General features: G+C 37.5%; 3 protein-coding genes and 3 pseudogenes across 4 annotated transcripts; 2 read left to right on the top strand and 4 right to left on the bottom strand.

Annotated features, from left to right (window-relative positions):
• Positions 1 to 10,989: 10,989 nt before the first annotated feature.
• Positions 10,990 to 12,693, bottom strand: LOC148554210 (uncharacterized; annotated as a pseudogene).
• A 16,407-nt stretch (positions 12,694 to 29,100) lies between these two features.
• Positions 29,101 to 30,595, bottom strand: LOC107605982 (uncharacterized). Its single transcript, XM_016307943.3, has one exon. It carries the CDS (start codon positions 30,355 to 30,357, stop codon positions 29,359 to 29,361), a length of 999 nt encoding a protein of 332 aa, XP_016163429.1. The 5' UTR covers positions 30,358 to 30,595; the 3' UTR covers positions 29,101 to 29,358.
• A 6,996-nt stretch (positions 30,596 to 37,591) lies between these two features.
• LOC107605981 (putative isoaspartyl peptidase/L-asparaginase 3) lies at positions 37,592 to 43,047 on the top strand (annotated as a pseudogene). The gene is made up of 9 exons (XR_015892413.1): positions 37,592 to 37,722; positions 38,123 to 38,184; positions 38,536 to 38,674; positions 38,882 to 39,053; positions 39,581 to 39,645; positions 39,766 to 40,158; positions 40,244 to 40,302; positions 40,537 to 40,641; positions 42,626 to 43,047. The product of XR_015892413.1 is annotated as a putative isoaspartyl peptidase/L-asparaginase 3 (transcript).
• A 10,779-nt stretch (positions 43,048 to 53,826) lies between these two features.
• LOC148554209 (uncharacterized) lies at positions 53,827 to 55,381 on the top strand. The gene is made up of 3 exons (XM_088493078.1): positions 53,827 to 53,857; positions 53,982 to 54,061; positions 54,158 to 55,381. The coding sequence occupies exons 1-3, from the start codon at positions 53,827 to 53,829 to the stop codon at positions 55,379 to 55,381; spliced, it is 1,335 nt and encodes a 444-aa protein (XP_088349204.1).
• A 2,686-nt stretch (positions 55,382 to 58,067) lies between these two features.
• LOC107607761 (uncharacterized) lies at positions 58,068 to 58,901 on the bottom strand. Its single transcript, XM_088494208.1, has one exon. The coding sequence runs from the start codon at positions 58,899 to 58,901 to the stop codon at positions 58,068 to 58,070; it is 834 nt and encodes a 277-aa protein (XP_088350334.1).
• Positions 58,902 to 68,011: 9,110 nt separating this feature from the next.
• Positions 68,012 to 69,645, bottom strand: LOC148554208 (uncharacterized; annotated as a pseudogene).
• Between the last annotated feature and the right edge of the window lie 2,444 nt (positions 69,646 to 72,089).

Below are 72,089 nucleotides of genomic sequence, written 5' to 3'. Positions count from 1 at the left end.
TGTTAGTTGTATGTAGGGCTGGCAATGGGTAGGGTAGGGTAGGGTTTGGATCCTACCCTAACCCTACCCGCGGGTTGAAAATTCTATTAAAACTCTACCCTATCCTACCCGCGATCTCTCAATCCTAACCCTACTCGCACCCTAAAGTTCTAAACCCTACCCTACCCTACCCACAGATATATCAAATTTTTTCAAAGCAAATATAAAATTCAATCATTTCAAATTTTATACATATTAATAACATAAAAAATAACAAACTAGTACTCTAAATTACTAAATTAACTAACTAGTTTAGTGGTTGTTCACTTATTGTAAGTTATTACATAAGAGATGTTGTAGGTTCAACTCTCACTTCTTTCACTATATACCTAATTTTTATAAAATATGTGTTATATATTTGAGATGCGGGTAGGGTAGGGTAGGGTACACCCTAAACCCGTACCCTACCCTACCCACAGGCATACCCGGACCGTACCCTACCCTACCCGAACGGGTTGGACCGGGTTGGGTACCCGCGGGTAGGGTATGAATTGCCAGCCCTAGTTGTATGTAATTATGGATATTATGTATATGAACGTATGAATGTTATGTGTATGAACTTAGTTAGTACAATATAATTATAAATGCACATAAAAGCAAAAAAAAAAAAAATTAAATCAGTTTATTACCATATACCTCATCAAATCTAGTGTGATTTTTCATATTCTCGAAAATTGGTTGACTGACAACAACTTCGTCGGGTAAATCTGTCTGTTGTTCAAATTCTTCATAGCACCTTCTAGTCTTCTACCATAGGTACCATATTAAGGTCGAATTCAAATGTCATACTATTTGCAATGATAAACGCGACTTCTTTATAAAATTCCTTGATTTATACACTATTGTGCTTGCAATGGTATTACATTCATGATTTTTGAATGATCATAATTGAATTAATGAAAGGTATATATTACAAAGAATCAAGTACAATTAAATGCTTTAACAGAAACAAAGAATTAATAATTTTTTCGTATCTCCATTGATTAATATTAAATGCCTTAAGAAAAACAAAGAATCAAGTACAATGAACTCAATTAATATATATTATCATTACTGTCCATTATTCTTATTATTATTATTATTATTATTATTAATATTTAATGTATTCTTAAATATAAAAATTAAATTATAAAAAGAAATATTAAGTATTGATTACAAGAATGCCTAATAGTAAGGGATATGATATTATAATTAATATCATTAATAAGTGGAGTTGATAAAAATATAATAAGTGAAATGATAAGAGAATGGGATAAAAAATAAAATTATTATTAAATGATATAAATAAAGTAAATTATAAAAAATTTTGGTTAATTATGACTAAAAAATTTTTATTATCAAATTTTTCTGTTAAAAATATTAATAATAATTAATTGATATTTATAAATTTTAACAATAACTAATTGATATTTATAAATTACAAAATCTGCTGACCAACACTCCTCATAATATATATATTGAAATCAACTTTTTTCTTATTTAACAATATGTCAACACGTATCTTTCCTTTTTACTTTTATTTTTCTTACAAGTTACAATACTAATTCAAATATTTAATTTTTATTTACCTATTACTTTATTAATTAATAAAATTAGTTGCTTAACAAAATTATTATTAAATGTAAAAGTAGTAATAGCGAGTATTGACGGAAATGGTAAGTGGGGAAGGGGGCTTTCGGGGAAAACAAAGAATTGGGCGTTGGATTGAAAAGGACGGCGAAGAGAAAGTCATGACTCATATATGATCATCAGCGTTAGACTACAAACAACGAATAACATAATTTAATGAAATGAATCGATTGAAATTTGTTCTGGACGGCGGATCGCCCATTGGAGCAGTTACTATCTGATTATCTGGGTCAGATCATTATTACGGTCCAAACTGACCCACTAACCATAAATTTTTAAGAAATACTTAAATTTGAATATATTTTTTATTTTAGCTAATAAAATAAAATAAGATAAAAACTTCAAACAATATAAAGAGAGGGTTCTCTTAGATACGTTACACATTTTTAATTCTCATTCATACTTTTTAGATTCATTCTGACGCATCAGAGTATTTTTGCAGGTATCATCTTCCGGCCATTTCAAGAAGATCCGATCCAAGTCATCACCCAAGACCGGCGAATTCCTAATCCATCTTACAACATGCACCAGCAAAATCTAGTACATTGGCGCTGTTTGTGGAAACTTGTCATGTTTTGGCGATATGATGGAAGAATTCAAGGAGCGATCCTCAAACCTTCACCATGAGTCAGACTCACTGAACCCGACGGATAAACCACGGGACGACGTCCCACCGACCCATGGGAGGATAACCAATACCGTGCACTGTCAGCCGACCCCTAACAGGCAGTGACCAAAAGATGACGATCACCAACTCAATAAGGCCATAGCAACCGACGGCCTAGGAAAAAAAGTGATCCAGATAATCCAACAATTCTATCAAAGAGTACAAATCCTTAAAGGCTGAGAAGCTTTCAAGGAACGATACCAATTAGAACAAGCAAGCCAAGCGACCTCCAAAAGTCGATCACAGCGAAAAACTATGAACGAAAGGTCACCCAAACGGCGATACGGAAAACGACGGAACCGCAATATTTTTCGAGAACCAGAGCGCCGACCTGACAATGACAATAGAAGGCATCGGCAGGACTCCAAACGGACAAGGAGCGAGCACATGATAATGGGAGTCATCCTATTCACCAAGATGATTCTAAAGGCCAAGCTACCGAAGGGTTTCGACAAGCCAACCGAAATAAAATACAATGGGGCGGAGGACCCACAGGAACGTCTCACGGCCTTTGAGGCCAGGATGAACTTAGAAGGGGCTGCCGATGCAGTTTGGTGTAGGGCCTTCCCAGTAACCCTAATCGGCCCCGCAATCAAGTGGTTCAACGCTCTCCCCAATGGCTCGATAGCCAATTTTCAAGACGTCTCCAGAAAGTTTATAGCATAGTTTACTACCAGGATCACAAAAGTGAAGCACCCGATCAGCCTGCTTAGAGTCATGCAAAAGCAAGACGAACCCACAAGAAAATACCTTGACAGGTTCAATGACGAGTGCCTGATGATCGACGGGCTCACGGACTCCGTAGCCAACCTCTGCCTGACAAACGGGCTCATGAATGAAGATTTTCGAAAGCACCTCACCACTAGACTAGTCTAGACTATGCATGAAATTCAGAACGTTGTAAGGTAATACATAAAGGACGAAGAGGTAAGTCAAGTCGTAGTAACCAATAAACGGCAACACGGCAATACGACTCCTCGAAATAATCCACTGCCCAAAGACAACCCGAAGGAACACTACAAATCCACCGCCCCAACCGACCACCCAAGGTGGAGAAGTTCACGAACTACACCTCCCTACCGGCCTCAATCATAAAGATCTACCACCAGATAGTGGAACGAGGCATCCTCCCAAAGGCCTGACAAGTGAAAGAGCAGACAAGCGGTAATAAAAGCCTGTACTGCGACTATCATAGAGGATATAGACACAAGACTTAAGACTGCTTTGACTTAAAAGACGCTCTTGAACAAGCCATCCGAGACGGCAAACTCCCAGAGTTCACCAAAATCATTCGAGAACCCATTAAAACCAAAAGGGAGAAATCACAGGAACAGGAAGGACGCAATCCCAAGATGATAAGGTAGGCCCCCTGGAAATCGATCCGACGATCATAGTGAACGTCATCACTGAGAAAGATGTAATAGAAAAATCCAAATCAGCGCTAATAAGGACTTTTGGGTACTGGCGGTAAAAGAGGAAAAAAGAACCCCTCCGCTTCTAACGACGATAACATTCTCCCCCGATGACTGCCAGAATGGCACCTCGGAGGAAGACGCCCCATTCGACATATCAGCCAAGGTTGGAATCGGTCTAGTTATGTGAATACTCATGGACACCAGAGTTGACTCCAAGATCCTTTTCCGAGGAGCTTTTGACAAGCTAGGACTCTGAAACAAAAAGTTACAAAGCCATCGTAACAGAGTAACCGGACTCGGGGACAATTTTCTCAAACCGGACGGTTCCATAGTACTACCAGTCATCATTGGATCCGGTAACCAAAAGAAGACTATACTCTCCGAGTTCATGGTCTTAAAGGATTACATGACATATAACATTATCCTAGGGAGGAAAACCATCAACGACCTCTCCACCTCCATATTTACCAAGTTCCTCATCATGAAGTTCCAAGCCGATAATGGAACCATCAGAACGATTCATGGCGACCGAGAAATCACAGTGGAATACGACAACGCCAGCCTAGCCCTGTGAAAACGATCTCGAGCCACAACAGGAATTTTTCTCACCGACTTAGATGCACGCCAAGACGATCAACCCATACCAAAACCAAAGGGAGACATGGAAAAGCTACAGATAGGGCAAACCAAAGACGAATTCATGTTCATCAACAAGAATCTGTCCTTCAACCTAAAAGGCAACCTCGTGGAACTCTTAAAACAAAACAAGGACTTATTCGCATTCACCCCGGCCGACATGCCGGGAATAAACCCAGATCTGATATCCCACCGGCTAGCCGTGGATCCCAAAGCCAAGCCAGTAGCGCAAAGAAGAAGAAAAACATCTACAGACTGAGCATCCAAGGTCAGGAAGCAAGTCAAAAGCCTGCTTGAAGTAGGCTTCATCCGAGAAATCCCCTACACAACCTAGCTGGCCAATGTTGTATTGGTAAAAAACATAAATGGCAAATGACAAATGTGCGTCGACTACACGAACTTGAAGAAAGCCTGTCCAAAGGACGCTTTTCTCCTACCAAATATCGATGGACCAGTAGACGCCGCCTCGAGATACGAGTATCTTAGTTTCATGGATGCCTAGTTCGAGTATAACCAGATACCCAAGCACTGACCATATGAGGAGAAAACCGCATTCGTAACCCCCAAAGGCACGAACTGCTACACAGACATTCCCTTCAGGTTAAAGAATGCCCAGACCACTTACCAAAGCCTCGTCACGAAGATCTTTTAAGACCTTTTAGGGACCAAGTTGGAGGTCTATATCAACGACATGCTAGCAAAGACACAAACAGGCGAGGAGCTCATTGATGACCTCAAGCTCATACTAGACACCCTGAGGAAGCACCGAATACGCCTCAATCCAACAAAGTGCAGCTTTAGAATGGAGGCCGAAAATTTCTTGGGCTTCATGATCATGCAACGGGGAGTAGAAGCGAATCCAAGAAAGTGCAAAGCCATCCTCAAGATGAGCAGCCCCGTAAGCCTTAAAGATGTCCAAAGTCTGACTGGGTGACTCGCCACCCTCTCACACTTCCTCAGAGCCTCGGCCCAAAAGGCCATCTCCTTCTCCAAGCTCATGAAAAAGGGTATAAGCTTCAAATGGGAACTCGAATGTGAAGAAGCCTTCCAACATTTCAAAAGAGTATTAGCAGAGCCTCCCATTCTCTCAAAACCTAGAACGGAACAGACATTATACCTATACTTATCCATAACGAAGGAAGCGCTAGTGGCGGCACTCATCCGAGAAGATGAACAAAAGACACAGAGTCCTATATAATTCATAAGTAAGGTTTTCCAAAATGTCGAAACGTGCTACTCCAGACTTGAGAAACTCACATACGCGCTACTCACGACATCCCGACGTCTTTGGCAGTACTTTCAAAGCCACCCCATCACGGTTCGAACAGGCCAGGCTATTAGGCAAGTGCCACAGAAGCTAGACCTAGCAGGACGGATGCTCGCTTGGTCAGTCGACCTATCCTAATACGAGATTATATCAAACCCAGGAACGCAATTAAGTCCCAGGGCATGATAGAATTCATAGCCCGGAATGAATATGGGGAGCGAACCCACGAAATTATGGACACTCCATATTGACGACTCATCAAACACCAGCTCAGGGGGAGCGCGAATAATACTAGAAAACAAGAACGGGATCGCTATCGAACAGTCCATTCGATATGAGTTCCCGATCTCCAACAACTAACCAAGCCGAATATGAAGCCTTCTTAGCTGGATTGACACTAACCAAGGAAGTCGGCGCAAAAATACTAGAAGTCAGCAGCGACTCCCAGGTAGTTAACTCTCAAATAAACGTGGACCCCCTGTTACAACAGTACTTATCTAAAGTCAAGGAACTAACTGCCGAGTTCGACGAAGTGACCAGCTGGTACATTCCCAAAGAATCGAAAGCGAGGGCCGACCTACTTTCTAAACTGGTAAGTATCAAGTCTGTCCCAGCGAATCGATCACTATCCAAGAAGTCATCAAGACATTGTCTGTCGTGGCCAGAACTACGAAAAATATCACCATATCGAATAAGCACTCCTGGACCTTTCCAATCCTTCGATACCTCACCAACGGTAGCCTACCCGAGGACTCGAAGTAGGCGCAGTGAGTAAAGTGAGAAGCTGTGAAGTATACCATAATAGCAAGGTAACTGACAAACGAAACTCTTGCGTGATCTAGAATTTTAACAAATAAACCCTCGTTGCAAGTATAGCTTCTAACCGGCAAGGAATCCCTTTCGTACAAACGTTTGGTTGTCACAAGTAACAAACCCAATAAAATTGATAACCGAGTATTCAAACCTCGGGTCATCTTCTCAAAGAATTACAGGGAGGTGTTCTTATTATTAGTTACGAAAAAGGTAGAATTTTGGGTTTTTTTAAAAGGTTTGAACAAGGGAAATAAATTGCAGGAATTAATAAATCAATAGCTAAGAAAACTCTTGGCAATGTATGAAAACTAGAAGTCCTATCCTAGTTATCCTTATCAATGGTGATGAGAATTATATTTTGCTCCCACTCAGTCAACTTCTAACTATGAAGGTAAGTCAAGTAGATAAATCAATTTAACACCTAAAGTTCTAGTCAACTCCTAAGGAAAGACTAGAGTTATAGGAATTTAAATCAATCAGCAAAGATAGCAATTATCAATCACAATGAGTTTGACAACTCAAGAGTTACCAATTAATCAACCAAAGCCAAAAGGAAAAAATTCAAATTATTTATATAAATAAAGGAAAGCAATCATAATTCTGAAATACCTCAAATTATATTAAATAGAAAATCAATCTGAACATAAAGAGTTCATAAACTAAATTGAGAAAATAAGTAAAAGGAACATTGAACCTGGAGCTCAGAAGAAATTGTAAGTTGAAATAATAAAAAATCCTAAATCCTTTAAGAGGAATCCTAATCCTAAAACCTAAGAGAGAGGAGAGAACCTCTCTCTCTAAAAACTACATCTAAATTATGAAAAGTGAATTGTTGAAGACCTCCCTCATGAATGGAAGCATTCCCTTACTTTATAGCCTCTAATCTATGTTTTCTGGGCCGAAAACTGGGTCAAAATAGCCCAGAAATCGCCCCAGCGTATTCTGGTACGTACAGGTCGCGGGAAAGTGACGCGGAAGCGTCGTCCACGCGTTTACGTGGATTGCGTTTCTTCCAAGTCACGCATCCGCGTGATCCACGCGTTCGCGTTATCTGGCTTTGGGGCTGCTATGGAAAATTATATATCATTGCGAAGCCCCGGATATTAGCTTTCCAACGCAACTGGAACCGCGTCATTTGGACCTTTGTAGCTCAATTTATGGTCGTTTTAGTGCGAGAGGGTCAGGCTGACAGCTTTGCAGTTCCTTCAACTTCTTGTATTCCTTCCACTTTTGCATGCTTCCTTTCCATCCTCTAAGCCATTCCTGCCCTGTAATCTCTGAAAACACTTAACACACATATCAAGGCATCGAATGGTAATAAGAGAAGGTTAAACATATCAAAATTAAGACCAAAGAAGCATGTTTTCAATCATAGCACAAAATCAGGAAGGAAAACGTAAACTCATGCAAATCATATGAATAAGTGTATGAAAGATTGATAAAATCCACTCAATTGAGCACAAGATAAACCATAAAATAGTGGTTTATCAACCTCCCCACACTTAAACATTAGCATGTCCTCATACTAAGCTCAAGAGAAGCTATAAAGGAGTGAAGAGGAATGATAAAATGTATGAAATGCAATCCTATCTATATGAATGCAACTAAATGTGAAATGCTTCTACCTACTTGGTTAAAAATAAATAATTTCTCCAAGACAAACATAAATCAAATTCCACTAATTCAAACGATACAGTAAAAATAAGTAAACTTGTAAGAAGATAGCTCACGAAAGCAGGGAACATAGAATCAAGTATTGAACCCTCACTGATAGTGTATATCACTCTAGTCTCTCAAGTGTATAGGGTAATTCACTCTACTCTTCTCTAATCATGCCTTCTAAACTTTGTTCTTCATTTAACCAATCAACAAATATTTAGTATACCAATGCAAACATCATGAGGTCTTTTCAGGGTTGTAATGGGGCTGAGGTAAAGGTAAGGATATATATATATATATATATATATATATATATATATATATATATATATATATATATATATATATATATATATATATATATATAAGGCTAAGTGAGCTAACAAAGTGAATCTTTGATTAGTCTAAGATCTCACCTAACATATACATACTTTATATAATTTAAAATGCTTTACCTAGCTACCCAAATTTTTTCCACTTTTGTATTACATGCTCATGTATCAAACTTATTTTTGAATTTTGTCCTATGTGCATTGATTCTTTTTATTTTGCATTTGGGGTAATATTATTATTTTTTTTGTATCCCCTTATTTAATTACTTAATATTTTTTTAATGCACATGGTAATTTAATTATTTTGATTTCACATGAGCATGCTTCCCAAATTTTCAGATAACTTATTCAATTTAATTCTCCCTTTTTTTTCTATCATCCCATGTTCCCATAAAATTTTCCATACTTAAATTATACACAATATCTATCTTAAGCTAACCAAGGATTCAACTTGGGGTTTTTATTTTGTTTTTCTGCTTAAGACTAGTAATGTGGTTATGGAATAGAGGGGGTTAAAAAGCTCAAAGTGGCTAACAAGGGTGACATAAAAGGGTAGGCTTATTTGGGATAAGTGAGTGAAAACAAGTAATGGCCTCAATCATATGCAAGCATGTAAATACACTAAATAATGGACATATAGAGTGGAACAAATTAAAGATTGCAATTATAGAGAAGAAAACACACAAGAATAAAATATTTATGATTAAATAATGTAACCATATAAATAAGCTCAAAATCTCACAGGTTGTGTGTTCTTTGGCTCAAAAACTATGTTCCAAATACAACTTCAAATAAATTTAACACATAGAAAATTTTAATTTTTTTATTTAAATTAGTAAAAAAATTTTTCAAAAATAGGGTCCTAGAAAGAAACTTATTATTTTTCAACCAAGTAGTATTTAAATGCAAACAATCAACTACATATGCAATCTATTATGCAATGCAATAATGAACTAATGAAGAAAATAAGACATTGGTGTTGAGAAGAGAATAACTAACCCATGGAGATCGGTAACGACCTCCCCACACTTAAAGGTTGCACCGTCCTCGGTGCATGCTAAGATGTACAAGTGGATGAGCTGCTCCAACTGATGCCTTTCTCTATAGATTGTGTATATTGACTTGCCTGTCTTTCCATATAGAAGTTCTTCCTTTTTTCTTCCTCGGTGGCCATCCTGAAAGAAGAAGAAAAAGGAGAAAAGTAACCCAGAAATAAAGATAAGAAAAATAAATAAAATATAGGTTGGTAATGCCAAATAATAAAGGTCTCAATTACATGGTTGCTACAACATGCAGTGAGAAAACAGTAGAAGCATACGGCATATCAATAGGGCAAGAATTGCAACAACGGGAAAGAGGGTGTGGGTAATGCAAAATAGTGTAAGTGTATATCAATGCAAAAGGAATATCAGTATTATAAAAATTAGCATTGACTTATGAATAATAATACCCAATTAGAATAAAACAAGTCATGAAGCACCAGAATAATTCAAAAAGATGTAACAGTTGAATGAGAAAATGTTAACACCAATGAAAAAAATAATAATTTTAGAAAAGAAAATAAAAATATACCCAAAATTAAAATGCAATGGATGAAAGTATGCAAATAAATTAAATAAAATAGAATGAAAGTGAAGAGGGATGAGAAGTTAAAAAGATGAAGTAAGACAGAAAGAAGAAAGAAGAAAACATAGAAGAAATTATGATTAGAAAAGAAAAGATAAGATAATTGGCGCTGATCTGGATAAGTTGTGGCGCAGGCGACGCGGACGCGTGGAGCACGTGTTCGCGCGGTTGGCGCGATTGCTAAATGACGCGGACGCGTACGTCACGCGGTCGCGTGAGTTGAGTGGTGCGATTGGCGCGAGAGCAGCCTCGCGTTCGTGCAACTCTCTGTTCGAAACAATTTTTTTTTCCAAATTTGAGGGTGACGCGGTCGCGTGGTTGACGCGATCGCGTGAATGGCTATACACTGAAAAATGACGCGGACGCATGGGGCACGCGTTCGCGTGAGTGGGCTTGTGCTTCCAGCATGGGTCCAGCCCCACTCCATCATAACTTACTGCCATATACCCATTTACGTCGATGTCACAGGGCCACGCATTCGAGTGGGTGACGCGGACGCGTGGGAGGCTTATTTTCCAAATGACGCGACCGCGTCGGCGATGCGGTCGCATGGGCATATTTGCGCCTAAGGCACACCTCCAGCCACGCTCTCGCGTGACTCTCTGTTCACTTTTCTTTTCTTTCTAATGCACTTGTGACGCGGACGCGTCAGCGACGCTTACGCGTCATGTGCAAATTTTATTGTATTTTATTTTATTTTATTTTTTTATTAAATACAAAATGCAGAATGCAGTATGCAGATGTTATGAATAATTCCAGGTTCAATGAAATAAAATAAAATTCAAAAACAAACAAAACTAAATAAAATTATAGTTGAAAAAAAGGAACGATCATACCATGGTGGGTTGTCTCCCACCTAGCACTTTTAGTTAAAGTCCTTAAGTTGGACATTTGGTGAGCTCCCTGTTATGGTGGCTTGTGCTTGTATTCATCCAAAAATCTCCACCAATGTTTGGAATTCCAATGGCCTCCAGGATCCCAAACTAGGCGCAGAAAGCCTTCAAGCAGGTTAAAGCAAGTGACAAGGCCCCAAGAGTGTTGATTTCTAGACTGAATTCCGGGGTCCCAAACCTTGCTTTTGCACCCGTCTTCTTGTTGATCATTATGATTCCATCCGGGTAGCAAGCAATCTGAATTCTCACTAAAGCGGCCAAACAACTTCCTAGACCCATTCAGTTGAGCTTTACACCAACCCTTGCATTTAAACTTTGAGCACACAACCATGTTGAACCTTGCTTGACAACTCCAACCACTAACCATCTTCCTCTTACTCTTAATGCCACAAAGAGCTCTAGGTTGACCATCCGTCTCCAGTAGCCCATATTCAAGTGGAATTAGAAAGCTAAGGGATATGAATTTAACCCACTTGAATATTGTGAAGGATGATGGCAACTTAGGGGGAGGTATTTCTAACGAACTTGCAAGCTCCACTCCCTTGTGCTCTTCTTTGACAACTTCCACCTCTTTGCAAGTTTCTTCAATATCAACCTCTTCCTCTTGGTAGCTTTCTTCCAATTCAATCTCTTCTTCATTGCCCACCAAGGGCATGGGAGGCTATGCTTCTTCTTCTTTAATCTCCATCTCTTGACCAACCTCTTCCAAGCCTTCAACTATGATATGCCTTGGAGGTTGTACACCCTCCTCAGCATCAATTTCAATCGCCTTGGAAGGAGGTTCTATAACCTGACTTTTCCATGAAGGTTCAGCATCTCCTAAGTCTGCAACCACTTTTTCCTTTTCAATAATTGCTGCTTTGTCCAGTTGTTTAAGTATAAAATCGTACTCCTCCTTGATGATTTCTTTTCTATGACAACTCCCTTCAACTACTCCTTCATCTGCAAAGGTCACTTCTACCTTCACCCTTAGTGCCTCCTCTAGCTCCTTATGAAGTATGGATTTGCAAAGATGATCCTTTCTCTCTTGTTCAGTATCAATAGCATCATTGGGATCATGTTGCTCTTGGATTGATGGATGTGGGTGCTCTTCCAGGGAGGGTGATGATGGGATAGAAAGATCATTATGGGATTGAAAAGGAAGTGCACTAGAGCTTGAGGGTTGATTGTTGAAGGTATTCGGTGGTCCAATTCGGGCGACGAGAGCTTGTATAGCAGAGTTTAGATCGGTAAGTGCTTTCTCCATCGAGGTTTGGGGTGGATAGGAGGGTTCATTATTTTGGAGAAAGGGTTCATAATAGGAAGGTGGTTCTTCTTGATAAGGATATGGAGATGGTGAATATTGAGGTGGTGGTTCTGGGTGTGGTTCATATGGTGGTTGGTGTGGTGGATATAGGTTAGGGTCATATGGTGGTGTTTGGTGGTAATGGACTTGTGAGTATGGTGGTTCAAAATTACGTGGAGGAGGAGGTTCATAGGTATTTTGTGGTGGGTGTTGATTATCACGAAGAGGTCCACCATAACCATTGTCTTGGTGCGCATCATAGAATGGTTGTTGATAGTGCCTTGGAGGTGGTTGTCGCCAAGAGGGTTGAACAAATCCTTGTGGCTCCTCCCATCTTTGATTGTCCCATCTATGACCCAAGCTTTCATTGTAATCTCCTCTTCCTGTAACATGATTGTAACCAAACTCATAGCCAAAGGGGTGAGAATTCATAGTAGCTAATAAAAATTAAAAATAAAAACAAATTTAAAATAAAAGGTTATTGAAATTTAAATTTTGAATTTAAAAATTAAATTTTGAATTTTAAAATTTGAAATTTGAATTTTGAAAAAGTCAACAATATAAGATAAAGATTTGAAAAAGATTTAAATTTTAAAAATGTTTGATTTTTAAAATTTTAAATTTAAAATTTTAAATTTGGATTTTGAATTTTTGAATTTAAATATTGAAATTTGAAATTTGATTTTTGAAATAAGATAAGATAAGATTTTGAAAAGGATATAAATTTTTTTTTTGTGATTTTCAAAAAAAAAATCAATTAAAATAAAGAGCAATAACCTCTTAATTTACGAAAAATCAAAAATAAAAACAAAAATAAAAACAAATAAACAAGCAAAAATTAAATATTTACAATAACCAATAATAAGGCACACGTTTGCAATTCCCCGGCAACGGCGCCATTTTGACGAACGAAACTCTCGCACGATCTAGAATTTTCACAAATAAACCCTCGTTGCAAGTATAGCTTCTAAACCGGCAAGGAATCCCTTTCGTACAAACGTTTGGTTGTCACAAGTAACAAACCCAATAAAATTGATAACCGAGTATTCAAACCTCGGGTCGTCTTCTCAAGAAATTGCAGGGAGGTGTTCTTATTATTAGTTACGGAAAAGGTAGAATTTTGGATTTTTTTAAAAGGTTTGAACAAGGGAAATAAATTGCAGGAATTAATAAATCAATAGCTAAGAAAACTCTTGGCAATGTATGAAAACTAGAAGTCCTATCCTAGTTATCCTTATCAATGGTGATGAGAATTATATTTTGCTCCCACTCAGTCAACCTCTAACTATGAAGGTAAGTCAAGTGGATAAATCAATTTAACACCTAAAGTCCTAGTCAACTCCTAAGGAAAGACTAGAGTTATAGGAATTTAAATCAATCAGCAAAGATAGCAATTATCAATCACGATGAGTTTGACAACTCAAGAGTTACCAATTAATCAACCAAAACCAAAAGAGAAAAATTCAAATTATTTATATAAATAAAGGAAAGCAATCATAATTCTGAAATACCTCAAATTATATTAAATAGAAAATCAATCTGAACATAAAGAGTTCATAAACTAAATTGAGAAAATAAGTAAAAGGAACATTGAACCTGGAGCTCAGAAGAAATTGTAAGTTGAAATAATAAAAAATCCTAAATCCTTTAAGAGGAATCCTAATCCTAAAACCTAAGAGAGAGGAGAGAACCTCTCTCTCTAAAAACTACATCTAAATTATGAAAAGTGAATTGTTGAAGACCTCCCTCATGAATGGATGCATTCCCTTACTTTATAGCCTCTAATCTGTATTTTCTGGGCCGAAAACTGGGTCAAAAACAGCCCAGAAATTGCCCCCAGTGTATTCTGGTACGTACAGGTCGCGGGAAAGTGACGCGGAAGCGTCGTCCACGCGTTTGCGTGGATTGCGTTTCTGCCAGGTCACGCGTCCGCGTGATCCACGCGTTCGCGTAGCCTGACTTTGAAGCAGCTATGACAAATTATATATCATTGCGAAGCCCCAGATGTTAGCTTTCCAACACAACTAGAACCGCGTCATTTGGACCCTTGTAGCTCAAGTTATGGTCGTTTTAGTGCGAGAGGGTCAGGCTGACAGCTTTGCAGTTCCTTCAACTTCTTGTATTCCTTCCACTTTTGCATGCTTCCTTTCCATCCTCTAAGCCATTCCTGTCCTGTAATCTCTGAAAACACTTAACACACATATCAAGGCATCGAATGGTAATAAGAGAAGGTTAAACATATCAAAATTAAGACCAAAGAAGCATGTTTTCAATCATATCACAAAATCAGGAAGGAAAACGTAAACTCATGCAAATCATATGAATAAGTGTATGAAAGATTGATAAAATCTACTCAATTGAGCACAAGATAAACCATAAAATAGTGGTTTATCAGTAACGGTACAAACAGGGACTATCCCAATCCCTCTTCAAATGTATAGAACCTGGCGACACGAATTACATACTTTGTGATATTCACGAAGGATGCTATGGCCACCATGTTGGGGAAAAAACCCTAGCCTAAAAGGTTATCCGTGCCGGGTACTTCTGGCCCACCATCGCCAGAGATTTCTTCCAATTGGTCAAAAGCTACAGGAAATGCCAAGTCCATGCCAACCTTCACCATGCAGCTCCCACCAACTTAGTATGATAATGGCAAATCGGCCTTTTGCAACGACATCAGTCCCCCCACCCCGGGAGAATGAAAGCTTACACCCAATTAGGAGGTCCCCTGCCGATTCAAGTCCATTATTGAAAAAGGATCCTACAAACTCAAATGACTCAACGGGACTGAGTTACCGAGGTCATGGACGCAGCAAACATACGACACTACTACACATAAAGACATCCCGCCAACCTAATACCTTTAGCAAGATTAAGGTCATTTTGTTATTCTGTTATCTTTCTTTATTTTTCATTTCTCGTTTATCATTATCTTTGTTTTGTCTAACATTTTCTCAGGCACTCTTCCCTACCCACGACGTGACGTTTTAATGAGACCCGATCCTTAAGAAAAGTCATTTAAACATTTCCTTTTTAAAGACATTTCCTCGCATTCTCATCAAACCAACGGAACGAACAAAATAAACAAACATCTATCCATAAAATAAACATAAGTATTTAAAACGTCCCACTATTCATACACAAGCAAAACAGGGCACCCAAAGCAGTTTAAAGAGCGGAGAAAATAGTCTACAAACTTATCAAATAAAAGAAAATTGTTGCACAAAAGTAAAGTATAATGCCGAATAGACGGCTTACAAACTTATCAAATAAAATAGAAAACATAAACAAACTACTCCAAGTCTGCGATCTGGCCATCCTTCACGGTTCGAAAAGCTCCCATCACGAACATGCCCACATCCGGAGCCAAAAACTGGACTTGAGCCTTCAAAACCTGGCTAGAAAACTAGAATTCCATTTCTTCAAGCTTTCCACCTCAGCCTTCGCTACCTCCACCTCAAAAATAGTACCAACAACAGCATTCTCGGCGTCAAGAGCCAGCTTCTGGTCCCTAGCCACCTGAATTGACAGCTTGGTTTCCCGCTCTGACAACCTCAGGATCTTTGATAAACCACTATTTTATGGTTTATCTTGTACTCAATTGAGTAGTTTTTATTAACTCTTTACCCACTTATTCATACTATTTGCATGGTTTTATATTTCCTTCCTAATTATGTGTTTTGATTGAAAATATGCTTCTTTGATCTTATATTTGCTTATTATTAATCCTCTCTTATTACCATTAGATGCCTTGATATGTGTGTTAAGTATTTTTAGATATTATAAGGCAGGAATGGCTTGGAGGATGGAAAGGAAGCATGCAAAAGTGGAAGGAATACAAGAAGTTGGAGAAATTGCTAAGCTGTCCAGCCTGACCTCTTCGCACTCAAACGGCTATAACTTTAGCTACAGAGGTCCAAATGACGCGGTTCCAGTTGCATTGGAAAGCTAACGTCCGGGGCTTCGATTTGATATATAATATGCTATAGTTTTTCTGACGCTAGGCGATGCGACCACGTGATCCATGCGGCCGCGTCGCAGTGACGGAAATCAGCGTGTTTGAATTCTTCTCCAGCGATTTCTGGGCTGTTTCTGACCCAGTTTGCGGCCCAGAAAACACAGATTAGAAGCTATAAAGTGGGGGAATACATCCATTCATAAACAAGCTTTCACATTCACAATTTTAGGAGTAGATGTAGTTTTTAGAGAGAGAGGTTCTCTCCTCTCTCTTAGGATTAGGATTTAGGACTTCTCTTAGTTTTAGGAGTGACTCTCAATCCCAGGTTCAATATTCCTTTTACTTTATATTTCTCTTTTACTTTCAGATACTCTAATACTTTTATTTGTATTTGATTTATGTTGCCCAATTGGCTTGTGAACCTTTCCATGTTATGACTTGAATTTATATTTAGACGTAGTTTGATTGCTTTATTTACATGAATGCTTTTAATTTAATTTAGATATTTTCCCTTTTGGTCTTGGTTAAGAAATCAGTAACTTAGGAGTTATCCAATTCAACAGCATAATTGATAATTGTTATCCTTGCTAATTGAATTGATCTTCAATAATCCCAATCTTTTCTTAGGAATTAACTAGGATTCAAAGATCTAACTAATTAGTCACTTGACCTTCCCTTGTTATAGCAAAGGTTAACTAAGTGGAATTAAGATTCAACTTTCATTATTGTTGATAAGGATAACTAAGTCTGGACTTCCAATTTCTCATACCTTGCCAAAAGTTTATTTTTCAGTTATTTATTTATTTTTATTACTTTGAAAATATACCTGTGCCCATTGCCCAAACTCCAAATTTCCCCAATTTACAAACTCATAACCAATAATAAGAACATACCTCCCTGCAATTCCTTGAGAAGACGACCCGAGGTTTAAATACTCGGTTATCAATTTTAAAGGGGTTTGTTACTTGTGACAACCAAAATATTTGTATGAAAGGACTTTTGAAGGTTTAGAAACTATACTTGCAACGAGGATTTATCCGCAAATTTCAAGACCACGCAAAAGTTCTCTCATCAATCTTAGCACCCGCATCCTCGGCATCCTTGGCCGCCTTTGCCCTGGTCAACTCAGCCGCCTCCAACTGCCCCTTCAAAATGCCCAGATCTACCTAAGCCTGCCGAAGCTTTCCATCTAGATGAAGAGTTTGCAAAAATGCAAGCTCAGCTTTCTAGATAATAGCAGCAGATCGGAGAAGAGCACGGTAAACCGACTTGGCTTGACCTGAGAGATCACAATCCTTGAAAAACTCAGTAATACCGGGCAGAAGATGACGGTCAATAAAACTGGGAACATTAAAAGACATGTTCATTATACAAGGAGTAACCACTCCAGTGCTAACACCCTCATGATTACCCCCTTCAAGCCTCTTGCGCTTCTTGTCAGGCTCAAGAATTAAGATCTTCTGAAGATCGTCATCCCCAACAACCCCCTTTTGAATGATCTCTTGCGAGATGTTCTGGGAACTAGGGATGGAAGCTACCGGAGGCATCGATTGAGATGGTCCTTCCACCCCTCCTTTTGGCTCTTGAATAAAGGCCACCTTCAAGCACTGCAAAGTTGTCAGCCTGTCAGCCTTCCCAACTACAAGAAAAGAAAAAAAGAACAAAATCATAAGTTACGAGATCGGAAACAGATAAACAAGCAAACTCAACAAACAAAAGGACCTACCAACATAAGACCTACTCGCCTCAGGATCCCCCATCACGTCGCAAAGATTCAGAAGCCGATCCCCAAACAGCACCGACAAAAACATCGGCAATTTTCTTATTTTTGGGAGACAACCCCTCATAGGTCACCCTTGTCATATAAAAAGCCCCAGCCCTGAAATTCCAATACGGGCAAATCCAGCACTCCCCCACCGGCGAAAGCCAAAAAAGATGACAGCATTTGATGGGACAAACCTAGAATTACTCCGCCTTGAAGCAATGAAATAAATCTTCAAACAAGTCAAAGAGTCGGCTGTTCGTCTGGGCTCGGAAGGAGATGTACCCCTTCCGGTATTTTTCCTCCTTGTGCGGAATGGTGCATAAGAAGAAAAATAAGAAGACCTCGATCCAGGCCGGTATCTTCAAAAAATCGCAGACCAACTCAAAGGTCCAAATAGTTGCCCAGCTATTTGGATGCAGCTAAGATGGCAGTGCGAAAACCCGGTTTAAGAAAGCCATCTAGAATTCAGAAAAAGGCAACCGAACCCTAACTTGGTAAATAAGGGTTTGTGCACCCAAATCCAGTCTGGGACACGAGAGGAATGCAAATTAAGGTAGCAAAACCTCTCGTTCTCATCGGCGAGTACCAAATCATACCACCCTGCCTCTTCACGACCTCCCAACACAGCCCCTTCAACCCGGAGCCTTTGGAGGTCCCCCTCATCCAATCGAGAAGACGTGCCCGACATGTCGGATGTTACCCAATGGTAACGGTTCAACATACCCCCTGTCGAGAAGATAGGTCCTGGGTCCCCTGAACTGCATCATACCTATATCCAAATAGGTCCACCACTGTCAGCTCACTACTCAGAAACGCAAACATACAGGGAATTCCTACTTATACTAAAACCACAATCAAAACAAAACCTCTAAAACCCTTAAAACTACACCAAACGCAATATCCCCATCAATATTTCCCCATCATTAAATGTAGGAGCATGCAAAAATGCAGAAACAATAAACAAAAAGAAAATGCAGAAGCAAAATAAACAATCAGAGTAACAAAAAATACCAACCTGGTTCTTAGAGAGAAAGCGATAGAAATGAAGCAATAACGTGTAGGGAGACACAGCACTACAAGCCCACCGAACGTTTAGCAAACCCAAACAGAGTATAACACTAGAAAACTATGCAGAAAGCATTTATAAGAAAGTAAAAGAGCAAAGAAGGAGAAGAAACAGTTACAATGAGAATAAATAAACCCCCTCCTAACGTTTCAAAAAGAAAACACGAAAGGGCGGAGGCAAAAGGAAAAAAACAACGAAACCTCTCTCCTCCCACTAAGCGTCATTATGACGCCTTAGAAAATGCAGTAGATGAAACCCCTTTAGAAGAAACGCGATAGCCCAGCAACTTGAACACGTGCGGACCCCCTGATCTTGGCCAAAAATCACAAAACCTCATCAACCCATTTTCGGTGACACAGGAAAAACTTCCGGACGTAACAAGCGGTCCCTAAAATGGTTGAATGCACGGCCCTGTTTCTCAATCTTAACAATAGAACCTAGACGATACTCCACCGCCCATGCCAGGCTCATGGCTACCTGGACTTCCAAACCACATAGCAAAGCAAACTCTTTCCAAGCGATGAGACCGAGCAACGCTCAGTATCTTGTTCCAGGGATAGCTGTTTCGGATTCGGTCTTTGGATATCCCCCATCGAAGCAGTTACGATCCGATTATTTGGGCTCAGGCCACCACCGTGGCTCAAATCGGCCCGCTAACCATAAATCCCTAACCAATATTCAAATTTAAACACTTTCTTTATCTTAGCCAATAAGATGAGATAATACAACAACTTTAAACTATATAAAAGGAGTCAATGACTCCCTTATGTACGTTACACATTCTTAATCCTAACTTATATCTTTTATATCCTTTCTTATTTGAGCGTCAAAATATCTTTACAAGTATCATTCTCTGTCGTCCCAAGAATCCCAAAATTAACAAATTCTTAACCCATCTCACAACTCATACCAGCGAAATCTAGTACAAGATTGACCTTTTCTGTCTTTTATTTCTTTAAATTCTTGTACAAAGCATTGTAATGTTGTAGTTACGGTGTTGTGTAATATTAATATATTATAGATTATTATATATTAAAAAGGTTATGCTAGATTATTATATATTAAAATCACGATAGTAGCTAATTTTAGTGATAGTTTATTATATGATCTCTTAATACAAGATTGCATTGTTAGTTTGAATTTTACTTTAATTTAAATATAAAAAACTTTAATTATAATCATCTATTTTTATAACTTTATTATATATATAATATTCATATATATACTTGTTCTTGCCTGATTAATCCAAAGTATAGCTCGTCTTCTGGTGAAGATCGGTAGACTCCTCAGCTGGAACGCGATATATGTCGGCAAGCAGAGGAACAGTGGAGGTGGATACCTGCAAAGGCACTCCGACGCTCAAGTTAGTGTAAAATAGATGAGAGTTATTTCTTTAGGAGAAGTTGCATACCTTCTATAGTTTTCTCGTCCGTTTTATACTCTAGTGGACAAGGTCGGCCATTTCCCTTGGGGTGTAACGCCCAGAGAGAGGATTAATTGTGTATCCGACGTTATCGATTGAAGGTTGTTTATGGCTATTATGAATACGACGGTTATGACTAGGAATTAGACGTTACCGAGCTATAACTTGTAACCGATGTTTACTGGTCATATCACAGCCCCCAAGCTTGACCTGGCTTTAAAGAGATAGGTTGAGCTTTTATAATTAACGAGTTATAGCTCGGTACATGGTGCCCCCAGGTCAGCGTATCTCATTTAAAGTTACTTAGAAGTAACTGGAAAGGCTTGGGCATGTAACTATAATGCTTCCCAGTGTTCAAGATATGTATAACTTTATTTATTATTTTCCCTAGGTGGGTACAAGTTCCAAGGTTTGTTTATAACCGTTGAAAGTGGGTTTCATTTAATGGTATAGATTTTTATTATAGATTCAAAGAGTTAAGTAAATGAATGGTTGGGGGGTTAACTCTTTGTTTCCTGCAATAGACTTGCCGTGCCTATCCAGAAGCTTTTAAACACAATGAGTACCAGAGGTTAGTGACATTCTTCCTCCCATTCTATTTCTTTTCGCAAGCTTTTTTCTGGTTTTATCAAAAAATGAGTGAGAAGAAAGGAAAATTGTTGCCCAAGGTTAAAGACAATGAGTCTTACGATTGGGTTGATGATGACATCAAAATACGAGCTTCCCTGTTTTTTGATAAAGATAGTGTGAATGAAGTTAAGTTATCTAGGATAGTGAAACCAGAATTTCGGTTGGAATTGCTGCCATGCAACCATTCTGATCTTGTTTTTCATAGGAAAAGGGACTTTAAAAGCTTTTTTTTATGTACAGTTGTGTACTGGAAGAATTACGCGTTCAACTCCTATTTACCCAATTTGAATGCGACATTCTCAAACAAATGAACTACGCGCCGTCACAAGTTCATCCTAACAGGTGGGCATTTATAAAGTGCTTCCAGGTTTTGATGCAATTTGTTGAAATTGAACTGGAGCTGGAGCTTTTCTTTTCACTGTTCCAAGCCAAAGGGGTGTAGAAGGGGTTGTGGGTTAACTTAAATAGTACTCCTGGCTTTTCTGTTTTTAAATTATATAAATCTTCTTTCAAATATTTCAAAGAAATGTTCTTGAAGGTGAAGTCAGTGGACAAAGATTTTCCATTTTATCTAGATGAGCATTTGGGGTAAAAATTCCCATTGTATTGGTGTTGCCAACCGCAACATATATTAGGCCCTGAACTGATAACTAGTCGAAATGAGTGTATCATATCTTTTCTAATTGAAATGGTAGATAAGGGAGGTATGATATCTGTGTCTGAATTGCTTCCATGGGAAGAGAATAAGTCATCTGTGATGGAGTATTTTGGTGAGATGATCAGGATTTTTTCATATTTGCCTATATTTGAATATTTGCTTTACTGATATTATTATATGCTTTATTTTACAGCTGAAAAATTTCCTGGAGTGTCTGCCTCTACCTTAAGAGCTCGGTTTAAATCAAAGAACTTTGAAGGTTCTTCCTCAAACCCAGAAAAGATGGACGCTGGGGGTGAAGTCAACCAGCCCCCACCCAAGAAGAAAGGGATTGTTTTTAAGAAGAGAAAGGCCGACATGATTGTTATCAACGATGAAGAGCGCAAAGATGGAGTGGTGCAGCTCGAAGATTTATCGAGCTTTATAGTAAAACAAGACAAGCTTCATGTTTTTGAAAACGACGGGGATGGATCATCGGTTTGGGATCGGGGGTTTCCTTTTAACGTCGTTGCAGACGAGGTTGTTCAAAGTTTTTCAAATATAACCCGGGTGGAAGAAGCTGGGGATATAAAAGTTGATCAATTTCTTCAGGTCAGGTTTATAATAATTATGTGTCTTTATATGAAAGATTATAGTTATTCTAATTCTAAGCCTATGATTATAGGTGCTGGGGTTTCGTTTGGCCTGTATCGGCCGCAGTTAGGAGAAAAAACACAAGAAAGTTGTACTCAAGACTGCAGGGGGTGCTATTTTGAAAGAACAATTGAGTTCAAAGGAACTAGCCCTGACTGAATTAAAGAAAAAGTTTTCTGAGGTAGAAAATGAGCTGAAAGTTGAGAAGGAAAGTCGCAAGAAGGTTGCTGAGTTACTAAAAAAGAAAGATAATGACCTGGAAGATATAAACAAGCGAGTTATCGAGCTGACCTTACAAATGAAGGAGTTCAAAAGCAATAAAGAAGGAGATATTCTTGATGCCTTTGCTGAAGGCTTTGAACGAGCTGTGACTCAGGTTAAGTTTCTTGTGCTTGACGGAGACTTTTCGTCAATGGACCCGAGTAAGGTGATTCGAGACGGTCAGCTTGTAGATGATGAAGAGGTTGTTGAAAAGGGGGGGTGATAACTTGGTTGATTAACTGCTTTGTATTTTGAATGTACACCGTTTGGTTGTTTTTGCTTTTATATTTGCTTTTGTCGGGGAACCATGAATCATGACTGTTTCATTTTGTTTGCGCTTAATTGATCTGTGTAATTAGGTTTTGGCTGTTCCTAATTACTTTGTCGGATACCCTTGAAAGGGATTTGTTAGCTGTGTTTTGCTTAAGCATTGCTTAGCATAGTGTCTATTTTTCTGTTAAAAGGGTGATTTCTGGTGTGATGAGAAATTCGCTTTTGATTTTGTTTGATAAATCGAAACTGACTTGACTTATAAGAAGAATATGTTGTCAGAAAATTTTTATAAATAGAGGTAAAATTTATTCAAAGCAGTACCTTTACAAATGAGTCCAGGTAAGCTAGCCTCATTAAAACCTCCTTGAGCAAAACCCTTTTTGGGAAAAATCTCAAGTCAGGAAAAAGAGTACTAGCATGCTGCTTCTTGCTAACTGTAATATTGCTTTAAAGAATTGACATTCCATGTATTTGGGATTCTGGTGCCATCCAATTGTTCTAGTTTGTAAGCTCCTCGTCTGAGGACTTCCAGCACTCGGTAAGGACCATCCGAGGTTGCTGCAAGCTTTCCGTGGGAGGAAGGTCGGCGAGCTTCTTCAGTTTTTCTAAGTACCAGATCTCCAATGTTAAATGATCTTGGTTGGACCCTTTTATCATGTCGCCGGCCAATCTGCTGTTGTAGAGCTTGGTGGCGAATGGCTATTGTATTCCTAACATCTTCTATTAAGTCAAGCTCTGCTCGGCGAGCTTGATCATGATGCTCGGCTTGCGCTCGCATGGAGTGTTGTGAAATCTCCAGCGAAATCATTGCCTCGGACCCATATACCAAGCGAAATGGGGTTTCCTTGGTGGTTGAATGCATCGTAGTATTGTACGACCACAATACTTCTGGAACAAGTTTGGCCCAAAGTCCCTTGGTGTGGTCGAGCTTTTTCCTCAAGGCATGAAGGAGGACCTTATTAGCAGCTTCGGCTAATCCGTTAGATTGCAGGTGTTCCACATATGAGAAGTGTTGCTTTATCTTTAGATTCTGCAAAAAATCTTTGAAATTATGGTCGGTAAACTGCCGACCATTGTCAGTGACAATATGGCGAGGAATACCAAATCGGCATATGATATTTTTCCAAACAAAGGATATCATTTGGGAGGATGTGATTCTCACTAAAGGCTGTGCTTCAATCCATTTAGAGAAATAGTCGATGGCAACGACCAAATATTTTACCTGTCTTGGGGCAGTGGGGAATGGCCCGAGGATATCGATTCCCCATTGGTTGAATGGCCAACTTATTACTATTGACTAGTGAAGGTGTTCGGCCGGTATGTTAATGATCGGAGCATACTTTTGATAGTGGTCGCAAGTTCAAACCTTTTGTCTACTGTCCTCTTACAACGTCGGCCAATAAAAACCGGCGCAAAGTATTTTCTTTGCCAAGCTTCTTGCCCCGGAGTGTATTCCACAAATTCCTTTGTGAGCTTCGGCTAATGCAAGATCAGCGTCAGACCTGTCTAAATATTTCAAAAGTGGTCGGAAATATCCCTGCCTATATAGCACGTTATTCATTAGTGTAAAGAAAGAGGCATGTCTTCTAAATTTTTTCTTATCCGAGATCCCTTCCGGGATGGAGCCGTCTCGGAGATATTGCATATAAGGCAGCTGCCAACTTGTGTCATTTGAAATACTGAAAATGTTAACGGTATGAATGCTAGGCTTATCTAAGGTTGATTGCAATAGTATTGCTGTGTGTGCTTGTGTAGTGGCTAACTTCAATAGAATGTCTACCCTATTGTTTTGGTCTCTATGGATATGGAAAATCTCAATTTTTGAAAAACTGCTTATCAACTGTTTAACAATATCTAAATATTTTAACAAAATTTGATCTTTTGTTTGAAAAGTTTGATTTACTTGTTGAACTACTAACAACGAATTACAATAGACCTTTAAGCTAGTAATGTGTAAATCGATGGCTAACCTGAGCCCAGCAATGAGGGCTTCATATTCAGCCTGGTTATTGCTAGCTTTGAAAGAGAACCATAGAGAATGTTCTAGGATTATGCCCTCCGAACTTTCTAATAATATCCATGCCCAAGATCCATGGGGGTTTGAAGCTCCGTCAACAAACAAGGTCCAGTCCGAGCTTTCTTGGTCCGGATATGGCTCTGTGAGTTCAGCAACAAAATCGGCCAAGTACTGGGACTTGACGGATCCCCTGGGTTGGTATTGAATATCAAATTCTGAAAGCTCGATGGCCCATTTGATAAGTCTACCTGCTAGTTCAGGTTTTGAGAGAATCTGCCGAAGAGGTTGTTCGGTTCTGACGATGATTGTATGACCTTGGAAATATGGTCAGAGTCGTCTTGAGGAGAAGACTAGGGCCAGGGCGAGCTTCTCCAGCCTCGGGTAGCGAAGCTCGGCGCTTTGCAATGTCTTGCTTACAAAATAAATCGGCTGCTGACCTTTGTCAGTTTCTGTTATATGGATAGAACTAATCGCCACATCAGTAATAGACAAGTACATATATAACGGCTCATTGAATTTTGGTTTTTGTAAAACAGGTGGTTTTAAAAGAAATTGTTTCAAACTCGTGAACATAGCTTCACAGCTTTCGTTCCATTCAAAATGTTTTGTATTCTTTTTTAAACACTGGAAAAAGTTAAAGGATTTAAGCGCTAAACAGGGTAAAAATCTTGACAAAGCGGCAAGTCGTCTTGTTAATCGTTGAACCTCCTTTACTGTTGTTGGACTCTTCATGTCAAGTATTGCTTGACATTTTTCTGGGTTTGCTTCAATGCCTCGGCTTGTGAGGATGAATCCGAGGAATTTTCCTCTACGGACACCGAAATCGCACTTTTCAGGATTTAATCTCATGTTATATCGTCGGATCTGTCCAAAAATCTCGGCCAGGTCATGGATATGGGAGTTGCCGACTATAGTTTTGGCGACCATGTCGTCAACATAAACTTCGAAATTTTGACCTATTTGGAGCTCGAAGACCTTGTTCATTAGCCTTTGGTACGTTGCACCTACATTCTTTAATCCAAAAGGCATAACATTATAGCAGTAATTACCATACTCGGTTATGAAGGCCGTTTTTTCTTGGTCTGATGGATGCATAAGAATCTGGTTATAACCAGAGTATGCGTCCATGAAACTCAAGGTACCATAACCACAAGAGTTATCAACTAAAGTATCAATGCAAGGTAAAGGATAAGCATCTTTAGGACAGGCCTTATTTAAGTCAGTAAAATCGACGCACATGCGCCACTTACCGTTAATCTTTTTTATCATAAGAACATTGGCGAGCCATGTTGTGAACCTGATCTCTCTAATGAAATTAGCATCAATGAGCTTTTTAACCTCTGCCAAGGATGCAAGCCGTTTTTCCGCTCCGAGATTTCTCTTTTTTTGTGAGATTGGTCGAGCTGTTGGATTGATCACCAATTTGTGTGTAATAACAGATGGATCTATTCCGGGCATATCGTCGGAGGTCCAAGCAAACAAGTCGGCGTTATCTTGTAAAAAACGTACGAGTTGGTCTCTTTCTTCGATACTGATCGAAGTTCCCACAAAAGTGAACTTCATTGGATCTTCGGTTAAGGCGACCTTTGTTAATTCCTCATTTGGCATAGGCCGATCCTCAAAGTCGGCCCTAGAATCTAGCTCGGCCAGCATTGGTTGCTCGGATTGTATGGAGTTGACATGTGCCGTGTTGTTCTTTTTGATGGGCTTCAAGCTTGTGTTATAGCATTGCCGAGCTTCATGAAGGTCATCGTGGATAGTCGCTATTACATTGTCCTGCACAGGAAACTTAACACAAAGGTGAATCGTGGATACGATTGCAGCAAATCTATTTAAAAATGGTCTGCCTAATATAAGATTATAAAGGATAAAGCAGTCGACTACAAGATACTGAATGTCTTGTGTCTTAAATAATGGTTGCTCACCGAGTGTGGTTTGTAACCACACAGAACCCAAAACAGGGACTTGCTCCCCTGAAAATCCGACCAAGTCTCTAAGATAGGGTTGCAAGATGTTGCTGCTTAGCTTCATTTTTTCAAACGTGGTAAAAAATAACACGTCAGCACTTCTTCCGGGATCAAGTAATACTTTTCGGACTATCAAGTTCCCCAATTGAACGGAAATTACAACGGGGTCGTCATAGTTGGTATCAGCACAATTAAAGTCGGTTGAACGGAAAGTCATTTCTGGAAAGTCCTGAACTGGTTGAGGATCTTTAGGGGCATCTGTGATTGTCAACATGGCCCTGTAAGTGCGTTTTCGGGCCGAGCTTGTGTGTCCACCTCCAACGTATCCTCCCGAAATGCAGTTGATAACCCCTTTAGGTTGGGCTGGGGCTTTATCTTTTTCTTTTGATGATGGTCCTGCCGCTGAGGGGTCAGGGCTAGGGGTCGCTCTCTTCTGCATATGCCCTGCGATAAATTTATCAAGGTGGCCTTGTATTGCGAGGCGCTCTAGGAGATCTTTGGCAATCACACATTCATCTATTGTGTGTCTATGTTTCTGGTGAAAGGTACAATATTTAGATTTATAAATGCTTTTTGATTTTGGGTAATTGCCAGCTTTACGGGGAGGCTTAATTAACTTGGAATTGAGTATCTCCTTGATAATGTCATCTCTCTTTGTGTTGAACTGGGTGTATGACTCAAAATAGGAAACTAGTTTAAAGGCTTTCTTGCTATCCCGGGGTTTATCATCATCTTTGCCGGTGGCCGACCTTTCTATTTTTCGTGCTTGCCGAAGTTTTTCAACGTCTATCTGCCCCTTGGCCTTTTCGCGAAACTCTGCCAAAATTTTAGGTTTAGCCACAGCAATTGTCTCCTGAAATTTACCTAGACGAAGGCCACTTTTAATGGCATGGAGATGGACTTCAGGGTGAAGATCAGGAATTCTCATAGCGACCTTTGTAAAATGGGTAATGTAATCCTTCAGACTCTCTTGTGGACCTTGTTTAATGGTCGTCAAATAGTCAGAATCATGCAAATATATTGCCGATGCTGCGAAATGATCTTCAAACTATTTGGCCAATTCCTGGAAGCGCGATATTGAATCTGCAGGCAAAGAGCAAAACCAGTCAAGTGCAGGACCATCTAAAAGGACGGAAAACAATGACATAAAATAGGGTCGGATGCACCGTTAACGATCATAATAAATCAGAATTTTTTTATGTGCTGCTTTGGGTCTCCTAGCCTGTCATATGGTGTTAAGGTCGTCGGCAGGGTGAACTATCTGGGAAGCTGAAAATTCATTATGTCAACTGTGAATGGTCCGGCAGAGTTGTCGCGCTCATCTTCCTCAGCGTCTGGTTGGGTTCCTTCAGTTCGATGGGCCTCCTCATTATCATGTTGAGGTGTTTCAGAAACATGAGTCGGCGCTGATTGACGTTCATTATTTTCCTGTCGGTCATGGTGATCATTGTTGTGCACTATTCGAGCATTAATTAGTTGCGTGATTTGGTTCTGCATTCTTTGATTTTTCTCCGCCATCCGTTGATTCGCTTGCTGAAGCTCGGTCATCATCCGTAGGAGTTCGGATGAGGTAGGGGGAGGAACATCAGCCATGGGTGAATTTTAAGGGTATTTTGGGACCTTTTGCAAATGATATTTCGAGCTTTTTCGGCCCCACGGTGAGCACCAAATGTTCTTACCCGATTAATCCGAAGTATAGGTCATCCTCTGGTGAAAATCGGTAAACTCCTCAGCTGGAACGCGATATACGTCGGCAAGCGGAGGAACAGTGGAGATAGGTACCTGCAAAGGCACTCCAACGCTCAAGTTAGTATAAAATAGATGAGAGTTATTTCTTTAGGAGAAGTTGCATACCTTCTATAGTTTTCTCGTCCGTTTTATACTCTAGTGGACAAGGTCGGCCGTTTCCCTTGGAGTGTAACGTCCAGAGAGAGGATTAATTGTGTATCCGACGTTATCGATTGAATGTTGTTTATGGCTATTATGAATACGTCGGTTATGACTAGAAATTAGACGTTACCGAGCTATAACTTGTAACCGATGTTTACTGGTCAATACTTATTATCGAATCACTCATTTTAAGTCTTTATAAAACTTGCTTGCATGACAAATTAATTCAGTATTTTGTTTTAACTTCGTTATGACCTTTATTTCAACTTAGAAAAATCAAAAGAAGAAATGAAAATACACAAATAATGGTGGGTCCAACTTTATTGGGTCAAAATAGAGAAACTCTCATTTTTGTACATTGAAAAAGTCCACATAAAAACAGATGACATAAACAATGAAAGCAACCATTATCTTTGTATATTGTATTATTGTATATTTCTGATATATACTAGCTAGTTGCATATTACATTCAAATAACATTTCTATTAAAAGTACAGAAAAACTATATTATTATTTAGAGCAAAAATAAAAAATCTTTCTGCTACCAGAATAATCAAACTTGATACTGTTCAAGCTGAACATCTTTGGCGGTCAAAGGCTCATACTCGCCAAGATAAACTTCCAAATGATCCGACAAGGCCGACTTATCAATATTCTGGTGATGATAAGATTTGCAAACAAAATAAAGCACTGTTTGGATCACAAGTCCAAACAAGAACAAATGTGAAAGCAACAAGAAACATAGCAACCCATAAGCCGTTCTATCCAAAGAACTCACCCTCCATCCATGCACAACAAAATTCTTGAACAAAAACTGTACCAAGAAAAACGATATATTAAGCATCAAGAATATGATCACTGACAACCACATCTTCCCCTTGATCAAATCCTTGCTCTTCTTCATCGCTTCGAATCCGTAAGATTCTTCCAACACCGAAACAACGCTGGCTAGCTGCCAGACCACGGTAAGATACAGAAAGCCAATGAAATAAATCAAGCCTACAATGATGAAGATGGCGACGGTGCCGTCACCGGGACCCAATAATAGCAAGAGAATTATAATGACAAGCGCGGTGGCGAAGTTGTAGAGGAAGAAAACGCAGAAGGCACATAGGAAAGTTACCATGAGCCTCTTCCAAACCTTTGGAACGACGCTCATGACTTTCTTGAAGGTGACTTCTCTTGAAGTGTAGATGGAAGCTACGGTGTACACGACGGCGGAGGTGGAGAGGAGAGAGAAGATGAGTAGAAAAGTGAAGTATACGATCTTGAAGAGGAAGAAGGTAACCCATTCTGAAGAAACCATGTCGGAGAGCTTGTTGTATTGAGATGTGCCTTGTGGAGTTTCGATCATTTCTTGGGAGTTGTGCATGATTTTCCTGAAGAGGACATCGGAGATTTCTATGTGGATTAGGAAGATGAAGGAGAGAGGGAGGATTAGGGATAAGGTGATCTTCGTGAAGATCTTTCTCCATGCGATTATCATCTTGTATGATTCCTTGTAGATCCCAAAGAGACCAAGGAACTGCATCTCTTCTTGTTCTTTGTCCATGGCTATGGCTATAGAGAATTTGATTGAAGCTAAGAGAATATATGGGGTAAGGTAAGATTAGAAGAAGAGACCACGAAGAATAATAATATTCATAACAAGAGAACGTGCCAATTGGTGCTATATATATATATATATATATATATAATCGATGACAATTAAATTATTATTATTAGTGGGTTTGGTCTGGTCAATTATTCCCCCCACAACACGTTTGAAATGAATATATATTATGTGTGTTAGTTTTTAATAGTGTCAATTTATTTATTTGGTTATTGACTTTTTTACTTTTATTTAGTAATTAATATTCTATATATATAGCTATCCGGTTTATAAATGAAAAATTTATAAAGAATTTTTATACTTAAAAAATGATATACATTCTCAAAAGTTTGTGTTGATTATTGTGGTGAAGCTGTATAGAACTTTCCGATTTGTTGAAATGAAAAACAAAGGATAGGGTTTTTGCTTAAAAGGAAGAAGACCAAGTCGTCTGGTGTTTAATGCTAAGCGCGGACGCACCGTAACGAATCCAAGATTTTTGTGCGCTCTCTCTTTGGAGTCAAACCTTGACTTTATTTGGTTTTCTCGTCCACATGCTTTCAGGCTTCGTTCGGCCTTCTTTGAATTTTCTTTAACCCCAATCTATTGGCTGACTTGGGATTTGGGAAATAAAAATTTAGAGAAAATTTTGGTAACAAAAAATATCCAGTCATAATTAGTCAAAATTTTTCATAATTTATTTTATTTATATTATTTAATAATAATTTTATTTTTTATTTCACTCTTTTATCATTTTACTTATCATATTTTAATTAACTTTACTTATTAATAATATTAATATAATATTATATCCCTTATTATTAGACATTTTTGTAATTAATACTTAATATTTATTTTTATAATTTAATTTTTATATTTAAGAATATATTAAATATTAATAATAATAATAAGAATGGACGGTAATGATAATATATATTAATTGAGTTAATTGCAATTAATTCTTTATTTCTCTTAAGGCATTTAATATCAACTAATAGAGATACAAAAAAAATCATTAACTCTTTGTTTCCGTTAAGGCATTTTAATTACACTTACTTTTTTGTAATATATACCTTCCATTAATTCAATTATGATCATTAAAAAATCATGACTCTAATACCATTGCAAGCACAATAGTGTATAAGCCAAAAACTTTTACAAGAAGTCGCATTTATTGTAACACCCTATCACACAGGGCTTTACACCTATGATGTAAAACAGAAGTAGCGAGGCGCTACGATCTCTAAAAATAAAATACATACATATAATAGTAGAAAGAATATAATAAACTAGGAGCCTTGAAAATTGGGTAAAACAAAAATTCGTAAAATAAAAAGTGCAACGCTCAGGACGTAGAATTGCTTGTGTGCTAAGAAACCTGAAAGTTAAGGATAAGAATAAGCGAAAGAGTAAAAGAAGGCAAAGGAATACAACATAACTAGCTCCTGACTCAGCCTGCGAATCCAAAGGCTGGCCAGAGGATATATATATAGGTATCCCAAAATACATCAAAATACCAAAATGAGTTCCTATCTCTCCCTCAACCTCTAAGAGGAACAGCATACACAAGTTACTTGGAGAGTAAACTAAACACATATATACATATATATATAAACAGGAACCCAAAATACACCCAGGTGCTACTCTGCTTCAAAGATCCAGGCGCCTAGCGAGGAGCCTCTCGACCTGCATCTGAAAACAACAACATAGTATGGGATGAGAACTGGAGGTTCTCAGCATGGTAAAGGTGCCACGCGTATAATAAATAAGGTCCTAGGAATGCCAGAGGCAATCCTAGAACTCCGTTATCACAATTACAGAACTTAATCTCTAAGTAAAAGCCATAAATAGGGGTAGGTGTTCTAAGTACACTATAATCTTTTGTCTTAAACTTAACACCTAACACTCAACCCATTCACCATTCCTCCATCTCTCCGTCTTCCATAAATTCAACAGAGACAAGCAACCAAACAAATTCACGCACAAATAATAAGCAGATAGTGCAAATAGTAAGAATAGCAGGTAACAGGACATATATGTTCAATTAGGCAATCTCAGATAATGCATAGCAATCACACAAACAAATGCACATGATGCATGTCTGTCCTATGGCTGATGAGGCTCATCTGTCGGTTATCCAGCCAACCCGACAAGTCCGAAAACCTTAGACTGTCCCCCGTCGCGCATCTCCAAGAGTCTATGCATAGATTTCACAATCAATTATCATTCAAATCACTCAATGGGGGCTATCCATACCCGGGAATTTATACGTGTCCGGTCACCCTTACGACGTAGGTTCAACAGAGTATCGAGATTCAACCTGGAACATGTGATGGCGAGCCACGATTCTGTTACCCAGGGAAACTCGTATCTCAGATATCATTCATAAGCCATTTCATATTTATAGTAATTATTTAATCATCCATCAAAGCCATGGCATATTAACTTCATTCATTAACCACTTTTCTTTCCCACTTTTCATCACATTTATCTCTTTCTTTACTCCCAAGTTACCTTAAATTCCTAACTTCATTTAACTACTGGACTTGGTACTATACTTTAAGTCTTAAAAGGAAGAAAATGGAGGTTTAGAAGGAAAATTTTGGTTTAGAACAGCTAAAATCCGGATTTGCAGCAGGCGGTGGTCACGCGTACGCGTATGCCCCGCACACGCATGGAGCGAACAGCAAGTCACGCGTACGCGTGATCATGCGTATTAGCTTTTCACGCGCACGCATGGCTTCTCGCGCATGCGTCGCTAAAATGCCACGCCACGCATACACGTGGGCCACGCGTACGCGTGGATGGACGTTTTCCCAAAATGCAGAATGCCTAGAAAAGTTGTTACAACCAGATTTTGTGACCTTGCAAGCACAGTTTTTATACCAAACTTCCATCGTCCATAACTTCCTCTACAAAATTTCGTTTTTCACAAAATTAGTATCGTTTAAAAGCTTATAAAATCATCTTTCATTTGAAACAAAGCACAATTCCATCCAAAATTTGAGGGGTAAGTTATGAACTTTCAAAGTTCACCAAAATTCACTTTTTACCATTTCACTTCCAAACCTCATTTTCACCAATTCCATATTCCTTACCATGAATACCTACATATCATTAACATATAAGCCCATTTCATTAACAACCTCTACCAAATTACCTTTAACCAATTCAATAAGTCTTAACCACCAATCTATATCAACATATATCTACACTTTACATATATTATCCCTTCAACACATACATCAACTCTTTATTAACACATATCAACATCTTCATCAACCCCTCATTAATGATCTCAAGCACACATATTTAATACTAACAAATCATGATCATAACTTCCAACACTAGCTCAATCACAAGAATACATACTCAACAATTTCAACAACTCACAAATTCCAATACAAGTTCATCCATAAATTTATCCAACAACTTCACAAGACTAATCATGTAATGCAACTAACCAATTCAACTTAACCTATGGTTCTTCTAGTCTAGGTTTTCACAACACTTTAAATGTTAAACGCGTGAAACCTAAACCATACCTTGGCCGTTCACTTTATTCCACTCAAGGCAGCCTCACAAGCAAGAACCCAGCCCCCTCCAAGCTCAAATAGACTAGCCACCAATCGAGCTTGAATCACCAATATCCCTCCAAATACTCACTTTTCACTTCCAATGCATATATGATCTTAATTCATACCTAATACACACATATATTACAATTTCAGATTTTACCTAATTGATTAAAATTAAATTTAAGTTTAGGAAACCTTACCGCTTCTACACATGTAGCAACTCAAATCCAGTAAGCTCTACAAGCTAAATCGAACCTAGAACATCAAAATTGAACGATTTTTAACATAATTGTTCATGAATTTTCGAAATTGGGAGAAGCTGGCTGAGAAGGAAATAGTGAGTTACCTTCCAAATCATTCCATGGGTTTCGTAAAGCTCGTCGCGGCGAACGCGTAGCCGCAAACGGTTCGTTAATCGGAATTCCGGATTAAAAGTTATTGATAAATCAAATTTTGGGTGATGATTTGAAAGTGTAAGGCCCACATCGGTTGGGGAGGGGAACGAAGCATGCCTTATAAGGGTGTGGATACCTCTCCCTAGCATGACGTGTTTTGACGAGTGAGTGTGGGGGGCTTCGGCTAGCATCCCTATCGTCAAAAGTAAAATCGTGAGGCCTTGTATGCCAAAGCGGACAATATCGTGCTAGCGGGTGGTCTGGGCTGTTACAGATGTTATCAGAGCCGGAACCCGGATCGATGTGCCAGCGAGGGTGCTGGGCTCCCTTAAGGGGGTGGATTGTAAAGCCCACATCAGTTGGGGAGGGGAATGAAGCATGCCTTATAAGGGTGTGGATACCTCTCCCTAGCATGACGCGTTTTGACGAGTGAGTGTGGGGGGCTTCGGCTAGCATCCCTATTGTCAAAAGTAAAACCGTGAGGCCTTGTATGCCAAAGCGGACAATATCGTGCTAGCGGGTGGTCTGGGCTATTACAGCGGACAATATCGTGCTAGCGGGTGGTCTGGGCTATTACAGAAAGCTTCACACGTTCTTCCTCCCTTTGCTGAGCTTTCAGCGCTGTTCAACATGCAAAATGAGAGAGAGGGATCTGAGCTCTCTTTATTAAGTGAGTAAGTTGGGCCCACAGGCCCGGTTCGGGTCCAGTTCGATCGGTTCGCCCCGTTCGTTCCAATTTTGGGCCAAATTTTTTGAATTTGGTGTCAAAATTCTCGTTTTAACGAGCTCTATCTTATTTTAATATTAGATTTATATTTTTAATTTTCCTGATTAAAATTCGATTTATTGACTAATTATTTACCGATTTTAGCGGGGTTTATATTTATCATTGCAAATAATATGGCATTTGAATTTGACTTTAATACGGTACCTATGGTAGAAGGTGGTGATGAAGAATTTGAACAACAGACGGACTCACCCGACGAGGTTATTCTCAGTCAACCAATTTTCAAGAATATGGAAAACACACGAACTTTGATGAGGTATAGTAATAAACTGATTTAATTTTTTTTTTTGTATTTTTATGTACATTTATAATTATATTGTACTAACTAAGTTCATACATATAACATTCATATGTTCATATACATAATATCCATAATTACATACAACTAACATCTAAAATTTAAATTCATGTTTATTAGATATTACATCCATACACATCATTTTTTAGTTATTGCATAAGTAACTATAAAGTTAACACAGATATTTTTAAATTTTATCATAATTGAATTTAAAAAAAATATCAAATTTTTAAATTAATTTATTCAATTGATAAATTTATTAATAACATCCATAAATTCATACACATAACATCTATTATTTTATGATAATAACATCCATAATTTGTACTCATAATATTCATAATTCCATACCTATGATGTCTGTAATTAATAAATTTTTATAATTAATATTATCAAATTTTAAACTATACGTCTTATTGTATTTTCTAAATTATCTCATGTGTGCACTAATAGGTCATGATTTTAATTATTTTAATATTTTTATTTAATATTCATATGTATGCTTATTTATTGATTTTAATATGATGAGTTAATAATTATTTTTAAAAATTTATTTTTTAATTTTTATTTATATTTTATATTTTATTTTTTATTTTTAATAGTCTATATGTAAAATATAAGTTGTATGGTAAAAATTGTTAAAAATTTTTAATTTAATTTTCATATTTTTTGTAAAGAATTATTGCATTTTAATAGATAATAATGTGATTGAGAGATGTTAGGAATTTGATTTAAAAAAAATTAAAATTAATTTTAAAAATAATATTAATGACTCCAAATAGATAACAAAATAGTAATAAGTAAAAAAAAGATAAATAATAAAAAGATGTTTGCCATTTACTTATTAAAAAAATAAAAATTTTTATTTGACATTTTTATATTATAATTATTCTTTAGATAGCTAGCAGTACTCAAAAATTTAATATACTCCCTTCGTTGCGTATGAAATTTGTATGGATCAAAACTCTGGAAGGATTAATTAATTAATCTATTATCCTATTTTTAACTTTGAAGGACAAATTTATGATTTTAAATTTTTGAATGATGACTTGTCCTGCTGCCTATTTTATTAGTTAGGAACTAGATTAAGAGTTTATTATTATTAGAGTATAGCATCGCATGAGATGTGGTCTAGTTAGTCTTTATAAGAGCTTGATTAACTCCACTTATATTATTTAACTTGTCGGATTGAATTAAATGCATTCAATAATAAATAATATGGTGTTGTTTCTAATTTTTTATTTTTTCGTGCTGAGGTATAATATGTATTTTTTTTTTTTTTGTCAATAAGTATAATATGGTTTATCTTGTAATTCTTTTGTTTTTATGGGAGCCCAACGCATTCAATTTTCTTTTTCTAATATTAGCGGGTAACGAATTTTGTATCCAATAAAGAACAACCAAAAAAATTTTCTATATCAAACAAATTAGTCCCTATTAAAAATATTCATTACTTTTTAGATCTGATAAATTAATTTTTAATAAAATATATTAAAAAATTAGTTTATTATTATTTAAAATATAAAAAATTTAATCTTTGAATTATATTTTTTAAAAAATTAAAAACTAATTTATCACTTTTTAATAAATGTTGAGGATACATTTATTTTTTTATTTTTATCCGATATTAATTTGTCTAATATTTTAAAAAATCAAGAACCAATTTATTAATTTTTGTAGTTAGAAATTAATTTATTATATACACAATTGTTAGAAACAAATTTAAATATCACTCAGTTTGTTTTATATAAAATAGTAAAACACATAGACGATTAATGGGAAAAAGTTACTTATTTTTTTTAAAAAAATAACATTTATATCATTTTTATATACATTTCTTTTATATATTTTTTATGATATATAAGATAAATCTTTTTTTTTTCTCACTTCTTATCAATAATTTCTATTATTACAAATAAAAAACACTTAAAAAATATACACAATGTTATATATAATATTTTTCAATTTTTTTTATTATCATGACTCGTGAAATATCAGGCTTTTGGCTCAAGTTAGTTGGCTATTTTTCTATTATAACTTTATAAGGCTGATTAATAGGTAGAATTTAATTTTCATATGCTGAAAATTTAATTATAAGTATATGTAATATACTAATATTACATTAATTAAAATAATTATTTTTTTTTCTAAAAAACATTTTTCACTTATTCTCCCCAGTCCCCACTGTCTGATCCTTTCCCGTTCCGAAACCCAGCCAGCCACCGCCGTCAGCCACTTCCGCTGTCCACAACCACTGTCTGCCTCCATGTAAGTACTGCTTTCTGCTTCCATGTGATCTCTTTCAAATCTTGTTTTTCTTCTCTGTTTTCCTTCGCTCATAAAAAAAGAGAATGGTTTTTGTTTCTTTCACCGAATCACTGTGTATGTGATTGATTCAATTTCTATTATAATTAACTCTTTAGTCACTTCTTGCTTCTCACACTCACATGAGTTGGTCCCCTTGCTTTTCTCTTTAGAACTTGGACCAACAATCTCCATGAGTTTCACTCAGCCATTTATCCCCTTAACTTGAAGTAAACTTCCATTTGAAATTCCGAAGATTCGTTAGAAGAAATTGTTGTTGTTATTGTTGTTGTTGTTGTTGTTGTTGTTATTATTATTGTTTGGTTTCCCACGGTATCCTTGGCCTGCTACTAATCTTTTGCAGATCGGAATTCCATTAAAGGTTTGCTGAGCAATGCACAAGGCGAGATTCGCCCGCGTAAGCAGGCGAGTGAGCTAAGCTAACCACTCGACCAGCCCAAATTGGTTATTATTATTTATTATTTATCCCCAAAAGGTTCATAGTTATAATGTGTGATTTTAATCTTGCATAAACTGCCATATTGACGTTCTAAATATTAGTTCATTGGCAAAATAGTCCTTACTTTGGGTGGATTTGTCAAGCAGAATTGGGTAATGAATATGTGAAGGACTATTTTTTGGGAACTAATCTTTGGAAGGTCAAAATGATGATTTTACTATTGTGAATCCGTTGCCATTCCTAAGTATGACTTCGCTTCTTTTTTCTTCTTTTTATGATTTTTGACTTACTGAGATGCACATGCTTTCTTAATTTAGAGTTCTGGTAGCCTTCCCCTCAAGAGCCATAGAAGTTGTCTCCATGGCTATGCCTACAAGGGCCCTCTTCCAGGATTCGCTGCGATCCAAAAGCACCCCACTCTTCAAATTCATGTTGTTCCTCTTTTTACTGTCTATGGTATAGAACAACAAACTATTCTCTCATTGTTTGCAACTTCCTTTACCTTGCTTTTGTCCTCTTCATTGGAGTGAAAGTGAAAATACTCTAAACTCAATACTTGAATTCACCAACATTGATCAGTTTCCTAGCTAGATTTCTCATTTATCAGTAAACCCTCTTATTTATTTTAATTTTTTCTTTGATGTCTGGCATTATTTCCACTAGGTGCTGGGACATGAAACTGTGGAAGTGGAGCACTACCCGCTGGTTGTGAGTACTTGGCCATTTGTTGAGGCCGTTAGAGCTGCTTGGAAGGTTGCTGATGGTGGTTCAACAGCTGTGGATTCTGTGGTTGAGGGTTGCTCAACTTGTGAGGAACTGAGATGTGATGGAACAGGTGCAAACTGAAACTATTTCGAAGATAACTTGGATTTTTTTAATAAGTAACACGTTTTCTTTTTCCTCTTGGTTAATTGCTTGGTTGGGCTACTGATTGTTCTTCATCATATTTGAGTCATTGTGTATCGAATTTATTTTGATTAACATGTTTTTCAACTCTTATTGAGTGTTTGATTATAATAATACTTTACCTAAGAGGTTTCATAGAGTGCACTATAAACAACTTGCTTCTCTTTTTGCTTCATCGTAGAATATCATTTAGATTGCTTCAAACAACCAGTTTGTTAGATTGTTTAGCATTGCACACAATCTGTGTGTTTTTCTGCTTGATATAATAACTATTCAATTTCATTGGAGGATTTCATATCGATGATAAAGCTTGTTTAGTTGGGGATTTATTAAATTTTTTTTTCAATTTTGTCATATATGGAAGGGGAAGAATAGATTTCAATGCTGTTCTCTATACTGAGATTTTCTCTTCTGGAATTTTTTTTCCCTGCCTTCTGCATATCTTGTTCCAAAAAGTTGGTCCGGGTGGAAGTCCAGACGAGAATGGAGAAACTACAATTGATGCTCTGGTCATGGATGGGGTAACGACCAATTACCATGTTCTATAGTAATTGAATTTATTAGTATTTTCTCTTTCTTGTGATACATTTTTGTGTATCGGCATGACTTTTGGTCCAATCTTCCTCTAAGGAGATACATAGGCGACTATGGAAGTAGGAGCTGTCGGTGCCATGAGATATGTAAAGGATGGAATCAAGGCTGCTAGGTTAGTAATGCAACATACTGAGCACACATTGCTGGTAGGAGAGAAAGCATCGTCATTTGCGATATCAATGGGTCTTCCAGGACCCACAAACCTGAGTTCATCAGAATCTATAGAGAAGTGGGCTAAATGGAAAGCTAATAACTGCCAACCCAATTTCTGGAAGAATGTCTTACCTGAAAACAGCTGTGGTCCTTATCGCCCGACAAGTTACCTGGAGCATACCGACGAAACGTGCTTGAAGACTTATCCGATGCAAACTACTGATTTAAGATTTCTTGATCTTGGTCATCGGATCCATGATACTATATCAATGGCCGTTATTGATAGAGTAAGATTTTCATAAGAAATAACATAAAAGTTTATCACTTTTATATCTCATATCGCCGATGCAAATAACTTTTTATTTGGCATAGATGGGACATACTGCTGTTGGCACATCGACTAATGGGGCGATGTTCAAGATTCCTGGCAGGTATGCTTGTCAAAGCCAAAAATTTAAGCAGGCATATCTTTTCATTTCTTCAATGACTGGTTTTCTTTCTTTTTTAGCCAATTTTTGTCTTCCTTTTGTAAGATGCACTTGTGATTTATTTATATGTTTTCTGTTGTAAGAAGTGCATACTAACTCTCATATTTGCAAAACTTAATCTGTTATCTGGACTCTTATTATACTGAAGTTTCTTTTTATTTTATTATTTGCTTACAGGGTAGGTGACGGTCCGATAGTTGGATCGTCTGCATATGCTAATGAAGAAGTTGGTGCATGCTGTGCAACTGGGGATGGTGACATCATGATGCGCTTCCTTCCATGGTACCATACTGCTCCAAACTCCATAGTTTTTAACTGGTGTAGATCAATATCTAATTTGAGTTGCCTTTAGTTTTATTTTATTTTTAAACATTCAGCAGTAAAATCAGAAGTGTTGCTCCTGACGAAATTTGGTCTATTCATGTAGAGAGCAATGTCTGATCTTTCCAATATAAATTGAAGGCACAGAGATATGTAACAAATTGGCTTGATTCTGAAATGCAACAATGTAGTGCCATTCTGATAATACTAGTTCAGAGAAGCGTAAGAAAAGAACATAGCAATGATAGAGAGACAAGCTGGAAAAGAATAAAAAATGTGTTATTCAATTCTGTACTCTAGAACCATTTTGATCTGCAGAAAAAGTTAGTATTTATAGAGGATAAATGTTTTCTATACTTTCTTGCCCCGCATACTGAGCTGATATTCACGTCTTTACCATTGAATGGAAGTCATGGGTCATCAAGTTCACATGAAATTGGTCCCACACCCATCCAATGGTAGAGAAATGTTTGTTTGCTCTGTGTATAAAGTAAAAGTCAGTACAAATAACAGATTTCTTTATAAAGACTCAAATTGAGTGTTTTCGAGAGTCTCTGTTGAAGTTCCTTATATATATTCTTGCCTCCATTTCCTTATCAACCTTTAATACACAACCATATTCAATAATCGTCATTGAATTGCTAATTTTGTTTAAGGGAAATATTGGAAACCAACTTTTTCTAGCCACAATGAGCCAACATTTTTCTTTCCCTTTAAATTTCTCTCATCTCCCCTTAATCCTTATTCATCCACTATTCTGTTGGCAGATTACTGGTTCATAAAAAGTTGGTTTCCTCATAAAACAGGTTACGTTATATGGAAACTTTATGGAGACAAGAGTTTGTTGGTATTTGGAAACTTTATAAAGGCGAGACTCTGTTGAATTCTTTTACAGCACACTTTCCTAGCCCGTTAAAATAAGTGAAAGTAAGAAGAGAATGAACAGAGTATTGAGGGAATTTAGAACTATATCTAGGCCTGACTCTGCTGGACTCTTTCATAGCACCCTTTTCTTTGATAAAACACTTGCCTCTGTACTTTGTAGTTGTTTGTACCTGATCTTGAAATTCGAACTCCTTGCAGTAGAAGCTTAGAAACTAGGACGTAGAAACAGTATAATTGAAGTTAAGGTATAACATGGTACTTCTGGCCACCAGAATGATTTCCATGACACTATGACAGTGAACATTACGTGGAAGCAAGTCGTCATTCATGATTGCATATGTTATGATAAGCAACTTCATCTCCATGATATTAACCATGTGATTACATAAACATAACCTTAATGTTACGAAGCCTAGGATGCTTAGATGGACGAGTAGTCACACAAGATTAGCTAGGATTAGGAAAGATTGCATCAGAGAGTGTCTTGCAGTGTCAACTATTGAAAAGGTGATAGAATCATATCTTACATGGTATGAATATATTCAGAGAAGGTATGTCATGTAATGAGGAAATTATTAAAAGAGATCTAAAAATAAATGGTTTAAACACTGATGATGATTATGATAGGGTATTGCAGTGTCGTTTGATCGATATAGCTGACTCCATTTAATAGAGCAAGACTTAGTTATTGTTACACGTTTTTGACAACTTTGTTAAAATTTGTTAATCTTGAGAATTTACCATTATGGTGAACACACCTAATCCATCATCTGGAAATGTAAATGGAAACCCTTTTCCCCACTTCCATACAGCTTGAACTGAAAATAGACACTACTGTGTTGGTAATTCTATAGTATGGTTTACACACAGATTTATAGGGCAATTTGCCGGGGTTTGATTCATATATCTAACCCCTCGTAGTGACACAAGGCTTTGTTGTTGTCATAGTAGTCATCGTCCTTGTGTAGTTACAGCTTTAATTTCTAGTTTGTATGTGTTTCCTCTTAGTGTGTTTTCTTTTACAAATATCAAGATTAACAACAACCATATTCAATTTCAGTTATCAAGTTGTTGAAAGCATGAGGTTGGGAATGAATCCGGAACTTGCTGCGAAAGATGCAATAGGGGGAGTAGCAAGAAAGTTTCCAGATTTTATGGGAGCCATTGTTGCTGTTAACAAAAAGGGGGAACACCGGAGCTTGCCATGGATGGACATTTCAATACTCAGTGAGGAGCCCTGCAATGAAAGATGTGCAAGTCTTTACTGTGCTACCCTGAAAGGTAGAACACTATTCAATAAATTAGCCTTACAAATGTTAAGGTTAGTTAGTAAATTGGGGACTCTAAAGTGTGAAATATCGGGAATGTTAGAGAATTTGGTGTTTTACTTAGATGTGGGACTATTATGCAAATATGCGATACGCCAGGAGCGAATTGCAAATAACTATTATAAAGTATAAAAATACTTGATTTTGAAGTTTACCACGTGTGTAATTTCGTAATTTCACACGTTTAATAGTAAGGAGGATAGCTGCAAATGTTCATTGTGAAGAAGCCACCATCAATTTCCCGCTGTAACTTCTCACAAGATAACATATTAGCTGAAACAGTTGTTTTCATGTGAAGTTCATAGTTGAGGGCCATTAAATGAAGTTGATAGATGAAAATCTTTACGAAGATCTTCATATTTAGCCAAACTTATCAAATTATTTAACAGTTTTCAACTTCAACTTCACATGAAGACAAATATACACGAGTTTTTACCAACATATTAATATCAATCATTAACTTGTGCATAAGCCATGAGACTTCGATTGAGAGGATCTTGCAAGTTTGAGGATAATTTGAGAGTAAACTAAACTAACCAGTAACCACCACAAGCTTTGAGTGGTGCATTGGACACTGATAGTGTAGGTCGGAAGGTTGTTGAGGCAGTGGCAGCCTGAGGGCGAAGCTGACGGAGACAATTAACAATTGGATACTTTGAAGAAACAAAAGTTTCTTTATAGATAATTCTTTTATGGATAATTTTGTTAATTTTTTATTTTTTTATGGATAAAAATAATAATTTATTCAAGTTGAAACCATAAAATGTACATATACTGTAGATTATTTGTAGTGTTATCGTTGGTATCAACTACTTAGTAGGAATAGATTGACACCATTAATCTCACGCTAAATATTGCAATATTTAAGGCTTTGCACTCCACTTTCAAAATCAATGTGCTTTAGTATTTTTATTACTTTAAATTAATTAATGTTTAATTTTAAATTATAATTTCATATATCTTAAATAATTTTAACCAATCTAGTCAAATTAAACTAAACAAATTTTATTAAAAAATTTTTAATAACCATTCATTATAGATAAAAACAATATATATATATATATAGTAATTAATTTAGTGTCTGATTTTTAGTATACATATAATATTTTTTTATATATTTTTATTTGTTTTGAAAAATATTTTTTATGAAAAATTTTCTGATTTTTGCATAACCTTTCATGCAAAATTATAAGAAAAGATTGAAAATTAAATTTTTTTAGCTAATAATCAGCTAACATGTTCCTTTTTCTATTTTTTTCTTTAATATTTACTTATTCATTACTTTATTGACTAATTGTTAGAAAAAATAGATGATTCTTTGACAAAATCGTAAAATTATATATTCCCTTGATAAAAAACAAAATCAATGAATTTTCCCCCCAACTATAAAATAAAATTGAACAAGTATGATGATTATTGATTAGGTATAACATATGAGCAGATGCTCCATAATTTGGATGCCAGACAATTGCAAGGAAAAATTGCTTAAAACTGTGTCATATGGCTGCTATCACCAACCACTTTTTGCCTTTGGATGAAAAAAAGTGCGTCTATATATTATTATAATCAATTATGTTGGATGTGAAAAAAAAAATAATTATCAAATTAATTATTTATAAAAAATATATAATAAAATATAAAATATACATTAAAAATAATTTAAATAATACATATATTCACATGCAATTATATAGTAGTTGATTTTCTGTATGCACATAGTATTTTTGTATTATGATTTAATTGTAACATTTGTCCTCAATATATTTGAATTTATTCAATTTGTAATTGATGAAATTAAAATAAATAAATTAATAAATAAATAGAATTAATCTAATCAAATGAATTAATAGTCCAATATTCATTTTTTTATGATTTACATAAAACAAAACATTTAAAAATATAATGGACTTCCATGAAGCTACCCCTATAAACCGCCATAATTTTCCACGAAGATATCTTTGTGAAGGGGCAGAATATATTAATAATCAGCTGAAAACTTGAGAGAAGTATCTGTTTTCTCCAATGAATCATGTTTTTTGTGTGTCACCCGAAGAATAATAATGAAAAATGAAATCTGCATGAAAAGAAATCAATCAAAATCAAATCTCTAAGAAAGTTCAATAGGTGCCTAAATCAAAAGACCAAATGAAAATGCAGAAAGATTATATCTGTATGTAAAATATGAAAGTAGTCAAAAACAAAGAAATTTAGAGCAACCATGTTTTCGGCGCAGCATGCATGTATTGCCATTAGTCTTCGGAAAAGTATAGGTAAACAATGAAAATACTAAACAATATGAACAATAGATATATCGGATGTTTATTTTACTAAGTGTGTGGATGGTTATTCTAATATTAAGATTTAGGTGGATAATTTGGAAGTATAATGTATTTTAATTTAATTGGTAATTATTCATTTTATTCAAAATAGTTATTGGTTACCTAGCATTATCCTCTGCTCCCAATCAAGAACTGAAGATCACAACCAAAAAGGAAAGCCTAAGAATGTGCTTCTATACTTCTTTTTGTCTTAGGCTGTACCAAACTGCAACCACTTCTTCGGAAACAGTGACAATTTTACATGACAAAGCGTCTTCTTTTATAATTTATGTAATATTCTTTTTTTTTTTTTTATCAAATTAGAGGATTTTATTTATTTTTTATTGAAAAATTATAAAACATGTACATATATCAATTTTTTAATAGATCCAAAAAAATAAAGAGACAATTAATTTCGAGAGAGAGAGAGAGATTATAATGTTGTAGTTCTATTTGGTTTGAACTATACTGCAATATCTGCAATTATTACTAAAAATTTGATTAATATAATATAACCTAATACAAAGAATTAAAAAAGACAAAGACATCCTAAGAGTGGGCCAATTTAACTGAATTTCAAAAATTATCTAATAAATGAAGGATATTTGTGAAATCTTTTTAACCATATATATTCTTAAACAATGTAAAATTTCTTAAATCTAAGTATGAATAAATGACCATTTGTATTTATGAGAGATGAAAACGCTGACATTTGTACCCATGATAGCCTGAAACTAAAGTTATACCCATGATAGATGCTTTCCGTGTGACAAAAATACCCTGACTTGGATTGAGTTTGGTTCGCGGGAATCCGATCCTACGTGGCACTCCAAACCCCCAAACCCTTTAAATATAATCTAATTTTAATTTATAATTTTATTCCCCATCTTCTCTTCCCCAATTCCAAACTCTCTGTCCCTACCACCGCTCTCATTTCTTGCTACCACCACAGCCATCAACATCATCGACCCACCGTTCTCCCTTCTCGACGTTTCTGCCTCTTCCTCAAGAGCCTCTTTCTCCTCTCATCCTCAACATCAACAACCTCATCCTTATTAAGGTTTTTTGAATCTTTCAAATTCCCAAAATTTTTCATCATTTCTCACTTTTCACTGGCGCCACTCACGAAGGGCGTAACCTTCCTCTGATCCCATCTCTGTAGGCGCTGGAAGCACTGGTTCGTCTGAGACAAAAACGCTGTCATCGTGGTAGCCGTTGTCGTTACCATTTTCTGCTACATGCACCAGTTCGAAGGGAGACTGGGAGTAGCTTGGATCCAGATCGCTGAACCCGAAGATGTCTAGTGAAGCAGACGGAGAAGTGTGGTCGACGACGGGGCATTGTCGCCGGAAAAGTTGGAGTAGCCGCCGTATCCGGAGAAGTTGTCTTCGTCGGCGTGGTTTTGGTGGTGATCGGAGTCGACGCTGTAGGTATCAAAAGCAGACATGTCTTCTGTCTCTATGTTGTTTTTGTTCTCTCTCTCTTCTGTACAATGATGGGTGCTTCATTTGCTTAGCTTAATTGAATAATTGTATTCAGAGAAAGAGAGAGATGCTATTAAAAATTAGAATGTTTATTTGAGAAATAAATATTACCAACACGTTCATATCTGCGTTCTTCAATCGCGGGTCCTTTTCTCCTTCACTTTGATTTTTTGTGTTACTGATTTGTGGAGTGCCTGATTTTTTTCAAAGTTTGAATTTTTTTTTTCCATAATTGATGAAGAGGAGAATGAGTCTGGGGAAGAGATAGATGAAGACGAGGGGGACGATGATGATGTTGTTTTCCTTGAGAATTCTTACTACTTGCACGGTTACTGGGCTGGCTTGGTTGACCGGTATGAAGAGATGGTTGAGAAGTACCATCCCAGATTTGGAGTGCGGAAGACGAAGGGGAGGTGGAGAAGGTGAGGATGAAGGAAGAGTGGTTGGAAAGCATGAGAGTGAGGAGGGTGTCCTTAATGGGGTCAGAGGTGGTGGGGAGGGAGAAGAGGGTGGCTTTGTCGGCGTGAAGGGCGGAGTGGATGGTGAGGGAGCGAGTATTGAGGAAGAAGGGGCCAGAGTGGGGTTTAAAGAGTGAAGAGTGGGGTTTGGAGAGAGAAAGAGGGGTTGAAGATAAGGGAGGGAGTGCCACGTAGGATCGGATTCCCACGAACCAAGCTCAGATCCAAATCAGGGCACTTTTGTCACACGGAGGGCATCTATCATGGGTATAACTTTAGTTTCAGGCTATCATGGGTACAAATATCAGCGTTTTCATCTCTCATGGGTACAAATGGTCATTTATTCATCTAAGTATACAGTATAAAATGTATGTAATATATATTAATAATATATATATTTTAATAATTTTAATTGTTAATCTCAATTATAAAAAGTATATAATATATATTAATTAAAATCAACTATTAAAATTACTGAAACGTCGGTATTTTAAGTAGAAATTTAGATCTTTTAAATTTTAAATTTTTATTTTAGAAGGTAAAATGTAATCTTTCGAATAGTTTCTCTCTCATATTTTCTCTTGGTCGTACTTATAAAATAAATGTGAGAAATCACATTATTTTATTTTTTAAAGTGAATTTCAAAATTTAGAAGATCTAAATCCTTAAATACATGTAAAAAAACTTTTTTATCCTACATTCATGATAATATTCCCAAAAAAGGGTCAAACCTACTAGCTTGACTAAACCCTAAAATGTTGAATTTCTATGCTAGTAGTATTAGCGAAATGGTAACTGTATGGAGTCAAAGTCATAATCTGCGACGATTCTATAGATTTTCATAATCTTGTCTTACTTACCTCGGAAACAAAAATCTTATTGAAGACGCGGTTCCACAAGGAAATAAAGTGGTTTGCCATTCACGCTGCAATCATCCTGAAGCAACAAGCTAATTTCCATAATTCAAATATTCTTGAACATATTATAAAATAAAAGATATATAAAATAAAGATGTATAAATAGAAGACTCTAGTATTAAAATAATTAACTCAATAATAATTTATATATATATATATAATAATATTATATATTGTAATATATATATATATATATATATACAAAGATAGAAAGGAGTATAAAAAGTAAAGAGAGATAGAATAGTATTTGCTTTTATTATTGCTATGTGTATAAAGGGAGAGAGAATAATATTCAGTTGTTGTTGTTGTATAAACTGAAGCGAGGCTTCACCTATTTATACAGGTGATAGGCCTTAATTTTCAACCTTCATTAACTACTAATATGCTTTGAAAAGCAATTCCTTTAGATTAGGAAAAGTTAGCCGTCCAATCTCATAAATGGGCATTCAATTTGTTGTTATCATAACACTCCCCCTTGAATGTCCATTTAGGATTATTGCCTCGTTAAAACCTTACTAAAGAAAAATCCAGTGGGAAAAAACCTTAGTGAAGGAAAAAGAGTACAATATCCTTTAATGATGGGGCTGCCTCATTAAAACCTTGTCAAGAAAAATCCAATGGGAAAAAACTTGACCAAGGAAAAAAGAGTACAGTCTCCCCCTCTTGCTGACATTATTTAATGTCTCGAAATCGGCGCATCCCAATCTCATGTACCAGTCTTTCAAAGGAGGATTTTGGGAGTGACTTTGTGAATAAATCTGCCAGATTGTCACTTGAACGGATCTGTTGGACATCAATTGTCCCTTGATTTTGAAGGTCATGAGTGAAGAAGAATTTGGGAGAAATATGCTTTGTTCTATCACCTTTGATGTATCCACCCTTAAGGTGAGCAATGCATGCTGTATTATCTTCAAACAGGACAGTTGGAGCTATCATATGATCAATCAGTCTACATGATGATAGAATATATTGGATCAAACTCCTGAGCCAAAAACATTCGCGACTAGCTTCATGTATCGCAAGTATTTCAGCATGATTAGAGGAGGTTGCAGCAATCGTCTGTTTCGTGGACCTCCATGATATAGCTGTTCTACCATATGTAAACAGATATCCTGTTTGAGATCTCCCTTTATGTGGATCAGACAAGTATCCGGCATCTGCATAGCCAACTAGTTGTGACTTGGATCCATAGGGATAAAACAATCCCATATCAACCGTCCCATGAAGATATCGAAAGATTTGTTTGATTCCACTCCAATGTCTTCTGGTTGGAGAGGAACTATATCTTGCTAGTAAATTCACAGCAAATGATATATCGGGTCGCGTATTATTAGCAAGATACATTAGCGCTCCAATGGCACTAAGATATGGTACTTCAGGACCAAGGATATCTTCATTTTCTTCTTTAGGACGGAATTGATCCTTTTCCACATCCAAAGATCTTACGATCATTGGGGTACTTAAGGGATGTGACTTATCCATATAAAATCTTTTCAATATCTTTTCTGTGTATGTTGTTTGATGAATAAAGATCCCACCTTTTATATGCTCGATCTGCAGGCCGAGACAAAACTTGGTCTTTCCAAGATCTTTCATCTCAAACTCTTCTTTTAGAGTTTTTATAATTGTTAGAATCTCTTCAGGAATCCCAATGATTTTTAAATCATCAACGTACACAGCAATTATAATGAACCCAGATGTAGTTTTCTTTATGAAAACACATGGACAGATATCATCATTTTTGAATCCGTTTTTGGCCAGATACTCAGTAAGACGATTATACCACATTCGTCCAGATTGCTTTAGACCATATAAAGATCTTTGCAATTTGACTTAGTATAACCCTTGCGAATATTCATTGGATGGTTTAGATATCTTTAGTCCTTCAGGGACTTTCATATAGATATCCCGATCTAATGAGCCGTACAAATAGGCTGTTACCACATCCATTAGATGTATATGCAGTTTATGATATGCAGATAAACTGACCAAATAACGCAATGTTATCGCATCCACTACAGGGGAATACGTTTCTTCATAATCTATACCGGGCCTTTGTGAAAAACCTTGTGCCACAAGTCGGGCTTTATAGCGCACAACTTCATTTTTCTCATTTCGTTTTCTCACAAATACCCACTTATATCCAACAGGTTTTACATCTTCAGGTGTACGGACTACAGGTCCAAAGACTTCACGTTTTGCAAGTGAGTCTAATTCAGCCTTCATGGCTTCTTTTCATTTTGGCCAATCATTCCTTTGTCGACATTCTTCGACTGATCTTGGCTCAAGATCCTTACTTTCATGCATGATATCTAATGCCACATTATATGCAAATATTTCATTGACAATTGTCTTATTTCGGTCCCATTTCTCTCCTGTAAAGACATAATTTATCGAGATCTCGTCATTTTCACAATTTTCAGGTACCTGAACGTCTTCTGGCGTTATATCAGAATTTTGGACAACTGCAGGTGTCCCTACTATGTCTTTTTCAACAGGAATATTATTTACCTCTTTTCTCTTTCGAGGATTTTTGTCTTTGGAACCGACAGGCCTGCCACGCTTTTGGTGTGAATTTGCTTCAGTGGCTACTTGTCCTACTGGGACATCAATTCGAATTGGGGCATTTTCTGCTGGTATATAAGATTTAGTTATCCTCTTTGTATCGGAAAATGCATCAGGCAAATCATTTGCTATTCTTTGCAAATGTATAATCTTTTGAACTTCTAGTTCACATTGCCCTGATCGAGGATCTAAATGCATTAATGATGATGCATTCCAGTTAATCTCCTTTTCAGGAAGCTTATTCTCTCCCCCTAATGTTGGAAATTTTGATTCATCAAAATGACAATCCGCAAACCGGGCTTTAAATACATCTCCAGTTTGTATCTCAAGATACCTCACTATAGAGGGAGAATCATATCCAACATATATTCCCAATTTTCTTTGGGGTCCCATTTTGGTGCGATTAGGTGGTGCAATGGGAACATATATCACACACCCAAATATTCTTAAATGGGAAACATTTGGCTGCTGGCCAAAAGCTAATTGCATAGGAGAGAATTGATGATAACTCGTTGGCCTCAAACGAATAAGTGTTACGGCATGTAAAATAGCATGCCCCCAAACCGAGGTTGGGAGATTTGTTCTCATAAGCAAGGGTCTAGCAATTAATTGGAGGCGCTTAATAAGTGATTCTGCTAACCCATTTTGTGTGTGAACAAAAGCTACTGGATGTTCAACACTTATTCCATTAGCCATACAATAAGCATCAAAAGCTTGGGAAGTAAATTCACCAGCATTATCAAGACGAATTGCTTTAATTGGATTTTCTGAAAATTGTACTTTTAATCGAATAATTTGAGCCAGTAATCTCGCAAACGCCAGGTTGCGAGAAGATAATAAGCACATATGTGACCATCTCGAAGATGCGTCTATCAGGACCATAAAATATCTAAAAGATCCACATGGTGGATGAATAGGTCAACATATATCACCTTGAATCCTTTCTAGGAATTCAGGGGACTCAAATCCAATCTTTACTGGTGATGGCCTTAAAATTAACTTCCCTTGAGAACATGCAGCACAACAAAATTCACTAGTTTTAAGAATCTTCTGGTTCTTTAGTGAATGTCCATGAGAGTTTTCAATAATTCTCCTCATCATGGTTGTTCCCAGATGACCCAAACGGTCGTGCCAAGTTATGAATTCATTTGGGCTAGTAAACTTCTGGTTTATAGTGGCATGTGATTCAATTGCACTAATCTTGGTATAATACAACCCAGATGAAAGTGAGGGTAATTTTTCTAATATAACTTTCTTATTTGAATCATGAGTTGTGATATATAAATACTCATGATTTCCCTCATTCATAGTCTCAATATGATATCCATTTCGGCGAATATCTTTAAAGCTCAACAAGTTTCTTCGAAACTTGATAGACAATAGTGCATTATTTATTATAAATTTTGTTCCTCCAGAAAACAAAATTATAGCTCTTCCGGAGCCTTCTATCACATTGCCTGAGCCAATAATAGTATTAACATATTCCTCTTTTGGCACAAGATGGGTAAAATATATATCACTTTTGAGAATAGTGTGCGAACTTGCACTATCCGCAAGGCATACATCTTCATTACATATCCTTGCCATTCTCTTCAAAAACAAATAATAATAAAATGAGTAGTATGCACAGTTGAATTGAATACTTGATCAGAATTATTTTTCTAAGAAACACTGTACATAAAATAATGTCATATACTGAAATTTTATTTTAAAATTTGACACATTTAATAATTTCAAAATTCATAAACATTAATATTTCATTATTTATGTACATCACATTTGAAACTTAAATACATAGAAAATAAAACTTAACAATAAGTTCTTTACATTATTTATTTACATATATACTTCACAATCCCATATATTAAACTATTCCATCATTGATCAAATGACCAATATTTCCTTCAGGATCCTCAAAGAAATCAGATACATCATAATGAGTGGTGGAGTTCTCAGCATCATTTGAAACAAAATTTGTTTCCTTTCCTTTGTCGTTCTTTTTCAAAGATGCCTGGTAAAGATTGACTAGGTGCCTTGGGGTACGACAGGTACGTGACCAATGGCCCTTTCCACCACAGCGGAAACACTTATCCTCGGTTGATTTATTCTGCCCGATATTCCTTTCTTTATCCCACTTCTGGTGAGATCCTCTCTTTTGAACATAATTCTTTTTTCTTCCATAATTTTTCTTATTATTAAAACCTTGCCATTTACCTCTTCTGGGGTAATTTGCCACATTTACTTCAGGAAATGGGGCAGCGCCAGCTGGGCGCGCTTCATAATTTTTCAATAACAACTCATTGTTGCGTTCAGCAACAAGAAGGCAAGAAATTAACTCAGAATATTTTTTAGTGATTTTGCATGCGGTTTAGTTGGTGGTTTAGGGTAAGTGGTTTATGTAAGTGGTTTATTGTGTGATAATTTTTTTGGTTACCAGTATTGTATGTGGATCTAATAATGCGGTCCATTTAATGTGCAGCCACAGCGATGCATCAGGAGCATGCGGCGGCAACAAGGCATGCCACTCGATGAGCGTTATGTTCCCTACTTGCAGATGGTCGGGTTATACCATCTGGCTAGGCTGAACGATAGATGGTTCCGGTTAGATGAGCCCCTTGTCAGCGCCTTTGTCGAGTGGTGGCGTCCTGAGACGCACACCTTCCATATGCCCTTCGGAGAGTGCACGATCACGCTTCAGGACGTGGCGTACCAGTTGGGGTTGGCAGTGGACGGGCGTTATGTCAGCGGTTGCCTTACTGACTTCCATTTGTATATCGAGGGTGGACGTCCAGCTTGGATTTGGTTCCAGGAGTTGCTTGGAGTGATTCCTCCTCCGAGCCAGGTTTAGAAGTTCGCAGTAAACTGCACCTGGTTCCAGGAGACTTTCGGACAGTGCCCCAAGGGAGCCGATGAGGAGACTGTGCGGCGCTTTGCTCGTGCCTATATCATGATGTTGTTGGGCACTCAGCTGTTTGCCGACAAGTCTGGCAACCGCATTCACATTCGATGGCTTCCCTATGTAGCTAGGCTTGAGGAGATGGGTTCCTACAGTTGGGGGTCTACAGCATTGGCATGGTTGTACCGGTGCATGTGCCGAGTGGCAAACAGACATGTGGTCAAGTTAGCGGGCCCACTTCAGCTACTTCAGTCCTGGATCTTCTGGCGCTTTCCTAGGTTTAGGCCTGCTGGGTATGATACGTGCAGCTGGCCTTTGGCATCCAGGTACGCCACTCAGGCTTTTCTATTTCAAGTTGAGATAGCTGATGTCAGTGTATGATTGTACCGTATTACAAATCTGTCACACTTCTGATTAAACATAACACACTTGTGCGCTGCAGGTGGTCAGGTTACAGCCCTTCCTACAGTCAGAAGGGTCCTCGACTGCAGAGCACGAGACTGCAGATAGACATGTTACAGGCCAGGGATGTAAGTGTTGTTCCGGTTACTTTTATTTGAATAACTAGACATCAGATGTTTCTGTAGAGGGAGTTGACGTGACATATTTGGTATTTTTTTGTGCAGTTTATCTGGATGCCGTATAGCTCCCCTGAGGTACTCCAGGTTGTGCATCTGGAGGCGTTGGAGCCTCGACACATGGTGGTGTGGCGGTCTGTCACGTCGCTGATATACTTTGCCGTCATAGAGTGGCATCAGGTAGATAGGGTGCTATCGCAGTTCGGTGGTGTGCAGCCCCTTCCGCGTCCCGCCCTGAACATCGACTTTCTGATATCGAAGGATGGGAGAGGCGGTGATCGTTGGTTCCCGTCCACTTTACCGGATTGGCATATGCTTTGGGAGACTCGTGTGGACCACGTCCTCCGGCTCGATGTTGTTGCCGATCCTGGACCTTCGCACGCCTACCTAGACTGGTGGACTCAGCATAGAAAGAGGTTCTTGTCACCGGAGTTTTATCTGGGGGATCCGAAGGGCGTTCCTATTCCTATCGAGGCGTCACAGAGGGGTCCTGGCCGAGTTCTTGACATGGATCGAGTCGACGACGTCCCTGATAGGCGTCGGGTTGAGAGGAGAGCTCGTGTCGGGACACGACGGAGCCAGCGTGAGTGGAGGTGGCTAGAGCAGGCTATCGACGCGGCTGATGAGGCAGGTAAGGGTGGTCGTCGAGGACGAGGGCGTGGAGGCAGGCGGAGGGCACCCGTTGCGGGCCAGGACGATGGTCAGGCTGGTGGCCTTGGTGGACAGGGGTACGCCAGTGGAGATCCCACCGCCCATGGTGAGGCTGGACTTGAGGAGGTGCCGCTCGGAGATTACTTCGTTGGAGTTCCCCCCGACGACCACACAGAGCAGGAAAGTAGGCCATGGGTGAGTCCAGGCAGCACGTTTTCAGACTTACTTGCCGGTGTTGGATTTGATGGGGATCTTGGATCTCCCTTCTTTGATGACATCAGTGCCATCATGCATGATGATGAGGCCGTCCCTCGGCGGAGTCAGACGACGGGGACACAGGCACAGTTAGATGTCGATCTGAATGAGCCGCCCTCCGTGCCTCCTCCTGAGTATTTAGCTTTGGGTGGTACCCTAGCTTCGGCACATACTGCTGCGTCACATTCAGTTGTCGGCCCGTCGTCATCCCGACCGGTACATGTCCTGCCTAGGACGCTTGCACGGCCAGCCCCGCAGGACGAGGACGAGGACGAGGAGATCGAGGATAAGGAGCCGCTTATTCAGAGAGTTCAGAGGACACGGGTTCCACGTCACTGCTTCACGGGGTCGCACCTTTTTAGATGATTTCTGTGCCGAGTTGTATGTTACATATGTTCATCTATGTATTTTGCTATCAGTGTTACTTCGTATCCACCTTTAGGTGTATGTGTGTGTTACTCTGAAAACATCTGTACTTTGCATTTTGATGTTATTTAATTTCCGCATCATGTCTTGATTAATTTAACTCGTAGACTAATTTATTCCCATGCGTGTTCAACATACATTTCGTTTAATTCTGCTTAAACGAAACATATTCATCAATTACGATCCCATGCACATAACATATTCAACTCTGTTCCTTAGTAATTCGAACCATCTTGGTTCAATTTGCATTTCTAGTAATTCGAACCAATTAGGTTCGAACTATGTAATGCACAAGTCTCATGTAATTCGAACCAATTAGGTTCGAATTATGTTGAAATTGAGTTCGAACCAAATAGGTTCGAATTGTATAAAAACATGCTTTGGCTGATTCGTGAGTGAGTTTTCCATTTGGCTGATTCACGTAAAAAATTTTCTCCCATGGTTTATTTGTGTTTTTTACCCTAAAAAATATCTATGGATAAAAAGAAAAACAAAATTTATAAAAAAGTCCGTGTTCACCCTTCCAAATTTCGTGTCCATCATTGTCCTTCGTAAAAGAGTGGACACAAAAATATAAAAAACTGTCTCGGAGACAATGTGTTTCGTGTCCATGTCTCTCCTTCCAAACACATTTTAAACATGTATTGTCCATGTCTCTGTGTCCTGTCTCCAAAAACAAACACTACCTTAGGGACTGATTTGGATAATTACTCTTACGAAAATTATGGAATAGGAAGCATAATTCACAATGAAAGAGTGTATGAGAAGCACATGTAGCAATGGGAAACAATTTTTTTTTTTTAGTAGTTAAAACGGGGGTAGCAATGGGAAACATGAACACATGCAGTTTGCGCAACAAGTAGTGGACCGTGGAAATGTGTAAGAGAAACCCATCTGCCCATATAAGAGTGCACCTAGGCTTTGGCAAAAAATGTTACTAATAGACCTTGACCCAGAAGAGAGGTCCAGACCAAAAAAAAAAAGAAGAGGTGAAAATTGCAATGATGTGATTAGAAAATCATACCATATTTCTACTCAAATAAGATGAAATAACTGTCATTTTATCAAACTGTAATGTAATATTTTAATACATCTACAATAAAAAAATTAAGCATTCTTGACATTTATCTGCTATATATATATTGGTGCTGTCTATCAAGATTTTAAATTTGATCAAAATGATCAAATTATACCTGATCTTATTTTCACATTTTCAGTCATTTTCTCTTATTTAAATCATCTATATCCATCATTTGGTGTGTATATATATAAGCATTATTAACGATCCTCTATGATGCACAATTGCACATGAATTATGACAAGTAAAAATGAAGCATGCAGAATCGCGAATATAGTTATACACATGGTATAGATTCATAGAAATAGAACCAAACAATAGAATGTCTTCACTAAAGTTTCACATTACTAATACTTCTCCTGTCTCTTTCTTATTTTATGGTAAAAAAGAAATTGTAATATACAGATTAAGAAAGAAGAAGAGTGTTTTAGTTGAAGGATTACAACAAAAAAAGGGAGAAAACTTTTTAAAATACAGAAGCCCAAATGTCCCAAAAAATAAAAATTAGACGAAAGCTAAGAACAGCTCAACCACTCTAATAATATGATCAGAAAACTTTTTTTATGAACCAAGTGCAAAATTCTGTAAATAAGCATAGAAAACCAATCAAATGCACCTTCATTATGGCAAAGAGGCATAGCTTCATAGCACCCTATGCTCCTTTCATCTCCTAAAATCTCCCAAATAAATTATGAGAATAAAATTCAACATAGGGATCTAGAAGGACATCCCAATACTTACAAATGATCCTAACAAATTTCTCCAAACAACCTTGTAAGTTGCAACCTCACAGCAAAATATAGCTAACACATTCTAGCACCAAGTGGAAGAACCGAAAGAATACCTTGTCCATGCCATCCAAGTGTATTAAGAATCATTTTCTTTTGTTCCAGGAATTCCCAGTATTCCACACTCAAAAAGAAAACCCTTATAAGGCCAAAAATTTAATGAAGATGCTCATGCCATATTTAGAAACACTGAGAAGCAGCTACCTAAACTATAATACCAAATCATGTTGGCTACTTGCTCACTAACTTCACCATATTTTGATAACCAACCTTCTATAAATTTGTAGAACAAGATGAATCTGCTGCTATGACGGAACCAAATCCGATTTTAGACAAAATACACCAAGAAATGGTCCACTGTCAATTGGTTAACATTTCCAAGTTCACTAACTGGATAGTATACAACGTAGAAGCATACCTTCACAATGGATAAACTGTTTCCGGTTGAAAGATCCGAGGAAAAAGTGCACCTTGATGTGTTTACACTAACATGGTTAAACAACAATTTCTTTAACATGCTTTTCACTGCACCTCATGAGACACTCTCTAACAATATCCTATCAAATTCAGCTGCATTCAAATTTAAATTATTTGCAACAGATTTCAGGAAGATATCCCACATGTCATCATCAACTCCAGCGGATACAGCCAATGCAACAACCTTGTTAATTTCTTCCACCATCCCTCTTGCACAAGAAAGCCCATCAATCAATATCGTGTATGTTGATTTATCAGGCAAACATCCACTTTCAAACATCTCTTATATAATCCTTATTCCCTCCTTCACGTTACCAACCTTACAAAATCCTTCAATCAACATATTATAAGTAAATGCATTAGGTACGCGACCCTTCTCCACCATATCATCCCACAACCTAGCAGCCTCACAGAGCTCCCCTTTCTCGCAGATTCCGACAATCAATGTGTTATATGTCAATAGACTTGGAACCGCACCACCCCCAAATTCATCAAGCGCCTTCCTTGCCTCAATCACCTTCCCCTTCTTACACAGCCAATGAACAAGAGTACCCGTGACAGCATCATCGCGGCTGCAATTCATCCTCAAGAGCTTCCTCCAAACCTCACAAGCGTTCTCAACATTCCCTTCCTTGCACAACATATCAACAACCCTACAACACAGTGCCGAACTCGGCACATGATTCTTCCCAAGCATATCGTCGAGCACATTAAGTGCCTCCCCGGACTTCTTTCCCTTACAATACGCCACAATCATAACACTATAAGTAACCTCATTAGGCTCAAGCCCATTCTCCTCCATCTCATCCATCACCTTAATTGCATCAACAAACATCCCTTGCCTACAAAACCCACTCACCAAGACAGTGTAAGTAGTTGCATTAGGTAACCACCCTTTCCCCAAAATCTCCATAAAAACCCTCTTTGCACCCCTCATGTCACCCCTCAAAGCATACCCACCTAAAACAGTAGTGTAACTCACCACATTGGGCACCACACCTATTGCAGGCATCTCATCCAAAACCCTAACCGCTGCATCTATATTGTTCCCTTTACAAAGAGCCTTCCGTAAAATATTGCAACTAACCACATTGGGCACAACCCTAAATTTGGCCATACAATTCTTAAAAACAAAATGTGCTAAATCATAGCGCTTGCACTGAACCAGGGCATTAAGCGTGGCATTCAGGGCCTTCGTGGAGGGTTGAATCCCAAAAGATTCGATCCTCGTGAAGGTCCTGAGTGCCAATTTTGGGCGTGACGGTGAAGGACGTGAGAGTGGTGGGTGCAGGAGAGGCGGCAACAGTGATGGCGGCAGAGGTTGCGGCAGAGGTGAAGAAGGGGTGGGAGTGATGGAGGATGTGTGTGGAACGGGACATGCCTGCAATTGGCAACTCCTTTTCCTAGTTACATATTCATAACCTGCAATTTATGGCTCATTCTAAGTTTTTTTCAACAGCAGAGGTGGCGAGAGAGACGTAGTAGTTAAAGCATGAACGCTGTCCGGCTCCGCAGGTGAAATTGTTGCCGTGAGTGAAGGTTGGGTTTGGTGGAGACCAATGAAAACCAGATCAGTCCTCAAACCGCACTAGTCACTGGTTCACTGGTCCAACCGATCTAACCGAAAAAATTGTTCCATAATAAAATAATAAATAAATTATAAATAAACATCCTAAAATATCTTTCAAATTTAAAACCCTATATAAAATATCACCAACTAAATGTAATTAATCATCAAAATATGCAAAAACTTGCTGCAAATTTGTTGACAATTAACATAATTATACTTCCATTAAAAATAGCTGGATTGAATTACAATTCACAAACCTACCATACTCAAATTATGTTTGTTTTTTAAATCCTTCACTATTCTCATCTTTCCGTCACCCCATAACCCCCTAACATTCCAAGAACTGAAATTCATTTAGAACTATTAGTACACACCTGTTTTTAGTTTTGGGTCTGTAACGCCTCATCTTCGCCTTTTGTTTCGCCAATTTCCTCCTCAGTGCTATTTCTTCATTCTGTGCCTGAAAAATTGCCATTATGTCATCTTCCTCATTGTATAACACAGCACCTGATTCCTTTGCCAGCTCCCAGGTCAGTTTATTTTCCAACATCTGGTCCTCTAGGCATTGAGAGTCACTGACCTCGCCCTCTTTGTCACAGTCACGCTGCCCAGGTCCGGGACTTCCACCACGTTCCACAGTCCGTCCAACATCCCCACTACCTCCATTGTGGGCCAGGGCATTCCCTCGACTAACCCCCAGCCCAACGTCATTTCTGTCTGGGTCCTCGAATACTACTGTCGCATCAATCACCGGGACCATAGCCGGCTGCCATTCGCCCTCCATCAGAATATCATTCCCCTTTCCAATCACCCCTCCTTCCACCAACCTCGGATCCACACCGCTACTGGTGTCATCTTCAACAACCCAACCTGGTGAGGTGGCTTCCTCGCCAACAACGCCAGCCCCGTCAGTTCCCCCTCTCCAGCGTCTCCCTCAGTTCGGGCCCAGCCATCCCGACCACGGCCCAGGCGCCTTCCTCGTTCCCTACCGTTGCCGCCTCCGACGTCGGTGTCAGCGACCCCGTCAAGTGAGCTCACCCCAACCAGGTCTCCTTGCTGCTGCGCAGGAGGAAGACGAAGTCTCGGACCCCCCTCCCAAACCGAGTCATGTCCATCAGGCATAGGAGTGCGGCCCAAAGCGGGTCCAAAGTCCCTTGTCATGCTGTTTTTTTTCCTTAGCCCAGCCCTTAGGACAACCTTCTTTTTTTGTTTTCCTTTGCTAGTAGCCCTTTCCAGCCCATCAGCCCCTTCCAGCCCATAACACCCAGCACGGTAATTACAAGTAACCGTTCTGTCCGAGTCAGCCTCATAGCTATCACCGTAATCACCTCTAAAATTAAGGATTCCTTGATTGATGCCAGTAACGGTATGATATGTTCCTAGTTTTCCGCAATTGTGATCGGTATTGCATTCCCCATTCATTCAAAATATCATCAGAAATTATTAATCTGCCCTTATCCTCTTCCTCTCCCCGTCGCACCACCATCATCAACCCTTCATCATGGCCGTCCACCTTAGATGGGTCCGGCTGCCTTCTCTGCCATGTATCCTTTACTGTACTCGGATTTGTTATATCATGGCTCAAGATCTCACAGTTGGTGCTTTCGTTATCAATAAGAACCCCTTTACACTACATGTTACACGCTTCATGACCAACCTCCTTGACCAAAACGTCATATCTCTCCGAATCAACTGTTATATGAATCCTCTCTTGAATCACTTCCATGACACATGTATCAATCTGCACTCGACCTACCGTGAACGTGCTGCACAAATGGAGAATGCATGGCTACCTCAACTCATAGGAGACAACCTCCGACGACAAAGCCTGCTACATACTCCTGTGATCCCTTCCACTTCCACTAGACGACAAATTCAACATCTATGTTACCACTCAAATATATAACTATGTTCATGTTATTCTTAAACCTGCAGATACCAGCAATAATTACAAGTTGGATTTTTTTTTTGAAATAAAAAGCTCAATACAATAAGGTGGAGCATCAACAAAAAAGTACTAAACACATGAAATAAACTAATTTTTAATTTTTTTGACTAAAGTCATCAACAACCCAAAAGATCAAATATCAATCGACTCTTTGTAACTCCTAATCGACCTGTTGACTACTCCTGCAACACCCGTTTCTTTATTTCTGAAGATTCTGTCATTCCTTTTTACCCAAATGCTCTAAATGATAACAATAAAACCAAACTCACCATCATTCTATCAAATCGATTGCACGATTGACTCCTGAACCACGTAAACTTACGGTCTCTATATCCACTAGTTCCATATTGCTCTTAACACATTAGCGCCTTTTCTTTCTTCCAACTGTACAACCTCATTGAAGACACCCATGTAACAAAGTGGAATTTGACATATTCTCGATAAAAAAACTCAACTCTTCCCACGCAACAAGCTTCTCTTCCCTTGTATATACACCATACACCAAGCAAACCGCACAACTGAAAATTATTTTTTGTCAATTCCCCTTCTAAACACAACCATCTCTCCTCTTTGCGACAATTACTCGACCTAAACATCATATCATCCCCAGTATTAATAAACCTCCAGAAGCACCTTTCGATCCCACAAATTCCAAACCCACCGCATCATTACCCCAAACTTGCATTACATTAAACTTAGTAATCACCTCCTTCTTTATCTCTATCAATTCTAACATATTCACATTATTTTTACACTTAAATTTTTACCATTTTTCACTTTTCAACACCCCCTAAACCCCTCGTATTCCACGAACTAAGATCATTTAAAAACTCTATTACACACCTTATTCCGGTTTTTGGGGCGGCTCCTTCTTGCTTTCTCTTTCTGTTTTGCTTGCCTTTTTTTGTGCCAATACTCCATTTTGAGCTTGAAGAATAGCCATAATGTCCTCATCCTCGTCATATAAAATAGCTCCTGATTCGACCGTCAGATCCCAAGCAGCCCTATTTTCAGCCATATCTTTATCCTAACTTTCTCTGTGCTCATCTTGATTAGTTTCACCGTCAACATCCTGCTCTGAGTCCCCCGAATCTTCCAAATCTTTTACAGCCCCTTCATTAGGGGTGAGCACGGGTAGCGGGTACCCGATTACCTGTCCGAACCCGAACCGAACTAATTAAATTGGTTCTAGAACCAACGGGTAATCGGGTTCAACTCAAACCAAACCGATGGTCTTTGTTAGTGATTGGTTCGGGTATCGGTTCTGGGGTGCGGAACCCAAACCAACTCGCGAACCCGATCATATATTAATTAAATAAAAAAATAAAAAATATATATATGACTTTTTCATTAGACAAAGATTATTCACTATTAATATCTTTGGATTTTAATGAGTTTAGTTTTTAATGTATTTAGTGTTTAATATGTTTGGATTACTTTTATTGATGTTACATGTTTATTGTACTTGTTGAATTTTTAAGATAAAAATTTGATTTTTTTTTATGAATTTCAAAGTCATCGGGTATCCAATTACCCGAACCGAACCAATTCGTTCTTAAACAGTTTGGTTTGGTTCGGGTACATGTACAAAAAAATACAAATCCAAACCAAACCGAACCAATTATATTTTAATTAGTTCGGTTCTAGTTTTACCATGAATTCGAACCAAACCGATCCGTGCTCACCCCTACCCTTCATCTTCCAACCCAATTTTCTCCACCACTGTATTCTCATCCTCTAAATCTGAATCCTGCACTGCATTACCTCTCATTAGACGTATGACAACATACTGCTTACCACTCCCCTCTAAACTAGCGTGGATCTCATTAACTATACTTGGTAGAATGTTTTCCTCCGCTGTGCTGTTCGAACAATTACAAGTTGGATTGTTGAGCATTAAATTGATCAATTAATTAATTAATAAACCATAATAATAATAATAATAATAATAATAATAATAATAATAATAATAATAATAATAATAATAATAATAATAATAATAATAATAATTAGGTATAGGATAAATATTTTAAGATTGATTAAAAACATTTTTAAAATGATACGATCATTAAGTATAGGATCATTTTGAAAAATAATATTTACATAAATTTTTATGTACATCTTTTTCTTAAATTCTTCCTTATAGTATACAAGACAATTGTTCTGTATTTTATATTTTTCATTTTTTATCAATTATTTTTAACACAAAACACAAAAGATTTTCTATATAGCATAACTCGATCCCATTATAATATGTTTAATATGAAAGTCATTAAAATTTCACTCTTTTTCAATTTGTTATCCTCTTTATGACTTTTGCGATTTAAAATTTCATTTTTACATCTTGAAATAAAAAATAGAGTAATTACTTAAATCAGTTTTTAAGTCAAATATTTTAGTCTCTTAAATTTTAAAATACATAAAATAATTCTTAACGTTTATTTTTGTCAAACAATAATACAGTCCCTTTTCGTTAGTCACTAATGGTGACTGTTGATGTGAAACGTTAACTTACACACATAGCCGTTAAATATCTATGTATGTATTTTGGACAAATCAGTCCCTCAATTGAAGTACAAAATAATCTTCAAAGAGTTTAAAAAAAAATCAAAACAGTCCCTGAAAATTTTAAAAAATTTTAAAATAGTACTTTCGATTTATTTAGATATAATTATTTCTAAATTAATAAATTTTAATTTCTAACATTTTCGATCTATTTATCTCAAATTTAATTATTTACATATAAAATTTTTCTATGTATTTTCAAAATAAATTATAAATTAATTTTGAAAAAGTATTTTTTCAAAAAAAAATTATTTTTGAAATAAATAAACCAATATTTATTTTTGACCATGCACAATATTAATTTAATGTAATTTATAAGTATCATATTCTATGATCATTCTTTAATGATAAAGAAGAGAATGAGTATTGCTGTTTAAAGAGATAGGAAAACTTTCATTTAACATAAATTGTTCACATAAACAATTAAAAATATTTGTACAAATGCTTATGAACGCAATATTTTGGAACTTGCATGCAATGTGAACCAATTCATATATATGAAGTCAAATTTGTATGTGTTGATCAACCACAAGATCAATATAAATGATTTACAAAATTTCAATGTGAAACTCCTCGTACTTTGCAATACTTGAAAAAGAAATGTCTTAACTTAACAAATCCTAAGTGTTCTGTTTATATTCTTTAAAAAATTTTGGAATTTAGTTGTTGTAATGTTGCACAAAGTAGGCTTAGAGTTAAAACTGTTTGTGTTATCACAGTTAGCAATTATGCTAAAAAAAAAATATTTTTTTCACATAGGAATATTTTTCTAAGTTTATTTAGGGTCAATATCTTAGGAGGTTAGGTATATAAATAATGACCTTCATAATTCAATAACCTCTTAAATTTAGTTGTTATTATTATGGTTTCTACAACACTTCAATGTAGATATCATATGTTAATGATTAAATAATGTAATTTCTGATGACATTTTAGTGTTAATAAATAAAATTATATTTTGGTATATATTTTATTAATTTTTGTATTCTTTATTTATTGTATATTTTTAATAATATTTTATATTTTTATTAACAAAAATATTATAAGACGATGATTTTTGACAAAAATAAAAAATATTCAAAGAGATTATTTTAAAAATTTTCAGGGATTATTTTGAGTCTTTTTTTAATTTTTCGAGACTGTTTTGTACTTCACTATGGGGACTGATTTGTCCATAATACATACGTAAATACTTAACAGTCACATGTGCGAGTTAACATTTCACATCAGCTAGGACTAGACGTGAGTAGGGTCAGCCCATATAACCCGCCAAAAAAGGCGGGTTGGGATGGAAAATTGGGACCGCCAAATAACGAAAGCTCGCCTAACCCGCACCGCTTAAACCGCGTATTTTGGCGGGGCAGAGCGGGCTTCTCCTTCGAGTTTAGTATTTTTTTGGTAAGGGAGTATTTTTACAATTTTTGGGTCAAAATCTAACTTTCTCCCACCCAACTGACTAGAGAATGAAGATGAAAATTAAGTGTTTTGAATTATGTTCATTTTGTTTTGGAGACAATATTTATAATTATGTTTTGGATTATGTTTATTTTACTTTGGAGACAATATTTATAATTATGTTTTGGATGAAAACTTAGTTTATAATTATGTTTATTAGATATTTATAATTACAAACACTTTAATGTTTGTAAATATAAAAATTATAATCTTTTTATACTTTTTAAAATTATAAATTTATTAAAATGATTGTAAAATTATATATATTATTTAATAGTTAATAGTAAAAAAAAAATAGGAGAGCCCGCCAGCCAGCAGTTAGGCAGTGCAAGGTGAGATTTTAGGACCGCTTCACTAGGCGGGGCGGAGCGGGCTTCCTCACTTGCCACCCCTAGACGTGAGTCAAGCTAGACCAAGTTTAAACTCGACTCATGAAAATTGAGCTTGGCTTATGATTCGACTCATTAACAATTGAGCCTATTTCTTAAACTCAAGCTCGGCTCACCAAAATCTCACGAGCTGGTTCAAATAATAGGAACATAATTTATAATTTTATATCAATAAATTATAACATATATTTTAAAAATATTTAAAAAGATCAATTTTATATATTGTCTATCTATCAATAAATTATAAATTTTTTATTTATATCCTACATCAAAATATATACGAAAATAAATATAAAATTTCAAATAATTAAGATCATATATATACGAACTCAATTTCAAATAATTATCCAAGCTCAAGCTCAGTTCATTTAATTTACGAACTCAATTTCAAGGTTAAACTCGGCTCATCAGCTCACGAGTTCAATTTATCAAGCTATTAATGAGTCGAGTTCAAGCTGGCTCATGAGCTAGCTTGACTCACTTCCAATCCTAGCCGTCACCGTTAGCGACTAACAAAGGGAGATTGTATTGTTTAACGTAAGTAAATATTAAAAACGGTTTTATATATTTTAAAATTTAAGCGACTAAAATGTCTGATTTCAAAACTCTTAGGGACTGATTTGAGTAATTACTCTTACGAAAATTATGAAATAGGAAGCATAATTCACAATGGAAGAGTGCATGAGAAGCACATGTAGCAATGGGAAACAGTTTTTTTTTTTTGGTAGTTAAAACGGGGGTAGCAATGGGAAACATGAACACAAGTAGTTTGCGCAACAAGTAGCAGACCGTGAAAATGTGTAAGAGAAACCCATCTGCCCATATAAGAGTGCACCTAGGCTTTGGCAAAAAATGTTACCAATAGACCTTGACACAGAAGAGAGGTCCAGACCAAAAAAAAAGAAGAGGTGAAAATTGTAATGATGTGATTAGAAAATCATACCATATTTTTACTCAAATAAGATGAAATGGCTGTGATTTTATCAAACTGTAATGTGATGTTTTAATACATCTACAATAGAAAAAATTAAGTATTATATATATATTGCTCCTGTCTATAAAGATTTTAAATTTGATCAAAATGATCAAATTATACTTGATCTTATTTTCACATTTTCAGTCATTTTCTCTTATTTAAATCGTCTATCTCCATCATTTAGTGTGTATATATATAAGCATTATTAACGATCCTCTATAATGCACAATTGCACATGAATTGTGACAAGTAAAAATGAAGCATGCAGAATTGCGAATTATCTATACACATGGTATAGATTCATAAAAATAGAACCAAACAATAGAATGTCTTCACTAAAATTTCACATTACTAATACTTCTTCTGTCTCTTTCTTATTTTATGGTAAAAAAGAAATTGTAATATACAGATTAAGCAAGAAGAAGAGTGTTTTAGTTGAAGGATTACAACAAAAAAAGGGAGAAAACATTTTAAAATACAGAAGCCCAAATGTCCCAAAAAATAAAAATTAACCGAAAGCTAAGAACAGCTCAACCACTCTAATAATATGATCAGAAAACTTTTTTTATGAACCAAGTGCAAAATTCTGTAAATAAGCATAGAAAACCAATCAAATGCACCTTCATTATCGCAAAGAGGCATAGCTTCATAGCACCATATGCTCCTTTCATCTCCTAAAATCTCCCAAATAAATTATGAGAATGAAATTTAACATAGGGATCTAGAAGGACATCCCAATACTTACAAATGATCCTAACAAATTTCTCCAAACAACCTTGCAAGTTGCAATCTCACAGCAAAATATAGCTAACACATTCTAGCACCAAGTGGAAGAACTGAAAGAATACCTTGTCCATGCCATCCAAGTGTATTAAGAATCATTTTCTTTTATTCCAGGAATTTTCAGTATTTGACACTCAAAAAGAAACCCCTTGTAAGGCCAACAATTTAATGAAGATGCTCATGCCATATTTAGAAACACTGAAAAGCAGCTACTTAAACTATAATACCAAATCATGTTGGCTACTTGCTCACTAACTTCACCATACTTTGATAACCAACCTTCTATAAATTTGCAGAACAAGATGAATCTGTTGCTATGACGGAACCAAATTCGATTTTAGACAAAATACACCAAGAAATGGTCCCATGTCAATTGGTTAACATTTCCAAGTTCACTAACTGGATAGTATACAACATAGAAGCATACCTTCACAGTGGATAAACTGTTTTCGGTTGAAAGATCCGAGGGAAAAGTGCACCTTGATGTATTTACACTAACATGGTTAAACAGCAATTTCTTTAACATGCTTTTCACTGCACCTCATGAGACACTCTCTAACAATATCCTATCAAATTCAGCTGCATTCAAATTTAAATTATTTACAACAGATTTCAGGAAGATATCCCACATGTCATCATCAACTCCAGCGGATACAGCCAATGCAACAACCTTGTTAATTTCTTCCACCATCCCTCTTGCACAAGAAAGCCCATCAATCAATACCGTGTATGTTGATTTGTCAGGCAAACATCCACTTTCAAACATCTCCTCTATAATCCTTATTCCCTCCTTCACGTTACCAACCTTACAAAATCCTTTAATCAACATATCATAAGTAAATGCATTAGGTACGCGACCCTTCTCTACCATATCATCCCACAACCTAGCAGCCTCACAGAGCTCCCCTCTCTCGCGCATTCCGGCAATCAATGTGTTATATGTCAATAGACTTGGAACCACACCACCCCCAAATTCATCAAGCGCCTTCCTTGCCTCAATCACCTTCCCCTTCTTACACAGCCAATGAACAAGAGTACCCGTGACAGCATCATCGCGGCTGCAATTCATCCTCAAGAGCTTCCTCCAAACCTCACAAGCGTTCTCAACATTCCATTCCTTGCACAACATATCAACAACCCTACAACACAATGCCGAACTCGGCACATGATTCTTCCCAAGCATATCGTCGAGCACATTATGAGCCTCCCCGGACTTCTTCCCCTTACAATACGCCTCAATCATAACACTATAAGTAACCTCATTAGGCTCAAGCCCATTCTCCTCCATCTCATCCATCACCTTAATTGCATCAACAAACATCCCTTGCCTACAAAACCCACTCACCAAGACAGTGTAAGTAGTTGCATCAGATATCCACCCTTTCCCCCAAAATCTCCATAAAAACCCTCTTTGCACCCCTCATGTCACCCCTCAAAGCATACCCACCTAAAACAGTAGTGTAACTTACCACATTGGGCACCACACCTATTGCAGGCATCTCATCCAAAATCCTAACCGATGCATCTACATTGTTCCCTTTACAAAGAGCCTTCAGCAAAATATTGCAACTAACCACATTGGGCACAACCCAAAATTTGGCCATACAATTCTTAAAAACAAAATGTGCTAAATCATAGCGCTTGCACTGAACCAGGGCATTAAGCGTGGCATTCAGGACCTTCGTGGAGGATTGAATCCCAAAAGATTCGATCCTCGTGAAGGTCCTAAGTGCCAATTTTGGACGGCCAGCAAGGCCGTACCCGCGAATAACCGTTATAAGCGGTTGTTCGTCGGTGATACGGGGATCACAGAGGATGGCATCGATTTGGGGGAAGTGGCGGGCACGGGAGAGCTTGAGAATGATGGCGTTGAAGGGAATAGGGTGGTGGGCGAGGTGGTTGTTGATGCTATTGGGGTGGTGGGTTAGGGCGTAGTGGAAGATTTGGAGGGAGAGATTTGGGTCGTGTTGGCGGAAAATAAAGGAGGCAAGGGTTTTAGGAGTGAGGCGGCGGGGCCAGGGGTGCACTGGGGGCGTGACAGTGAAGGATGTGAGGGTGGTGGGTGCAGGAGAGGCGGCAGCAGTGATGGCGGCAAAGGTTGTGGCAGAGGTGAAGAAGGGGTGGGAGTGATGGAGGATGTGTGTGGAACGGGACATGCCTGCAATTGGCAACTCCTTTTCCTAGTTACATATTCATAACCTGCAATTTATGGCTCATTCTAAGTTATTTTCAACAGCAGAGGTGGCGAGGGAGACGAAGTAGTTAAAGCATGAACGCTGTACGGCTCCGCAGGTGAAGTTGTTGCCGTGAGTGAAGGTTGGGTTTGGTGGAGACCAATGAAAACCAGATCAGTCATCAAACCGCACTAGTCACTGGTTCACTAGTCCAACCGATCTAACCGAAAAAATTGTTCCATAATAAAATAATAAATAAATTATAAATAAACATCCTAAAATATCTTTCAAATTTAAAACCCTATATAAAATATCACCAACTTAATGTAATTAACCATCAAAATATGCAAAAACTTGCTGCAAATTTGTTGACAATTAACATAATTATACTTCCATTAAAAATAGCTGGATTGAATTACAATGCACAAACCTACCATACTCAAATTATGTTTGTTTTTTAAATCCTTCACCATTCTCATCTTTCCGTCATCCCGTAACCCCCTAACATTCCAAGAACTGAAATTCATTTAGAACTATTAGTACACACCTGTTTTTTAGTTTTGGGTCTGTAACGCCTCATCTTTGCCTTTTGTTTCGCCAATTTCCTCCTCAGTGCTATTTCTTCATTCTGTGCCTAAAGAATTGCCATTATGTCATCTTTCTCATTGTAAAACACAGCAACTGATTCCTTTGCCAGCTCCTAGGTCAGTTTATTTTCCAACATCTGGTCCTCTAGGCATTGAGAGTCACTGACCTCGCCCTCTTTGTCACAGTCACGCTGCCCAGGTCCGGGACTTCCACCACGTTCCACAGTCCGTCCAACATCCCCACTACCTCCGCTGTGGGCAAGGGCGTTCCCTCGACTAACCCCCAGCCCAACGTCATTTCCGTCTGGATCCTCGAATACTGCTGTTGCATCAATCACCGGGACCATAGCCGGCTGCCATTCGCCCTCCATCAGAATATCATTCCCCTCTCCAATCACCCCTCCTTCCACCAACCTCGGATCCACACCGCTACTGGTGTCATCTTCGACAACCCAACCTGGTGAGGCGGCTTCCTCGCCAACAACGCCAGCCCCGTCAGTTTCCCCCTCTCCAGCGTCTCCCTCATTTCGGTCCCAGCCATCTTGACCACGGCCCAGGCGCCTTCCTCGTTCCCTACCGTTGCCGCCTCCGACGCCGGTGTCAGCGACCCTGTCAAGTGAGCTCGCCGCAACCAGGTCTCTTTGTTGCTGCGCAGGAGGAAGACGAAGTCTCGGACTCCCCTCCCAAACCGGGTCATGTCCATCAGGCATAGGAGTGCGGCCCAAAGCGGGTCCAAAGTCCCTTGTCACGCTATTTTTTTTTCCTTGGCCCAACCTTTAGGACAACCTTCTTTTTTTGTTTTCCTTTGCTAGTAGCCCTTTGCAGCCCATCAGCACCTTCCAGCCCATAACACCCAGCACGGTAATTACAAGTAACCGTTCTGTCCGAGTCAGCCTCATAGCTATCACCGTAATCACCTCTAAAATTAAGGATTCCTTGATTGATGCCAGTAACGGTATGATACGTTCCTAGTTTTTCGCAATTGTGATCGGTATTGCATTTAACCCATTCATTCAAAATATCATCAGCAATTATTAATCTGCCCTTATCCTCTTCCTCTCCCCGTCGCACCACCATCATCAACCCTTCATCATGGCCGTCCGTCTTAGATGGGTTTGGCTGCCTTCTCTGCCATGTACCCTTTACTGTACTCAGATTTGTTATATCATGGCTCAAGACTCACAGTTGGTGCTTTCGTTATCAATAAGAACCCCTTTACATTGCATGTTACACGCTTCATGACCAACCTCCTTGACCAAAACGTCATATCTCTCCGAATCAACTGTTATATGAATCCTCTCTTGAATCACTTCCATGACACATGTATCAATCTGCACTCGACCTACCGTGAACGTGCTGCACAAATGGAGAATGCATGGCTACCTCAACTCATAGGAGACAACCTCCGACGACAAAGCCTGCTACATACTCCTGTGATCCCTTCCACTTCCACTAGACGACAAATTCAACATCTATGTTACCACTCAAATATATAACTATGTTCATGTTATTCTTAAACCTGCAGATACCAGCAATAATTACAAGTTGGATTTTTTTTTGAAATAAAAAGCTCAATACAATAAGGTGGAGCATCAACGAAAAAGTACTAAACACATGAAATAAACTAATTTTTAATTTTTTTGACTAAAGTCATCAACAACCCAAAAGATCAAATATCAATCGACTCTTTGTAACTCCTAATCGACCTGTTGACTACTCCTGCAACACCCGTTTCTTTATTTCTGAAGATTCTATCATTCCTTTTTACCCAAATGCTCTAAATGATAACAATAAAACCAAACTCACCATCATTCTATCAAATCGATTGCACGATTGACTCCTGAACCACGTAAACTTA

The sequence above is a fragment of the Arachis ipaensis genome, chromosome B7, assembly GCF_059453495.1.
Source record: "Arachis ipaensis isolate K30076 ecotype BB chromosome B7, ASM5945349v1, whole genome shotgun sequence".
Taxonomy (NCBI): Eukaryota; Viridiplantae; Streptophyta; class Magnoliopsida; order Fabales; family Fabaceae; genus Arachis; species Arachis ipaensis.
This window is presented reverse-complemented; position numbering and strand designations above follow the sequence as displayed.

Bases quoted from the DNA above. Each gene is read 5' to 3' on its own strand.
- LOC107605982 (XM_016307943.3), bottom strand. From the start codon at position 30,357: ATGGACAAAGAACAAGAAGAGATGCAGTTCCTTGGTCTCTTTGGGATC.
- LOC107607761 (XM_088494208.1), bottom strand. From the start codon at position 58,901: ATGGCCAAATTTAGGGTTGTGCCCAATGTGGTTAGTTGCAATATTTTA.
- LOC148554209 (XM_088493078.1), top strand. From the start codon at position 53,827: ATGATACGTGCAGCTGGCCTTTGGCATCCAG. The intron at 53,858-53,981 runs GTACGCCACTCA...GCAGGTGGTCAG, and splicing joins AGCTGGCCTTTGGCATCCAG to GTTACAGCCCTTCCTACAGT. The intron at 54,062-54,157 runs GTAAGTGTTGTT...TTTTTTGTGCAG, and splicing joins ACATGTTACAGGCCAGGGAT to TTTATCTGGATGCCGTATAG.